The sequence below is a fragment of the Sapajus apella genome, unplaced genomic scaffold (genome assembly GCF_009761245.1).
Source record: "Sapajus apella isolate SASKATOON/1434 unplaced genomic scaffold, GSC_monkey_1.0 scaffold271, whole genome shotgun sequence".
In the NCBI taxonomy this organism is placed as follows: Eukaryota; Metazoa; Chordata; class Mammalia; order Primates; family Cebidae; genus Sapajus; species Sapajus apella.
In genome coordinates, this window is record NW_022437211.1 from 90584 (window position 1) to 162212 (window position 71629).

General features: G+C 46.7%; 2 protein-coding genes and 1 pseudogene across 5 annotated transcripts in view; 2 read left to right on the forward strand and 1 right to left on the reverse strand.

The window, feature by feature from the left end:
• HMGCS2 (3-hydroxy-3-methylglutaryl-CoA synthase 2) overlaps positions 1 to 1409 on the forward strand; it is a 24160-nt gene extending 22751 nt beyond the window's left edge. For 2 of the 4 annotated variants that reach the window (XM_032271998.1, XM_032272000.1), the window contains exon 10: positions 929 to 1409. The gene's annotated coding sequence lies outside the window, so the exon portion shown is untranslated. The remainder of the gene's footprint in view (positions 1 to 928) is intronic. The other 2 variants (XM_032272001.1, XM_032272002.1) reach the window with 1 other exon arrangement.
• Positions 1410 to 5662: 4253 nt separating this feature from the next.
• PHGDH (phosphoglycerate dehydrogenase) lies at positions 5663 to 37061 on the reverse strand. The gene is made up of 12 exons (XM_032271997.1): positions 36631 to 37061; positions 27713 to 27864; positions 25602 to 25667; positions 22218 to 22272; positions 22021 to 22119; positions 14208 to 14340; positions 13534 to 13682; positions 11691 to 11843; positions 8589 to 8721; positions 7267 to 7397; positions 6799 to 7036; positions 5663 to 5987 (listed from the first exon to the last, which is right to left on the reverse strand). Exons 1-12 carry the CDS (start codon positions 36766 to 36768, stop codon positions 5833 to 5835), a joined length of 1602 nt encoding a protein of 533 aa, XP_032127888.1. The 5' UTR covers positions 36769 to 37061; the 3' UTR covers positions 5663 to 5832.
• A 21433-nt stretch (positions 37062 to 58494) lies between these two features.
• LOC116545457 lies at positions 58495 to 58936 on the forward strand (annotated as a pseudogene).
• Positions 58937 to 71629: the final 12693 nt, after the last annotated feature.

Sequence of the window (71629 nt, forward strand, 5' to 3'; positions counted from 1 at the left end):
AAGGTATGCCGAGGCAGGAAAGGAGCAGAGGAAGGGAGGGGAGCAGTCAGTGGGTGATGGACATGCACAGATGCGGCCACCTGAGAGGAAGCGGAAGTGCAGGGGAGGGGCCCTGGCTTCATTCTTCACCCCTGGGACGTTTGCAGGTTCGAGGCTGCTACAGCGCTGGTGGTGTTAGGGCTGGGAGAGGTGGACAGGCGGGCTGAGGGCCCCAGGATGCCGTTGAGAGGGCGAGCCTCAGTTAGCAGGCTCCGAGGACTGTCGCACTGCCTGGGAGCCAGTGTGCATGCTGCAAATACGGTTCTGAAGGGCAGATCAGTAGCAAAGAGGGGCTGTTAAATGTGTCAACTCAGTTCAGTCATCAGAAGAAGAGTGAGGGAAATGGGGAGGGAGCGGGGGAAAGGGAGAGAGAGGTTGGGGAGAAAGTCAGAGGGAGGGGGAGAGAGAAAGAGGATTTTGGGATTTTTAAGGGAGAATTGCCATGACGGGCTCCCTGCCTCCTATGGTAGACAACCTTCTAGGTGCTTAGGCAGCATTATATCTGAAAAGAAAAACTGAAGCTTTTGAAATTTTCTCATGCTTATAATTATTATTGATATGAGCAGTGAACTTCCAACAATGATATGTTAGCAGAAATGAAGGGCCGATGTGGATGCAGTGCTCTGTGGAGCCCTGCACCACCCTAGCCTGCCCCTCCTGCTCTCCTATCACAAGAAGATGTGCGACAGAGACCCTGCCCACCCCAGCCTTGGCTCTAGTAGCATTGGGCATGGATCCCTCAGGCGTCCAGGCTTGGCACTGGGTGCAGAGTGGGAGCACCCTCAGGATGCAGTTAGGAAGTCCCTCTGTACAACCACACCTAGGGCAAGAGGTACTGGGGGCAGGGTGCCCACGAGGAGCCCCTTGATTGAACTTTTGTTTATTTAAGTTCTGCAGATCCGTGGCAAGGTTCCTGGGAAACGCATGCGAGCAGAGTCTGCCCGCGCATCATATTTTTAAGATCTCACTCTTAGCTGGTAAATGAATTTGAATCGACATAGTAGCCCCATAAGCATCAGCCCTGTAGAATGAGGAACCATCCCTAGAGGCCCTTCATTCCTTTCCCTGCTGCAATCACTGTCCTGGGCTTATGGTGCTATGGACTAGTGGTCCTTTGTGAAAGAGCAAGATGGAACAATTCAGGAAGACTTCTTCCTGAATCACTAGCCTCCAGAAATGCGCAGATCAGCTCTTGCCGTCAAGATCCAGATACACTTTCCTGCCATGTGTTATAACTTTATTATTACTAATGTTATCAAATTTCTTTGCTATTATATCTCTGTTCATTTCTTACAGTTTTCTGTGAATCTCCAAATTTTGTGTCTTGTTCTAAGCGAATATATGGCAATTAAAAAGAGAGAAAGAGGAAATGACTCCTGTGTTTCTTGGAACTCTGAATACAAACCCAGGTAACATTCGGCAACCCTGCTAGACCTCCTGGATCGGAGGGCTGGGTCCTCGCCTTGCAGGCTGCCTCTGTCCCCTCACAATTCCATTCTATTTCTGCCACAGGCCAAATACTATGGCAGATACAAGGCAAATCAGAATGGTAGAACACAGCTTCCCTAGCCCACTTCCCTGATCTAAAGACGCCATGCAGAGAGCAGCACACAGGGGCCAGCAGGAGCTGTAGTTCAGATCTTTTGGTTACTCCTTGCCACTGCCGCTTGAACAAATAAACACAAGGCGAAAGTTAACAAGTTTTCACCTTCTGCAGCCAAAAATTAAAGAAATAAATTTTGATGGCAGGAAATTGTTCCATGAGAGGGTCTTTCCCCCTTGGGTGAGGGCACTCCTTCTTCTAGGGTCCTCTTATAAAATAGCAGTGGTTCCCAGGGATGGGCATGGAGCTGAGGAGGGGAGGGGGGGAGAGGGAAAGTAGCCGGGTGTTGCCATTCATTTCCTTTTAGAAAGTTTCCTCAGCCACCCCATGAGGAAGGGGCACCTTGGAAAAGGGAGGGGATCCTTTCCATGGACAGGGAACAGAGGTGGTGGGGGCCGGGGAGGGGCCCCACAGGAATGAGAAGATAGGCATGCTCCCTTCACAGTTTTGCTTAAGGCTGTTCATGTCATGGCCAACACCAGCAAATCCCATAGCAGCCCTGATTTGTGCAGCGAATCTAGAATCAGCCTACTGCCTTCCCAGGCCTCTCTGAAGGTGCCTGCCAAATGCTACTCATCACACCAGCTGCAGCCGCCACTGAGCAGCCCCTCTCTGCCACCCTCCTGCTGCCTGAACCTCCTTGGCAGGATGTTTAGGGGCCCTCGACCTGATTGGCATCCCTAGCAGGACAACATGTGCCCTTCCTAGGATCTCTGGAGCGGTGTCTGTGTGCAGGGGAAGAAAACCAGCAGTAATCTTAGCTCTGGAGACAGGAGGCATCGGGCCTGGCCTCCTGTTCACACAGGAGCTCACTGTGCAGTGTTGCTGCTGAAACTGCCTCCGTCAGCCTCAGTCGGCCTCAGCAACCAGAACCTCCCATACTTCCTGCATCAGAGGCCGGGCCTGCCTCCACTAGCAAGGCATTTGAACACAAGTGGGATGATATTGGATATATTCAATGCTCAGTTGTCAGAATCTGACAAATTGAATGGACTCTGCCCACACCCCGTGCACCAGCTGGGCATCAGCACTGGTCCACCCGGAGGGCCCTCAGGATGGCATTAGTCATTGCCACCATTGCACACGCAGGGGTCCCTGGCTCCTTCCAACTTCCCTTATTCACCAACTTTTTTTCTGAACCCGAGGCTTTCCTCTGGCAGCTCTGAGACACTGATGCCTGCCGGCTCCAAGCAAAGCCCTCTCCCCCACGGAAGGTCAGCACACGAGGGAATGAGCTGTCTGTGGCTCTGTCAACATTTTCCCCTTAAAGTCTGCAGATAGCATGCAAATAAAGACTTGCCTGTGGGCAAAAATTCACACAGGGTGACCTAGGGTAGGAGACAGGATGGCAGATGAGGCAGATGTTGGGCCATGTTTACTCATTCAAACGGGAATACTCAACGGATGATGTTAAAACGGATGCAAAGGACGCACAGGCTCTAAGGGGACACGCTGATCACACTTCAGGGGTCGGGACGTTGAGGCGGCTTCTGCGTGTGGGCCAGATTTGCCCTGACTCCGCCCTGAGCTCACAGCGAGCCTCTGCTTCCCAGCCAACGTGCACAAGAATGGCCCTCTTCTCTAAAGGGCCAGTGAAGAGAAGCCGCATGCCACGGAGAACACGAGGGAGTCAATGACACCCTCCCTCTAGCAACAGCTGGATTTTTCAAAAAGTTTATTGTGTATATTTGAGGGATAGAACATGATGTTGTAAGATACATATATGTAGTAAAGTGGTTATTATAATGGAATAAATTAACATATTCATTATTTTACAAAGTTGCCGATCCCCTCCACCATGGCAAGGCAGCTGCAATCTACTCATTTAGGAAAAATCCTCAGGTACAACACGCTATTAACTGTAGTCCTCATGTTGTACATTAGATCTCTTGACTTATTCATTCTATGTATTTTCTACTTTACATGCTTTGACCTATATCTCCCTGGACACCCCCATCAACCACTTTTCTAGTCCTTATCTCGACATATTTGGCCTCTTTCTGTTTTGGGATGCCACATATAAGGGAGCACATGCAGTCGTTTTTTCTTTTTAAAGACAGGATTTCACCATGTTGGTCAGGCTGGTCTTGAACTCCCGACCTCAGGTGATCCGCCCACCTCGGCCTCCAAAGTGCTTGGATTACGGGCGTGAACCACCACGCCCAGCCAGCAGTAGTTTTCTTTCTGCGTCTTGCCTATATTTACTTAGTCATCAGGGAAATGCAAATCCAAAGCACGGTGAGATGCTACTTCACACGTCTTAGGATGACTTACCAAAGAAAACGAGAGATAGCAAGTGTTGGTGAAGATGTTGAGAAAAGGGAACCTTTCTAGACTGTTGATGGGAATGCAAATTGATGCAGTTATTATGAAAAATATTACGAAGGTTCCTAAAGAAACCAGCTGAATTTTACAACTAATCCTGCTATGTAAGTCTGGGAGAGGTCATGTGAATGGCCAAGGGACACGTGATGCAAATGAGATCATCTCATGCCATCTTCCATGGCCATGGCCCAGTCTAGGGAGATATTTAGAGATGCTCAAGTAATCTGGTTTCTAGTACTGTTCCGACCACCTCGGTACAGAGAACATGTTTTGTCTAGGGGTTTTTGAGGAAGGAGGCTGAGAGGCTGAAAATTGAGCTCAATTTTTAACTGAATTTTTACCTTCGTCAATTTCAGCCTGTTTTTCTAGCTACCAGTAAACTCAAGTGACCTCAGTAGATGCCACGCGAGGCCCAGGTACTTTTCCAATGGAAGAGAACGGGTTGTCTGCTGTCGGGACACCCGGTGTCTAGATCTGGCTGAACATAACTGCAATGAAGTCTCATAGAGAGCTCCTCGGTTCATGGGGTTGGCCCCGTGTAAGGAATAGCGACCTGCTTGTCTGCTTTCAGGAGTGCATCGGATGAAGATACCAATGCTCACCGAGTGCTCCTGGCACGTCCCAACAGTCACTTCTTAATCCGGTAATTCTCACTGCAATTGTGGGAAGCACCGTTAGCCCTCCCACAGATGAGGAAACAAAGGCTTAGAATTCAACAGTGCGTTCCCAGACAGCTGTCCAAAGCTGACCATGGCATTCGCTCCCAGGCCCACTCCCTTCAGAGTGACCTACAGCAAGGCCAAGCCCTCCGAGCTCGCTGCAGACGCTAGCACGGCCTTTACTGCTGTAGCTCCTGTCGACGCCTGGCTCCATCGCAGAACTAAGGAGGCCCAAGTGCTGGACTCACCTCTGCCAGTGTCAAACAGCTGCCCCGTGTCCGGCCTTCTTAGCCAGGCCAGGAATCTCCGAAACAGACACTACTGGGCACACAGGAAGACTGGATCATCCCCTATTAATGGGGAAAAAGCTCCCTGAAGTGAACATTTTGGGTAGAGCACCAGTCATATTTTTCATGAAAATTGTCTTTCAAAGAAAAGTGACACGTTCACCCCAACCCACACTGAACTTGCTGGGTGAACCTGCCAGATATTCTCATGCCCCCATGATTTGACACTTTCTTTCCCTTATGAGATCCTTCTAAACACCTCCTGAGACATCCACATCCTTAGCTGAAATTACTTCCTCCTCTGGACTCAAGAGAATTCCCTATACACCTCTGTTGTAGCATCCATCACTGCTTCCAGTGACCTCTGCATGTTCTGTCTCTCCTACAGACTTCTATGGAGAAAGGGTCAGGCTTGAATTCTCCTCTTAAAGCACCTAGCCCAGTGCCTGGTACATGATGCTGGGCTTGTTTGTAGAATCTTACTTATTAATGTGCATGTATATTCCCAGATGGAAGGCATCTGAAATACTGTAGCACTGTGAGATACGCTGAGCTTTGTTCCTGTAAAAGTGCCTCTGGGTAACACACAGACAAGAAAGGGATCATCTTCAAAGAACCCACACCCAAACCATTTGCTCTTCCCAATCTCCCCTACCTCCTCTACCCTCCCGCAGTCTAAACCAAGCCCTACGTCTGCCTGGGCACGCCCTCTGGTGGTGCTTTACGGTAATGACCACACAAAGACGCCGGAGTTGCTGGTAGGGTCTTTATTAGATGGTTACTGCTGTACTACAGCGCCGTGTAAGCGGTGTCAGAGGCCTGCGTTCAGCCCAAGAATGTGGATCTTCTCTCCCTGTTGATCACAGTGGATAGGTTTCTTCAGAAAAGCCTCAGAGGCGGGGACCCGTGAGCCCCCAGGTTAAAAGTGGAACTGGAAGGCCTCAGTCACATGCTGCTTCCACGCTTCCAGGCTGGGCAGCAAGGAGGAGATGCCCATGACGTGCCAGGTCTCCCCGTCTGACACCAGTGAAGTCTGGTAGGACAGCAGCCGCACGCCTGCCTCTGCTAGGAGGCCTGGAAATAGAAGAAGCTGCTGGTTGGCACAGGGCATGGGGGGGAAAGGAGCGAGGGATTGCTAGCAGAGTTACAAGTTCTAGGCTTCTGTGATCAAAGGCGCAATGAGGGGACGACAGTCTCATAGTCGAACTGAGATTGGAGAGCAACAGGGCAACTGCTCAGCTTCCACTGATATTCCCGACTGTGGGAAACGCCATGACCATCAGCTGTAGCTCTCGACTTGCTGATCGCTAGTTTTATCCAGCCAACAGCAAGGGAGAAAAGCAGGAAAGGTCCCTTGGGCAGCCAACAAGGATGGTGAAATCAGGCCCTTCAGCGTTTGAAAGTACACCTTCTGCCAAACAGCAGCCCAAGCCCCAGGGCACTGCGGCAGCTCCAAGATGCCCACCATGGCTGGAGGCTTTGTAGGCTTTGCTGCAGCTGGGCTGGCCACCAGGGCTGGCCACCAGGGCTGGCCACAGGCAGGAGGAGTAAGAAACCTGCACTCAATGTCCCTGAGCTCCTGGGCTATGGCTCCACAGGCAGGTCCAGTGTATTTAACATGGCGAGCTGGGGACCCACAGCTGGGCAGGAGTAGATGCTCTGGGCCCACCCTGCCATGCTGCTCTGTGACCCTGGGTAAGGCACTTTCTCTCTTTGAACTGAGTACCCGCTCCCTGAATGTTCTGAAAACTGGCAGGACACATCTTCTGCATGGTGTAGATACAGACACACCCTAGGGCTGAAGGAAGGTGGGTAGGGCTCAATCCCAGGGCAGACCGCACCCCAGCCTCAAGGGCACCAGCCAGCCCTCCAAGGCCCTCCTCACCAATCATGGTAGGCAGCAGTGCAGGGTCGGAGGTCTGAGTCCGGAATAGGAGCAGGGGTAGGCCCCTTCGGAGAGGCACTTCCGGCCTGAAGACAGCGCCATTGAGCCCCTGCAGCACAGGTGTGGTGCCCTGGACCAAGCCCACAGCCTGGTAAGGGGCGCCTGCTAGGGCCACGGCCAGGAGACACTCCCCGAAGCCCTGCTCCCCTGGTGCTGCTGGGCTGTGGGAGGTGGTGACCTACGAGAAGGCAAGGTGACAATTACCCCTCCTGGCTGCACCGCATGCACCCCCCTCTCTTGGCCAAATCACCCACTGGTAGGACGTAGGGCTCCAGCTACCCCTCACAGGTGGACAGGGTGGCGCAAGACTGGCACCTGGGCCTCTGCTCAGTGAACAGGCTCTGGAAACATGGGGGAGGGGGTGGTGCTGACAGGGATCGGGAGGCAGCACGAGGGAGGGGGGCGCACATTGAGGCCAGCCTCTTTCACCAGCAGCTTGGCGTTCACCAAGTTCACATCCGCCTGCTCAGAAGCCTCCTTCAAGAGGCCGACGATGACCGCAGGGCTTAGGCAGCTCCCGGCGTTCTGCAGGGATGTTCCTGCGGACAGAGAAGCTGCCGTGAGGTCACTGCTTGTCGAGCGCCACAGGAGGGGCAGGAAGTCGCTGGCACCTCGCTCTGTACTATGGGCTCCTCGTTGCCCCGGGGACCCCAAGGGTACCCTGCCCCAGGCAGGTCCAGGTGCCCTTCGGTGGACTCAGAGGAGGCATAATCTGGGCCCAAGCCGGGAAACTCAGGATGCTTTAACCACCTTGAGAAACTCTGCTCCGAAACTCAGCCCAACTCCGCTCCCCTCCCCCAGCCCGGCACCTGGCTTGTTATTCTCCCACGGGACACTGGAAAATTCCCTACACGTACCCCTCCTTGGCACTCAGAGCCTTGCCAGCCTCAGGAAATGAAACCAGAAAGAAGCAACCGAAGCAAGTGCTGCCCAGCTCCCCGCCTTGTTTCCTTCGGGACTTGGACACCCAGGCCACTGGGGACCCCCTGGCTCTGCCCTTCCCCGGTACTGCCAACGCCTGGGGTTTAGCTGCCCTCCCCCTGCAATCTCTCCCCAAGTGTGGGGCGCTAAACAGACCGTGAGGAAAGACACGCGTCTACAGAGTTAAGGAAACTAGAGCCCTCCTTGGTCACTCAACCATATCTGCACAGTGCTGGATCCACTGCAACGGTGAGCACAGCCTGCTCATTCCCACTCCACGGCTGAGCAAGCACCCTCAAGGGCTGTCAGACGGCCCAAGGGACCACCTTAGTAAGTCACAGAGCACAAAGTGTCCTCGCCGCCTCCTGACTCATCCGCCCCTAACTCTAACTTTACAAGTGAAGAATCCAGGGCAGAGTCTCAGAAGGGAGCGTCATAAAGCAGGCAAACGGCAGGGCCACAAACCAACCGGCGTCCTGTTGCTGAATTAGGTCCTCCCTCCAGCCATCCTACAGCTTCTCGCATGAAACTTACCTTGTAGAGGTCTCCCTTGCACCCAGAACATGTACGTCTTAAAGATACTACATAAACGTCATTTAGGAAGATTCAGTCTATCTTTCCAAGGACTTATTCTACCCCTCCCTTTAACACCCTCCCACCACTTAAGGAGTGATACCCAGGGCAGGGTCCAAGCCACCCCCACAGCCTCTCACTAACCCTGTGTTGCTGCAGCAGATACACCCAGCAGGGCAGAGCCCACACCCCCCTCATCCCCTCCTTCCCTGCCCTCTGCAAGCTCCCCAGCTCACCTTGTGTTATCACCTGGATGGTCCCTTTGGGAGACCCAGCCCAGGCTCGCATCAGTGTCCCCAGAGCTTCTGCCAGACCAATCCAAGGCTTGGTATGTGGAGAGAAGGCGCTGGTAAGGGCCTGGGCATTTACCTGCAGAGGATGGAGGAGTGGGGCTGTGGTCAGGAAGAGTCATGGCAGAGCCTGAATCAAGGTCTGGCTGCCAAGACCCAGCTCCACAGGAAAGAAAGCATAGGGTCACTCATGCCTTGCTGCCTGGTGGGTGACAGCTTCCATCAGCCCCAACAAGAGGACAATGACTTGTTCCTACAAATGAGGAGAGCCAGAAACGGACACAGAAGGCCACCACCTCTCCAAATGATTCCTTTCATGGAACTGTGTCCTACCCGGCCCCCTCCATGGGAGACTTGTTTTGTCTGCACTAGGGGAGGAGCTGGAGAGCACAGTAAAGGTGAGTCTTTGACACAAAACACCCGGAAGTCAAAGATAACATGGATGACGAGTGGCGGGTCTTCTCGGGCAGTCCCAATTTGCCTTCATTTTTATTTTCTACCTTGACTTTTTTAAAGTGAGTGTTTACATTGTCACTGAACACTATGATCAATTATCACAACGTTTTGATGATCATGCTTCAAGTATCAACCCACGTGAAGTCCACCGTGAGGCATGCAGTGATGCTGAGGGGACAGAAGCCACAAATCCCCCAAAAGTTGCAAGTCTGGGATCTGGCTGGCTGCACGCCCCCTCCCCACCAGGGGCCTGATACCGGAACCAGCTTGTTCTGGTCCAAAATGTCAATTCCATTTTGTGGTTTAAAATACTCTGGTTCTGAGTCAGGCATCTGGCCACTTTTATTGAGATAACTTATAAAGTCAGCCACCTAAGAAAGATGTGACTCAAACAGGCAGCTACAAGATGTAATTAGAAGGAAACACAGATGCTTCTCTCTCTGTTTTTATAAAGATATCACTGCCAGAATATTTTTTTTAAAAACAGAGAGAGAATCGCAGTATTGGAAATGACCACCGAGGCGGGCTTCACGGGAGCCTCTCCAGTGTGGGAGGCGGCAGGTCCGTGGGCATCTTGCTGCAGGGACCCTGAATTCTCTCCAAGGGGATGCAGAGGGGAAGGGTGGTGGGGTGGAGCAACCAGCTGCTGGGAGACCTAGGACACCACGCCGCAGCTGCGGGGGCTGAGGGCCTGCAGCAGCAGAGTCAAGTCCAAGTCCCGTAGGCAGGCACCTCACGGCATCTCTGTGCTCCGTGTGGGCCTGCAGAGTCCGTGCCTGGGGAGGTGCCCGTCACAGGGCTCCCGAGTCAAAGGAGGATTCGCAGTCTTGCCTGGATTACAGGTGGGAGAACTCCAGGGAGGAGTCAGGCGCTTTTGGTCACCAGCCTGACCCTAATGTTATTATTCTGTGTTTGAGGCTGGAACAAAATTGAACAGGAAAGAATCAGGAAAAGATATTTCCTATGTCACAAAAATGTCTCTTTTTCCAAATGGCTACTCTGAGACCGTCTGCTGGTGTGGGTGGACAGTTCAGTTTGCCTAAGGGTAGTTATTCCGACCAAGAGGTTTCACCTCCTAAGACGGCGACATTTTGTGGTCCATTTGATGGAACTTACATTAGGGGGTCCGTTTCAGGAAAAGCCCTGGAATGTTAACACTACCTAATGGTAAAGGCAATAAATTGCCGAGCTTCGATGGGGAGGGCAGACGCCGGACTTCTGAGCAGGTTGAAAGGGTGAAACCTTGAAGCCTGGATTGATTGGCAATGGTCACGAGCCTAGACCTCAGCCTGGAACAGAAGCCACATCCCCTGGGAGGATTGAGCCTGCTCAGAGGCCGGCCAGGTGCAAGGTGAATGAAGAAGTGCGCTCTGCCCTGAGGGGCCCCACGGTGTAGAGGGTAGAGGACGCAGACAGGTCAGAGTCTCTGCTGACCCACTCCTGTGCTGCTGGTCCTAGCCCCGATGACTTCCGTGGACTGCGTGGGGCTGCTGGGCGGCAGGAGGCACCCCTCCTTCCTCAGGATGGAGGGGGCAGAGAGGCCTGGAGGGCTGGGCTCTCAATCCAGAGGTGGGAGGGCGGAACCAACATCCCGGTCTCTCCTGACACAGTGCTGCCCTCTGGAGCGAAAATCCCCAACTAAGGGTCAGCCAGGACAATTGGGAACCCCCAGCCCATTTCCCGGACTCTTTGAGGGTACTAATTCCATGGCCTGGGCCCACCCACACAAGCTGCAGAGAGGCTTAAGTCATGCTTTTTTAATCCTTAGGGAACTTACTGTTTAGGTTAAGTAGAAAGATTTAAAAAAACACCTCATGGAACTGAACCTTAATAACAAGAATGCGGTTGATTAACCACAGAATTTGAGAAGGGGCTGGAAAGGCCAAGCCAGACTTCCTAAGGAGGTGGTGAGCCCCTGGAAGCAGAGCTACGCCTCCCTCACGCACCTGTGTCTCCCACAAGGTCTGGTACCCAGTGGAACTTGAGGAATATCCACAGAATGAATGAATGACACAGGACTTGTAAGTCAGGTTAAGCTCGAAGGAGACGCACATGCCAGGAAGGGCTTGATGGAAGCAAAGACAGGAAGCGGGGTCTTATGCCATGATTCGGGGAACCATAAGGGGGCCAGCCGGCATGGGGGGCTCATTTGCGAGTGGGTTGGGCAACCTGTTAAGGAAGGGTCTGGGGAGCTTACAGAGTGCAAACTTTCTACACGGCCACCCCTACCACGTGCCCACCTGCTGCACTTAGCTGGCACCCAAGCAGCACTCCTTCATTCCCAAGGCATGTGGAGAACAAAGGAGCCTTTCTCCAGAGGCTGGGCCTGGGAAGGGCCACAATCTCTGCAGCAAGACTACGTTGTAACAGGCCTGAGCCGAGCTCTCTGCTGACAAGGCTTCTGTTATCAAGGCTGGAGATGGGAGACTCCCGCCCACCGCCTCCGGAGAGTGCTGACTCAAGCAGATTCCCTTATCTTCTGCTCCCAGAGCTGAATCTGTTCACCCACGCTGTCACCAGCCCCTACAAAAACGCCTTCCTTCCTTTCCTCCATCTGACCCCTGGCCCCCAGCCCCAGGTAGTGATACTTACAACCCCCGTGAGAGATTTCCCCTTCACCATGTCCACGAACTGAACAGCAATTTCCTCCCCACAGCGGCTCTGCGCCTCCCTGGTGCTGGCGCCCAGGTGGGGACAGCTGATGACATTCTCATGGTCCACCAAGGTTCGGTCCCGTGGTGGCTCCTGCCCAGAAAGAGATAACTCTAGGTTGGCTGCCATGGACTGTTCACACCCACATGGGCCACTGCAGGGAATAGGACAGCTGGAGGGAAGGCAGTCGGGGTGCTGCCTTCCACTTCTGTCTTGACAGGGTGGTCACTGGACTCAATAGTGGGCTTCCTCATGAATGTTACATCTCAGCAGAGTGGACAGGGCAGAAAGTGTGAACCAGATTCAGATCTCACCTTCACCACTTACCACTTAGGTACTTTGGGGTGAACCTTGATCTAACCCTCGGTTTCTTTATCTGTGAAATGGGTTGATCCTATCTCCCTCACAACATTACTGTGGGGATTATGCACCTTTAACATGGAAGGTTAAAAAAAACTAGTGGTAGCTACTGCTGTCGTTCCTGGGTCTTTCCCTGAAGCTCAGCCCCTGTGTCCACGCAGCCCTTGCTGTCGATGTGCCTCGCTGGACTCTTAGCGGTGTCCTGCTCTTCACAGACACTCCACGCAGGTAACCGCACCCCGGCTCTCCTCAGCACAGGCTGCCTGCCTGTGGCTCCTCCGCCCCGCCCTGCAGGGCATTTTCCACCCTCTGCTCACTGAGAAGATTGCCCTTGGGGGTGTTACTTAGGTATCTTCTGCACATCCTCCTGGGGGCTCTGTTGGTCCCATTGAATTTTGATCATGTAACCCCGGGAGTCCCCGCCACGCTTAACTGCGTAACCCCGGGAGTCCCGGCCACGCGTGACTGTGTAACCCCGGGATTCCCGGCCAGACCATAATCATGTAATCCCAAGAGTCCCTTACCACCAGCAGGTGGTACAAGAGAGCAGGAGAGGTGCTGTGTTAGGGAGGATAGTGATACAAAGATGGACAAGGGTTGCCCTGCCTTCAGGGGGCTTATAATCTCAGAGTTGAGAAAGATGAGCAGGGTTACAAACCAAAAGGCACTGTATGCCCTGGGCTGGGGGTAGCCAGTGAGTGCCACAGGGGCTCAGAGAGGGCCAGGGACCTTCCCAGGACACACAGCTAGTAACTGTGAACCACAACCACCCAATCCAAAGTCCACGCCCTTTCCCTTCCTCACGGGGAGAAGCCCCAATGTTGGGGGCAGGATCCCTCAGGAGAGGAGCCAGCAGGATTAAAGGGCAAATGCACCCTTCCCTATTGGATCTGGTGTGTGGCTGAGCCTCTGCTCCCGCTGGGAGAGCAGCCCACCCTGAGAACCCTGAGGGAATCCTGCCAGTATCCCCGCGCTTCTGTCTACCTGGGAAGAGAAAAAGGGAAGAGGAATGCTGATGGACACTGGAAAGGACATCTGTTGGCAGTGGGGCTGCATTTCATCAGGGTCTTGTAACAACACACCAAACCCCGTCTCCCCCTGCCCCAGACCCTCAACCACAGAACTGATTGGCGGCTCTGTCTTTGTCAATATGTCAGCAGTCTGAGGAGCCTGGAACCAGGAACTGGGTCCCCTTTGAAACCTCAGTTTTGCAGAAAACCGCAGAGTTGCCTCCATACCAGGCTCCGCAAAGGCTCCTCAAACCACACGGGTGTGGTTTTGGCAGCACAATCTTCCCCTGTTTACCAGGGATGAAAGAGACAATGAGCTAAAGGCCTTCTGTAAAACGCCAGGCTTTCCCGGCCACGGGCCTCTCCACTCCCTAACTCCCCCTCCTCCTGACACTGAGGCTGCAGGCACTTACTTCCGCAAACACGTCCAGCGCAGCCCCGGCACACTGGCCCGATTGCAGGGCCCGGAGCAGGGCGCCCTCGTCCACGATCCCTCCACGGGCGCAGTTCACCACACGTACCCCCTTCTTGCACTGGGCAAAGGTGCTGTCGTTCAATAAGCCTGGAAAAAGGCAAAGCATCTTCCTGCTGGGCAGCACCGGGATCCCCACGCTCATCCCTGGCCCCCAGGGTCTTCCCTTTCACGGAACCAGTTCTTTTCCAGAGCCCCTCTCCTGCTGGACGGCAGCCTCCTCGATCTCATCTCTTCCTCTGCAGATGCTCTGGGACAGCAGTCCCTGTTACGGATCTGGGCCAGACTCAGTTTAGAAACATCTTAGAAATTCTTGAGATCTTACTGTTTCAAGTGGGTCTGGGAATCAGAAAGCCCTGCAGGGGCTGTAGGAAGCATCCACAGGGTCACTGGTCGTCCCTGTGCCCAGGGTCACCTAGACCCTAAGCATTTCCAGCTGGCTCGCCCTCCCCTATCCGATGCAGGGGCATCTAACAAAGAACCAGGCTCTGCAGGTCCCGGGTGGACCCCTCCCCACAGCTGGTTACCAGTGCCTGCAGAAGGCCCAGGTGGAGGGCCCATTTGTTAACTGGTCTGTGGCTTCTGTGCCAACCCATAATGTAAGGACGCACCTACCTGTGGTGGAGGGCAGGAGAGGAGTGTGCACAGTGATGAAATCACAGAGAGGCCAGATCTCCTCCAGGGGCAGCTGCTGAACACCAAAGGAGGTGGAGACCTCTGGGGAGATGATGGGGTCATACCCTATCGTCTGGTCAGAAGACAGAGAGAGGGAGGAAGCGTCATTTTTAATCATGAGTATTGTTATTCTTAAGAATGGCAAACATTTTGTGAGCATTTGCCGTATACTCAGTACCATGCTCAGCTTAATTAATTCTCCAGTTTAATTCTGATGACAGCACAAAGGTGCTGGGACGGTGCCTGTCTGCTTGAGAGCTGAGGGAAGCAGGGCTTCCACAATGAGAAGGAGCACAGCCAGAGCTCAGAGGAACATATGTGCCTCCACGCTCTGACCCCACAGATGCCACAGTAGCTCACGTGTGTCTGGACCAGGTGGAGCTTGGAAGTCCTCAGACAGCAGCGAGGGAGGGCAGTCACGTGGGGAGCAGACAGCCGGGAAAGGGAGGAGAAATGGCAGCTGCAGCTGGAAGGTCCAGTCCATAAAACAGACAGGCGCCCCAGGTACTAAAACAGAGTGAGCAGAAGCGAAGGAGGAGGGCAACAGGGGTGCAAGGCAGGACCCGGAGCAGGTGCAAGAGCGCGTGCCCTCTCAACCAGGAGGCCTGACCCGCAGCTTCCCGCAGTCACTGCCCGCTGCGTGGAAAGGCACAGGTCAGTCCCCCTGAACCTGGGTCCTGAACCCTAAATAAAGGAGCAAGCGAATAACTGCAGTCATCCCTCACTCTCACATTCAATCACTGGGAATTATTTGAAGAGAAATTCCCCTTAATCCCGAGGGAGAATTTAAGGACTAGATAAAAACAAAGAACACACAGCACAGTACTTTCACAGCAGTTGTCCCTGGTTGGTGGAATTATTTTTCTCCTTTACTTTCCTGTGCTTTCAAGTTCTCTAACACATATTCATAAATTACTTTTGAAATTAGGGATACAGAATAGATACTTTAGGACATAATGGGAAAGCTGCGTGCCACGGCTCATGCCTGTAATCCCAGCACTTTGGGAGGCTGAGGCAGGAGGATCACTTGACCCCAGTAGTCCGAGACTAGCTGGGGCAACATAGTAAGATCCTTCCTCTACAAAAATATTACATAATTAGCCAGGTGTGGTGGCACACACCTGTGCCACTCAGGAGGCTGAGCCAGGAGAGTCCCTTGGACCTCAGAGGTTGAGGCTGTAGCCTGGGTGACAGAGCAAGACCCTGTCTCAGAAAAAATAAAAATAAAAAAGAACATAGCAGGGAAGAGGACTTCAAGTTCAGTACTTCTAGGGCAGAAGCTGAAAATGGTTATGAGTGAGGTGAAGCCTCTGGATCCCCTTTTTCATCTTTAGCCTTGTGGAATAAGGAAGGCCAAGTGGTCCCACACTAATGATCAGGCAGGTTTTGGGGAAAGACACTGCTGCCCCCATGCCCTGTTAAGAACTGCCAGCTCAGAACGCAGGTGGTCTTTTGCAGACACTGCTGCTCCCCTTGGCTCTAACCTGCTCATTTCTTTTTTTTTTTCTTTATAAGTTTTTTTTTTGTTTTTTCTGGCGCCTGGAAACGGATTTTGCTTCTGTTGCCAGGCGCCAGGCTGGTGGAGTGCAGTGGCACGATCTCAGCTCACTGCAACCTCCACCTCCCGGGTTCAAGCAATTTTCCTGCCTCAGCCTCTTGAGTGGCTGGGACTACAGGTGCACACCACCACGCCCAGCTAATTTTTGAATTTTTTTAGTAGAGACCAGGTTTCACCTCATTGGCCAGGATGGTCTCTATCTCTTGACCTCATGATCCACCCGCCTCGGCCTCCCAAAGTGCTGGGATTATAGCCATGAGCCACCATGCCCAGCTAAGCTACTCATTCCTGGTGGGGAGAAGAAAGTGTCCAGGGGAGGAGGCGGGGTCCCTGCCTCGTTGTCACAAGTCTTCTTTGTCTGCTGGCTCTGAGGCCGGCAGGAACAATGGCCCTGTTCATCTCTAATCCAGATGTATTTTTTTTCTCACATGGAGTGGAGGAGAGGAAAGGAATACCAATAGAGATTGCAAGATCCAGACTGGCTGACGTCTGCTTTGAGCTCAGGAGCCAAGAACAGCCTGGGGGCTGGCAGGAGGAAGGACCCTGCAGGCTGAGCCTGGCCTCCTCCACAGGCAGGTGCCTGGGGCTGCAGGGAGAGGGGCTGGGGAGAGGAACAGTTGAGCATCTTCCTCAGTGGCCAGCGAAGCACTGACTCAGCTTCCTTCTCTCACAGAGAGTATCTCTTTTATCTGCAGATGACTGCAGGGAAGGAACCTCGCTGAGCAAACCTCTGTTCTCATTTTCCATTTGAGATAACCAGGGCAGAAAAGAGGTGAACTCAGCTAGGGGGTGGGGTTCCGACACTAGGGAACAATGTTGAGGGGATGGAAAGGGTGACACCAGGCCCAGGACACACGTGCCTGCCAGGGTCCTGATGTGTCCTGGAAAGGGTCAGATGTCCTAACACAGAAATTGGAGCAGCTGTGGGTACACACCATTCAAAGACTACTCCTGGAGAGAAGCCTTGGGGAGAAGCATGAAAGGGTTCCCTCACCTCAATCCCGGCCCCAGGACAGACTCCTGATGTTGATGCAACAGAGGAAGCCTCACTTTCTAAGCAGGACTCCAGGACCGCTGGTGACTCCTAGCTGCCTGAGGTCACAGAAAGCAGCCCTGAGAGGCTGGTTGGTATGCCGGCTCAGCAGAGCAAAGAGGAAAGCAAGGGGGCCTCCCAGTTAAAAAGGCTCTGAACAAGAACCTTCAAGGTCACGAGCTCTCTGTGCCCCACAGCCGAATTTTTAATTTTTAATTTAATTTTTAATTTAAATTTTTAATTTAACTCTCCCTACCCGTGCAATGACACCTTAAACAGAGGCTCAAATATAAAAACAGATCAGTTCAAAGCTGCAGAGGTGAAGGCTCAAATTGCCACCACCTGCTGTCTCCCTGGGCCCCTCCTTACTCCCACCTGTGTCCCTAAGGCACCTTGCCAGAACCTGAGGCTCTGAGTTTGAAAATCACTGCTCTGGGCAATAAACATTGCAGGTACCGCAGTGGGATAGGAGCTGCCTATTCTGGAGAGTGTCTGTCCTTGGAATAGCTAAGCAGCGTAGTGGCATGGCACAGGGACTGTTTAACTACGATGGATCGTGAATGGAGTCGGGTGGTATTGGGCAAAGAGTGCCAGCCTGGAAGGCTGAGCTGGATTCCACCAGTTCAGAGTCACATTACCTTCGGCGTATCATAGAACCTTCCTGGGCCTCAGTTTCCTTATTTATAAACCTGGGATAATTATTCTGACCCCACAGAGTCATTTCAAGCACAGGAACCGACACAGACCTCAGCAAACATTAGCTGCATCTGAAAGAATCAGTGATGACTGGTCCCTCATGTTCAACATTCGTCCCTCTGGGCTAAAGTTGGATTCATCGCAACGCTGGTGACAAAGAAACTGTTAAAAGATGTTTGTCTGTTCCCTCCTGGAAAATCTTGATAGGAAAGCACAAGGCTCACCTCTTGAAACACATGCGAAGGAACACACCAGCATGAATGAGTTGAGTCTCTGACCTGTCATTCAGCAACACTATCAAGAAAAACTTTCACGCAGACAGAACAGTACAGAGCATAAGACCTGTGTGACTCAGACCACAGGCAGGCTGTAGGCTGGTCAGGCTAGAGGGCGGGGAATGTCACTTCCCTTGCTCTGAAAGCCATACTTCTTTTAATGTGGCCGAAGGTCACATTGCCTTTTCTATCAGCTATGCCACTGATAACCACACTGCTCTTTTGTAAACCAAAGCCCTGCTCCCCCAGAAAAGCTTCTGACAAATTTCCTGGGAGGGTGCACAACCATTCTAGCCTTCATATGTCATTTCGGACCCGATTCCACACCGTTAAGTATTAACTACCTGTCCTTGCTTCCTGCCATCCACAAACGACTCGTGGTCCAGGCTGTTGACGAGAATGGGGGGCAAGGCAGAGCCTGGCACCATCACAGTCTCCCTCCAAACTGAGGTGGCCCATTCTCCAACAGCTCTAGGCGGAATCCCGAGGGAATCATGAAACCTTTCTTACCGAAGTCCACACCTGTAAACAATCTGAATGCCCATCATTGAGAGAATGGCCAAATAAAAAGCAATTTATCCACCCAGCAATTCCACACAACCGTTTAAAAGTGTGACAGATTTAGCTCTTCTGAGACAAACTTTTTTTTCTTAACATCCTGAACAATATTCTATTATTTGCAGGCACAGAATCCATCCACAGGCATGGAACTATGTGCATGCTGTGCAAAAGCATGGAAAAGTCTGGGATGACATGCTAAATTGATGTTACCATGAAAACACCAGGATTAGATGGTAATCAAGTATAGCCTTGTCTATGCTTTAATTTATATGAGAATGCATTCCTTTATTACATGATTAAAATATAATTTTAAGTAATCCAGGTGTATGACATCCAGGAATTTCCATACTCTACCAGTTTAATAATGATTTCCAAAGACAGAATGAGGCTAGTTTGAAATAACTTGTGTTTAATAAACACTGATCGTTATTGTGTGGATGCTTATTCATCTATTTCACAATCTGTTCAAGAATCTTCCTTTCCCTTTAGAAAATCTTGTTCTCCAAGGCAACTGGAACATCGAATGACACAGGCTGGTGATCTTCCTGCCCTGAGACAAAATTCACCCAGACTCAAAAGTGTAATAATGACGTGGTCCAGGTAAGCAGCTGAGCACAAAGAGAGGCCACTTAGGCCCTCCAGATTGAGAGGTCCAGGCAGCTCCAGAGGGGCTGAGGTGGGAGGCGAGACCACCCAGGCCATGCGTCAGGGGTTTACAAAGAGCATATGCTGGAAGCAAGACAGTGAAGCAGAAACACAAAGTAAGGGCACCAGCACCCTCCACACTGTGCTGGAAATGAGAATAAATATTTGGTGGGTGACCTGCCTTGAAGCACAGATTAACACTGAAGTGAGCAGGCCGTAGACATCTCTTTCAATAAAACACATGCGCGGAGGTGTCAGCCATTTCCTGACACTGCAGCTCAAGGTCCCCGATACCCCTGCGCCTCCTGGAACCACCCCAGGGCAGAGAGCTGGGCAGTGCCAGATGGACAGACAAGCTTACCTATCACCTTAATCGTTCAGGAATGAGGTGGGGCTTTGCATTGCTGAAGTCTCCACGACAAAGAATGTTGCTGAGCCAGGAATCTGATGTGTAGTGGTGCCACGGAGAAGGAGGGCCCAGGGAAGGGGGGCCCAAGGAAGAGTATGCCCTGGGGAAGGGGGCGGGAACCTTGGATCGACCACTGGCTTGGAGCTTCATCAGTGAAAGGCTCACCCATTTGGCTATGTGTGCTCTTAGTTTTACTTAACCCCTCACCTCTGCCTTTTAGATCAAAACTCTCCATGGGCTAAACCTTGAACCTTGATCCCTTAAAAAAGCAAATGGAGGAAGAAGCACTCTTTGTGGCCTATGGCATCCCACCACCCCTGCACAGAGGGCAAAGATGTGATTTGTTTACATAATCAATGATCCTGCTGAGCAGCATCTGCCTGGCTCAGGAATTCAGGGATCAGGAATCCAGGGATTGAGAATATACCTGGCCCTTCTCAGTGCGGAGGCTTAGAAAAGATGTCTGCCTGACTGAAATAAATAAGGAAGGGGAGTGAGGCAGGAGGGAGAGGATGATAGTCAGTGTGTACAATGGGTTGCCTGCCAGGCTCTAGGCTACTGTCCATTTGCTATGAGTCCTTAGGTATAAGCTTACAGATTCTAGATGTCAATATAAAATTAAGTGTTAATCAATAAGATCCCTTCTAACTCTAAGAAGGTAGGAGGGATGTAGAAAAAGGGAGAGTTCCATAGCAGTTCTTTTTTTTTTTTTTGAGACGGAGTTTCGCTCTTTGTTGCCCAGGCTGGAGTGCAATGGTGCGATCTCAGCTCACCACAACTTCCGGCTCCCGGGTTCAAGCAATTCTCTTGCCTCAGCCTCCTGAGTAGCTGGGATTACAGGTGTGCGCCACCATGCCCAGCTAATTTTTTGTATTTTTAGTAGAGATGGGGTTTCACCATGTTGACCAGGATGGTCTCGATCTCTTGACCTCGTGATCCACCTGCCTTGGCCTCCCAAAGTGCTGGGATTACAGGCATGAGCCACTGTGCCCGGCTCATAGCAGTTCTATGTAAACTTTTCTAGATCTGACACGATCTGGTTGTTAAAACTGTTTTCCTAATGTTTGATAAAGACTTCCTGGCTGCAGTTCGAACCCACAATCCCTGTAATTCCCTAAAACAGATAGTGAACAGAGAGATGTCTGATAGCAGCCTCAGTGGGTTCATCTCTTTGGCCTCTCTGGGAAGCCCTGCAGATCCCCTCTTGTAGCTTTACTGCCTCTCTCATTTGCAGGGTCTCCTGGATTAGCTCAAGTGGGCAGCACTGCTATTGACTGAAACCTTCCCTTAGCCAGAAGCCCACTGAGCTCCCAGAGTAGGAAAACACAGAGACCTGGGGAAGGCAGGAGGCAGGTGTGACTTTCTGAGACAAGTGTGAGGTCTTCCAGTCACCATGGGCACTACAGTCATATCGTAGTGTACATACAAGCACCTTTAAATCTTTTCTAGAATATGGAAGGAAACTAGAAGGACAAATGGACCAATGGATGTACGGCTCCTCTGTGAAGCCACAAACTTGTTCCTGTTTTCTAAATTATCACAGGAAAACAGACACAACAAAGCCAGGAAGGAACGAAAGAATGGGCAGGACACAAGTGTCCTCCCTGTGAAGCAAGATAGGTAGTCAAGGAAGTGACTGTGTTCTCAGACGGACGCAGCTGCGGTGATCCTGAAGTCAACCCAATAAACCTCGGCATTCATATCAGAATCGAGCTCATTCAAGCAAAGCGATCTTCAGCAGGGAACTCCCCATCTAGAGAGCCTGTGCACTGATATTTCCTGTCCTCAGCCTGGCCCCCTGCTCATTGTAATAGAAAACACGCCGGGCGCGGTGGCTCACGCCTGTAATCCTAGCACTTTGGGAGGCTGAGGCGGGCGGATCACCTGAGGTCAGGAGTTCAAGACCAGCCTCACCAATATGGTGAAACTCCGTCTTAAATTAAAAATAATAATAATAAAAAAGAAAGAAAATACAGTCCTGGGTGGAGATTGAAGGTGTGCCGAGTGAACAAGCATGTTAGCTGCTACTCATGTGCACCCAGAGCCACCCGAGACATGCTTACTGGTGACACCTCTTCCCACCTCCTTATGAATAATCACATACGACCCCCATAAAGGGAGTTTCTCTAGCAGTAATCAGCGCTGCCTCATCCTTATGAGAATTCAGCCACCTGAATTCTCTCTCTCAAGGTGCACTGTCTACTGTGCACTTAACTTTCAAAATATTCTTTTTCCTTTGCAATAAATTCCTCAATACTGTATCGTGTCTTTTTCAGGTTCTTTTAAACTACGAAGACAAGAACCAAGGTCTCAACACAGCCATCAACCTCTGGTTCAGTGGCAGTCAGGGCTCTTCACTCATCTGAGAGCTAAAGGACCCCACCAAGTATTCCCAGCTTTTGAGTCCAGCTCAGCAGGTCAACGTTCTCTCTCCTTGGCTTTAACACTCATTTAGATAGGAGCTCCAAAAGAGGGGTCAGACCCTCCTAGGACAAAGCTTCTGGCTTCTGCCCAGCCATGCCTCTTCCAAAATTGCTGCAGAAGTGTCACATCAGAGGGTTCCAGCAGCATCTTACCTTCATCCCAAAGGACTGCATCCGGGTAGCCACCTCTCTCCCAATCCTGCCCAGGCCAAGAATTCCCAGGGTCTTTCCATTCAGCTCTGTTCCCATGAACTGCAACCAAACGGGCAAAAGGAAAGAAGCTGAAGTCAGCAACATGAGTGGCCCCTGGGCCCTGAGCCCAGGTGGGGTGAGTCGAGGCCGCTGCTCACCTTCTTCCGCTCCCATTTTCCATCCTTCATCGAAGCCGTCGCCTGGGGAATCTGCCTGCAAGGACAGACACAGGTTCAGAGGGCCCACGCGGACTCCCGCCAGCCCAGGAAGGAGACACGACATCAGGCCTGCACAGTCACTGCCTCATCACAGCCACTCCCCTGGGAACTGGGTCTGGGGGTTCAGGTTTAAGAACACTGATGGCGGTAAAGGAAAGACAGAAGAGAGAAACCCTTGGCAAGATGTGACTTAGAAACCCTGGGATTCCTGGGATCAGCCAGGCATCTGGGAGGAGGTCGGGATTCCATCTCAGCCACTGAGGCATCAGTCAGAGGGAGTGTTTTTACTTTAAGTGATAGCCAATCCTCCAGCGTCTGCAGGGATAACTGAGTGGGGTACTGGGCAACTCTGATCGAGTTGCTCCAGGGGCTCAAGGAATTATGTTCATCTTCCTATCATAACCTATGACATTTTCTACTATTATGAAGAGGACACTGATTACTTATGCTTCCTTGAGAGTTTGTTAACCCTGAGGGTCTTAGACTAGCCTGGAGTGGGTAGGTGGATGCCAAAGCCCAGACGCTTCCATGCTGTCCTGAATGTGTGGTCCCAACACTTTTAAACGTCACACCACCTTCCTGTCCCACGACACACACACACACACACACACACACACACACACACACACTTCACAGCCTGTCTCCTCCTATAGTTCAGATGGAAGTCCGAGTCTAGATCTGTGTTTTTTGGAGGAGACAGAGGAAGTGGCAATTACGGCAACATTAAACGTCAAAGGACAATATATATCCTGTGGGCCATGGGTCATCAATACATCTCTGGAGGCAAAAAAAGGCAGAATTGAGAAACAATGTTTGAGGAGCCCTTTCTCTATTTTACACATCCTAAAATAAATGTTCAGGCACACATTAACTCCTGTAACCTTCACAGCTGCACGGAGGGAGGCACTGGGGGTTAAACAGCTCGCCCCGGATCACCCAACTGGAGGCATTTGAACAGATTCAAAGCCAGCAAAGTCAACCCCAGCACGGCCAGTCTCCTGAGTATTTAAATGCAGGCCTTTAACCTGCCGCCAAAAACCTGAGAGTGAGTGAGCATGCAAAGAGAGCTAGCTCTCAAGACGCTACGTCTCTGCTTTCAATTCACTAACTTCTAACACAAAAACATTCTCTCATCTCTACACGTTGCCGGGACATCGCTTTCCATCTGAGGGTAAGGCTGAAGGTGGAATCTGTCCTCACCATCACAGAACCTCACGATCTCAAGGGTAAACTGAGGAGAACTTCAATACCAAGCCACATGGGGGACAAGCTGACCCATCAGACAGGTAGTAAGGACAGGGACTTGCCTCGAGGAACTTGTCGGGGAAAGCTTGCCTGATAAAATGCCTTTGGCCTAGTGAGTTCGAGCCCCCACCTGGCCCCTCTCTCCCTCACATCCTATTTTCTTCCCACCGGACTCCACAGTGCTATCAAGATGTATGCATGCGACACCACAGAACATAAGAAATCCCTAAACCCTTTCTCTGGCTGCGACACCCAGCTGATCACAGAGCCGGTCCAGGTTTCAACGCTTTGGAATCCTCATCAGGCCAGGCTGGAGAGGACCCTACTGGGGGTGAGGGGCTCACAAGAATTAAATGGTTGCTGGCCTGACTTACTAGAGGAGGAGATGGTCAAGTAGGCAAAATGGTGAACCCTACATTTGCTCATTCTCGACTTCCTTCCGTTCTGTGTGCTGTTCTTCTGCACCTCAGGAGCCCCTTCTGCTCAAAGTCCCCACCGTGAGGCCCAGCCACGCCTGCTCTCCACCCACATTGGCCAATCCTGCAGAGTCTACATGACATACAGCTCCGTTCTTTCCTGCTGCCCTCCCTGCTAGGAACAGGCTGATGAAACTAACACATTCCTTCCCAGTAGGGTGTGTGTTTTCTAGTTTTGATGCCTCTTTGTTGAGTGAGGTCATGGTGAGTGATGGACAATGGAAAGTTTCTTTTAAACAACAGCACTTCACCGATTCCTTTAAACAAAGCTGGTCCTAGAAAACGAGGGAAAGTATCCCTGGCTCCTAATCCTTTCCTCCCACCTCCAGAAAAAAGTGAGGTAGTTAATTAGATAGAAAGCCACACTGAGATCTTTTCCCCTTACTCAAAAAAAAAAAAAAAAATCACTGAAGGTAATAGCTAAAGTGAAACAAAGGCACCAGGCTTCTATACTTCTCCTGGGGGAGAGAAAAGACACTCCACCTAGATGTCCTGTGAGAACCAAGGTGCCAGCTTGGGGGACCCTTCTAGGCTCAGACCCTACTGCTGTGTAAGCTGTCCTGTTTCTCCTTTCCCCCATGGCCTCCCTTCACCTATCAGTGAGTATCAGTGACTACCAGGGACCTCAGGTGGAAATTTTGGAGGAGAGTTAGAGCAGAGGTTAACTCCCCAAGATCCTCCTCCAGCAGGAGGGAAAGCAGATCTTGCATGGGAAAAGTAATTTCTTGGTCCCAGGTTTCAGGCCTGAGTAGAGAAACAGGGAGTCCTTGATGCCTAAGTCCCCTCATTGGGGGAATCCACGGAGCCTCAAAGGGACCGAGAACAGCTTCCTGCCCTGTTTACTGGGAGCATTGTTCTTGCCCATGACCACAGAAATGCTCGCATTGCCTGTTCAACAGAAATGCTCCATGCAATCAGTTTTGCCAAATTACTAACCACCACACACTGAGACTCAAGCACATTCTGTGCTATATCCATCTGATTTCTAGGCTGCCCTCTCCACTCAAGAGGTCTGGAATTCCCGCTGGAAGAGCCAGAGTCTTGCCCATTTGAGTTTCATCGAGTTATGAACCCACAGGAACACACAGGGACCCTGGAGAAGCAGGTTCTTATTCCATTCTATTACAATGCAGATTTGTAAGTGGAGTGACAGAGATGAGCCCTGAGGGCGAAGGGATCAGTGAGGGACACAGCCCAGCTGGGGAGGCCAGAGACCTTCTTGGATAAATTAATACTGAAGCTTAGTCTTGAAAAGTAAGCAGAGGGTACCTAGAAGCTGTCCATACCCTGCTGCCTGGAGCATCCTTCTTTGTTATTTCTAGGCCGTAGGGCATGGAGAACAGTTGCAACAATTGAAGCCTACAGAAGGCAGAGTGTCTGTAGTGTGAAGAACAAAACATGAGTCAAGGGAAGTGCACCTTTGTGCACAAGGGAACCTTCGTAATGAGTGTTGAATAGAGGACCTGAGGCCCTTAAAGCTTCTTAGCAGTCTGCACGTCACCAAGATGAACTGTTTCTAAGTTTTTCTGGGTCCATTTGCTTGGCAAGGGGTAATAATTGGCATATCGGAGAGACTAGCTTTGCTGAGAAGTCAGGAACTTACCTGGCCAGGCACAGGATCATCCCACAGGTGAGTTCCGCAGCACTGAGGCTGTTCCCATTGGGGGTGCTAAAGATCAGAGAAAACGTGGACATCAGTGGGCACAGGCCTAGTATTCTCATCCCTGCCCCAGGAGAAAGCCTTGAGTGCAGGCTGTGCTCTCTCTCCTGCTCCATAAGCTGCCCAGTTCTCAGCATTCACCCCCAGACCCATGCCACTGTCCAGGGTTCTCTGATGTACCCTTGCCCTAAGCCAAGGGCTGGAAATTAGCCCCCTGCCCCTGGCTCTGTGTTTCCCTGCAGAGGGACCCCTCTATTAGAGAAACACACCTGGTTTCTCTCTACCCAAACGCTCACTTCTCCCAAGGCAGAGAAGTGTCTCACATGGAGATTCGTGTATGGCTCGGCCCTCTTCCTTCTCCTATTTCAGGGTCTACCTGCCTCCAGAAAGCACGAATTTCCTGCTGCTCCTACCATTGATCTCACCAAAGCCGAGTCTCTCAAATTCAGGGCTCACTCAGCCCACTGCCTGCAGATCTTCATCAAGTTATCCAACCTGGCTTTTTTCGTTGTTGTTGAAACAGCGCTTTGCTGTGTCACCCAGGCTGGAGCGCCGACATGATCACAGCTCACTGCAGCCTCGACTTCCCGGGGCTCAACGATCCTACCAGCTCAGCATTCTGAGTAGCTGAGACTACAGGCTGGTGCCATGATACCTGCCTACTGTTTTCTATCTTTCCATAGAGATGGGGAGGCTCACTTTGTTGCCTAGGCTGGTCTCGATCTCCTGGGCCCAAGTGATCCTCCCACCTTGGCCTTCCAAAGTGCTGGGATTACAGGTGTGGAGCCCCCACACCCAGCCCCAACCTAGCTTTAATTAGTAATCTCCACCTGTCTGACTACTCTTTCTCTCAACAAGCTCTGAACTGAGAAAGCCTCTTCATACCCTAAGTCACAGGGCAACGCAGACTCTGCCCATTTTATAGAAGGGAGAACAGAGGTCGTAACCCACAAAACTATTTTTTCTTTTCTCAACGGCTTTTTAGGTTTTTGAAAGAATTTCATATACGTGTTCATCCTTTTTATTCCCCTACTGGGTCTGTCTTTTTTATCTCTGGAACGAAGGTTAATGAGGTTAGAAGAAGAAAAAGTCAAGAGATCCTGTATAAGATAAAGGGACTCTCGGAGTCTGTCTGTCTGCAAAACCACCTGGCTTCTCACCCTCCCGCAGCGAACAGGCTGTATGGGGGAGCCAGCAGAAGTGCACAGGTTAGGGCCTGGCTGCCTCTGGGTCCAAGGCAAGAACCCGGGATGGGTTACGTTTAACAGTTCCCCTGCTGACCACTGACCTCAGTCGGCTGACCAATTAACCCCTACCCTAAGCAGGGAAGTGCAGTGCCAGGGAGGGGAAAGATCTTAAGGACAACGAAGTCCCCAAGGGAAGAGAAAAGGCTTAAGGACAAAGAGGCCTAGGGGTGGCCTTGCCATACCATCTAAGTGCCAGAACACGTAGAGAACAGCCCTGGCATGCTGACGACCTCTGCCCCGTGCTCCTGCAGAAACAGTTCTAAAGGAAACCCCTCTCCTCTTGCCCTGGAACACTACAAGAGAAACTGGTGTCTTCATTCCCGAAGGTGCCGGGAAGTGGGGAGGGCAAAGATTCTCATCACTGGTCTCCTAGCAAAGGTTGTGCCTCTGTACAAGCACGGTAAAGTAGAGCTGACGCAAAGCTGCCAAGAACAGCATTAACAGAGGCATAGGGGCTGCACGGGAGCGGGACGTGCAGGTGCACTCACTAACCTTCCGATTTCTGAACCAGGCTGCACGTGCTGCACGTGGGGTATGGGCTCGTGAACCATTCTGAGATTACGCAGGGACTCTCCATTTCAAACACTCTGGAGCCTCCTGATGGCATTGGTGATATGGCGGTGAGCACAGCTGCCTTCCAACAACTTTGGAACCACTAAGCTGTGTTTTGACCATGCAGGCCCTAGACCAGGCATCCTCCCGGACGCCCTTCCCATGGACTCGGCTTTCTCTCAAGTGAGGTTTTTCTGCCCTAGTGTGGTCAGTCACTGCACTCACCCCTCGGCCCCCGCAGCCTCCACAACTCACTTCATGACCAAGACGCCCTTCCTTGTTGCGGCCTCCAGGTCCACGTTGTCCACGCCTGTGCCAGCCCTGCCCACCACCTGGAGCTTCTCGGCTGCGTTGATGACATCAGCAGTCACCTTGGTGGCAGAGCGGACAATGAGGCCTTCACAGTCCTGAAGCAGAAGAAACATTTGGGTCCACAGCGTCATTGTGCTAGAAATCCTAGAGCCTCAGGCACGTCACTGCTTACTCCTGAGTAAGAGATGCGTCCCCAGAACCTTGGGACGTCACTGATAACTGCCAGCTCAGAGACATCTCACTAGGGAAACGGGGCTAGGATTCATGCTGATTTTTACTCAGAGTCGAGGAGATTGTGGCTCTAACACACCAAGTGCTTTGTTCAACATGTCCAAGAAGGCAGCATTGGCCCACGGGCTCTGGGCACCTGGCTCATGTCTCTGGACAGCACCATGATGCCTCCAGCCTGGAGGTCCATCAGGCACATGCCAGAAGTCGGGGGGCATTTCCTGTTCCTCTCTGTAAACCCTATCATTCCTGCACGCTGCTTACTCAAAATGGGAGTTCCTACATGCTGGCTGATTTTGATATATTCAAAGAAAGAAAGGCAATGTCATCTGTGCACACATCTGACAGGTTCTGCCATCTGGCAGGCCTGGGTTCAAAAATCCAAGCCCCTGCCTTCCCAGCTATGAATCAGCTTCGGCCTCCTCAAGAGTGTGAACAGAAAGTGAGAGAGAACAGGCACAGCACCTGGCCAAGCTTAACGAACGTCACTTCCTCCATGAGACGCTGAGCTACTGAAGGGCAGAGGTGGGATGGAGTTCTACTCCGTAAGCCCCCCTCCCTGACACTGGGGAGGCACTTATCAATGCTGGTTGGCTGAATGAGTAAACAAGGAATGAAACAAATGGTGAAAGAAAAACAGAGACCTAAGTAAGGGGGTGAGGGCAGGGGAAAAATGAGAGCAATTAAATTCATCTAGGCTTGCTCAGACACCTAGGCAATATTAGACTAAAATTATACCTATGTGAAAAGTAAGACTGAATTCATCACAGCCACTACACGTGAACTAAGTTACATCCCCAAGACAATCTTCCTTATGCTCGCCCAGAATCCTGTGGTATGTGGTTCTTTCCAGAATAAGAATATTCGTGCTCAAACACAGAACGAAAATCCCTAAGAAATGAGGTAGGTGAACAAGTCCCCACTTTGTCCCAAAGTGGCAGACACCAGGCCGGCTGGTGAGAAAGCAGTAAGCGTATTTGCAAAAGCACCAAGCTGGAATCAGGAAGACAGAGGTGGAATCCTGCATCTGCCAACAATGAGTGGGTCACTGCGGTAATTCACCTCGCTCTGTACTACGAGTCTCCATCTACGAAATAAAAGAGATGGAGCACACAGCTCCTCAGATCCATTTCCCCAGTAGAGCGCTCAGCTGCATCCCATGAAAACCTTCTTTATCCTCCCCACTGTGTGGATTCTGGAGCTGCAGAAAGGCCATGAGAAGCTGGCCCCTAGGGAAAAGGCCCACACTGTGTTTGCTGTACACAAGCCTAGAGCATAGGAGCATATCTGGACAAAGTAAATTTAAGGAGAGCAGTGGGTAATTTTTTTTTTTTACATATTAACTTTTTTATTTTTATTTTTTATTGTACTTTAGGTTCTGGGGTACATGTGCAGATCATGCAGGATTGTTGCATAGGTACACACATGGCAATGTGGTTTGCTGCCTCCATTCCCCCGTCACCCACAGCTGGCATTGCTCCCCATGTTATCCCTCCCCAACCCCCTCACCCCCCCCCCCGTCCCCCTCCTCTTTCCCCCCCCAACAGACCCCAGAGTGTGATGCTCCCCTCCCTGTGTCCATGTGTTCTCATTGTTCAACACCTGCCTATGAGTGAGAACATACGGTGCTTGATTCTCTGTTCTTGTGTCAGTTTGCTGAGAATGGTGGTTTCCAGGTTCATCCATGTCCCTACAAAGGACACGAACTCATCATTTTTTATGGCTGCATAGTATTCCACAGTGTACATGTGCCACATTTTCCCTGTCCAGTCTATCATCAATGGGCATTTGGGTTGGTTCCAGGTCTTTGCTATTGTAAACAGTGCTGCAATGAACATACGTGTGCATCTGTCCTTATAGTAGAATGATTTATAATCCTTTGGGTATATACCCAGTAATGGGGTTGCTGGGCCAAATGGAATTTCTATTTCTAGATCCTTGAGGAATCGCCATACTGTCTTCCATAATGGTTGAACTGATTTACACTCCCACTAACAGTGTGAAAGTGTTCCTATTTCTCCACATCCTCTCCAGCATCTGTTGTCTCCAGATTTTTTTTTTTTTTTTTTTTTGAGACAGAGTTTCACTCCTGTTACCCAGGCTGGAGTGCAATGGTGCGATCTCGGCTCACCGCAACCTCCGCCTCCTGGGTTCAGGCAATTCTCCTGCCTCAACCTCCTCAGTAGCTGGGATTACAGGCACATGCCACCATGCCCAGCTAGTGTTTTGTATTTTTAGTAGAGATGGGGTTTCACCATGTTGACCAGGATGGTCTCGATCTCTTGACCTCGTGATCCATCCACCTCGGCCTCCCAAAGTGCTGGGATTACAGGCTTGAGCCACCGCGCCTGGCTGTCTCCAGATTTTTTAATGATCACCATTCTAACTGGCGTGAGATGGCATCACAATGTAGTTTTGATTTGCATTTCTCTAATGACGAGCGATGATGAGCATTTTTCTCATATGTTTATTGGCCTCATGTATGTCGTCTTTTGTAAAGAGTCTGTTCATATCCTTTGCCCACTTTTGAATGGGATTGTTTTTTTCTTCTGGAAATTCCACTTGACCCAGCAATCCCATTACTGGGTATATATCCAAAGGATTATAAATTGTTCTATTATAAGGACACATGCACACGAATGTTCATTGCAGCATTGTTTGCAATAGCAAAGACTTGGAACCAACCCAAATGCTCATCGATGATAGGCTGGACAGGGAAAATGTGGCACATATACACCAGGGAATACTAAGCAGCCATAAAAAATAATGAGTCTGTGTCCTTTGTAGGCACATGGATGAACCTGGAAACCATTATTCTCAGCAAACTGACACAAGAACAGAAAATCAAACACCGCATGTTCTCACTCATTCGCGGGTGTTGAACAATGAGAACACATGGATAGAGGGAGAGGAGCATCACACACTGGGGTCTGTGGGGCGGAACGAGGGGAGGGACAGTGCGGGCTGGGGAGTTGGGGAGAGATAGCATGGGGAGAAATGTCAGGTATAGGTGATGGGGAGGAAGGCAGCAAACCACATTGCCATGTGTGTACCTATGCAACAATCTTGCACGTTCTTCACATGTACCCCAAAACCTAAAACACAATAAAATATGTATTTAAAAAAAAGAAGTTGAAAAACAGCAGGAGAAATATGTTCAGAAATTGATAAATCAGCCAACAGAACTAAACAGACACTAGACAAACAGTATATGTGAGAATTTAGAAAATAAAAAGATTCAAATTGATGATGAAAGGAAGAACTAAACAAATAGTGGTAAAAAAACATTCAAGATAAACAATAATAGATTTCTACCTCACTTCAGATATTTAAAAATCCAGATGAATTAGAGAATTTTTAAAATGTAAGCATTAGAAGAAAATGTCAGGGGATATTTTTATGACTGGAATTGGGAAAACCTTTCATAAGCAAGGCACCAATCCCAGAAACCCTGGAAGAAAATATTGACAAATTCAGTTACATTCAAATTTTAAACTTCTGCATGGAAAAAGATCTCGTAAACAAAGGCAAGTAGTGTTCCTGAAATGGGGGAAAAACTCCTTTTACCATATGTCACAGAACAAGGATTCATCGCCAAAAGTGATGGAGTTCCTACAAATCAACTTTTTTTTTTTTTGAGACGGAGTTTTGCTCTTGTTGCCCAGGCTGGAGTGCAATGGTGCGATCTCGGCTCACCGCAACCTCCGCCTCCTGGGTTCAGGCAATTCTTCTGCCTCAGCCTCCCAAGTAGCTGGGATTACAGGCATGCACCACAAATCAACTTTTTTAAATGATAAAAAACACAATAAAAATAGGTAAATAGATAAGTAGTCAACACACGAAAGAACTACAAAGTGGTCACTAATTTACAGACGCTTCAACACCAGGTATCAAGGAAATGTGCATTTTTAAATGTGATATTTTCAGGCATTATTTTGGCAAAAAGGAAACAGACAATATTCATTGTTTAGCACGGAGGGAACAGGAGTGTACACTGCACAGCCTTTTTGGCGGGCAACTGGGCAGTGAGTGGGTAAGCACGTTTTTAGTGTGCATTTCTTTGCAGCCAGCAATGATACCTTAGGTAGCTGGTAACACACTGAGGAAACACAATCTCCTTTCAAGTGGCACCAAAAGTCAAAGTTCACCTGACCGGAAGCGGGCACGGAGCAAGAGGAGAAGGGACCACTTCTCATCTATCACCTTGTCTCTGTAGCATCCGGCTCCAGAGCTCCCATCTCAGGCCCAGTCCTGCTCCAGAGGTTCCCCAATCAATCATTCCCTTAGGCCTTAAAAAGGTCCAGCCTTCCTCAATGCTCTCTCCCAAGCTGCCACCATGCTCCCCAAACCTTGCAAACCTGCTCCCCACGGGCAACACTAGCTGGAGAGCATGCAGACTCCCCAAAGTCCTGTTTTTCCTGCTTTTTAGAACCTTCTTTTAGTAAGATTTTTGAAAATCCTTGAGCACTCTTAGAAGTAGACCTTATGCCTCCTTATCGCAGTCAAAGAAACAAGCACAGAAACAGCGCTATTCTTTATGAGCACGGCCTTCTTGGATGGATCCCCCTTGTGAAAATTTACACAGTAATTCTCTTGACTTTTCCCTCAAACCAGCCTTCTTTAGTGCCAGGGAGTCTAAGAGTCCCCAGTTAGACTCCTACAGACGAGCATCAGGTCCCACCTGTCCCAAGCGCAGAAACCCCCACTCAGGAGACATTGGTCCCATATTAGACATCCCACAGCAGTCAGAGTTAATGAACTTCCAAGGCCTCTTATAACCTCAACTCCCCACTCTCTGCATTCACTCAATCAACATATACTCGCCGAGAGCCTGAGTCCAACCTACCTCCTGCCAAGCCCTCAAAACCCCTGCACCCCAAGGCTCCTTCCCTCCTCACACCACAACTCACCCCCTTCAAAGACTTTTCTTCAAGATGCCTCCTCCTGTCCTCTACTCATGCAAACTACAGCCCTAACCAAATGCACACACCTGCTCACCACCTCTGCAGTTTGCGATCAGAACTCCTCCAGTGCTCAGAAATCTTCCCTCCTCTCTGTCACTCCCTGGGTGAGGAAGTCTGTCTCTACACAGCACCAAATTCTGATGTTCACTGCCCTCTGTGTGTGGTTTCTGTGTCCAAGCTGGTTGGAACAGGCACTTCCCACACTTCCTACAGGTCCTCCTGCTCCCTTGTCCTTCGCTACTGTTCCACAGGAAAACTGCTTGATTTATGGCTGTTCCAGACAAACTGCTAACTCAGCAGTGGGAACCCATTCCCGTTCCTCAAGTTCACACATGCTTCCTTTCCCAAGAGGGCAAGCTTGGCCTGGGAGGTAATTCTAGCATTGCCATGCCTCTAAATTAAATCACAGGGCAAGACAATGAAACTGTCCATGTCATCTTCCTCAGCTGTAGGGAAGGCAGGTCTACGCTGTTTTGCACAAGATGTGTGATCCTGATTAATTTGATAGTTATTTAGCTTTTGCAAACAAAATCCTTGTGTAAAAAGGCTGGGGACATGAGATTTTAAAGAGCCTTTGAAAAGAACTGTTAGATGGAAAGATTTATTCCCTTCTTAATCTTCCTTAAAATTCTAGCATAAAGATATAGATGTGCTTCAGTAAATTAAATGGTGTTACCAGTATTTAGTTTAGTGGTCTTATCAATGCTACTCAATGAAACGGAAGAAAACACCAGAATGTATCATATGTAGAAAAAGTATTATTTCATAAAAATTATGTGTCTGTGTGTACACGTATGTATGAGTGTGTAAGTTCCGACCTAAAACAAATTTCTTATTGTGGGTCACAGTCAAAGTTTAAAAGCCACTGATAAATGATAATGCTATTTAAATATTTTCCTGTATATTAGGTATATTTAAGATGGGAGTTTCAAACAAGATGCTTTATTATTTTAAGCCTATGTTTTCCAAATTATTTTTGGCCGAGACTCACTGTAAGAAACACATCTTTTTTGGCAGAGGGACAGGGTCTAGCTCTTTGCCTGGGATGGATTGCAGTGGTGAGATCATGGCTCATTGCAGCCTCAACCTCCTAGGCTCAAGCAGTCCTCCCCCCAAAGCACCAGGCTGGGAAGAGTAACAGCAACCAGGGCCTTAGCCCTCCACCCTGCCCCCGAGGAGCTGAGACTACAGGCTTGTGCCAGGATGCTTAGCTAATATTGGTATTTTTGTAGAGAAAGGGTTTCACCATGTTGCCCAGGCTGGTCTCAACCTTCTCCCTTCAAGTTGTGATCTGCCTCCTCTGGTCTCCCAAAGTGTTGGGATTACAGGCATGAACCACCGCACCCGGCCAAGAAACACATCTTTAAGTTGTAATTCCATACTCACATATCACACACATAACAACTACACACACAATTGAAACAAAATTCATGAAACAATACTCAGAGCCTTACTATCTGCATTGCTGCATTTCCTACTTTGTTGTTTAAAATACTAGTCATGACCCATTAAACTGAGCTCTGACATGCTTCAAGTTCGAAAAGGGGCAGGGAGAAATGATTATGCTTCCTGACCACCGGCTGAGTGAGAAGAAACTGTCCCTACCCAGAATACAACGCAGTGGGAACCAAGGCCAGGCCCGGTTCCAGCAATGGCGCCAAAGATTCCTTCAGCATGAAAGAGATTTTGAGTGGGGGAGGGCAGGAGATTTCATGCAGAATAAAAGGGCATCGTGTAGAAATGAGAACCCTTCAGTTGGCTGCCCAAGGAGATTAATTGGCATTCTGAACCAAACCTGTTGCAAAGACAGACACGAAAGCTAAGCCCTCCCAGACAGCCCAACAATGCCCCGCAGTCAAGTTAGCCAACAACCTCTCCTCCTGCCAAGAGTTTTCAGCGCCTTTAAAATGTTCCCCAAGTTTCAGCCCGAGACTGGCAGCATCCACCCAGCTGATTCCCGACTTCATGGAACAACTCATTACGGATGAGGCCTCCCATTCCTCTCATTTCTGACCTCATCCCTTCTATCCCCAACCTCTCTTGGGGGGTACAAGGTTTCTAATTTCCTTTAGAGAGCTGAAAGCCCCTGACTGTCTGGAGGACACCCCGCTGCTTTTCCGGGTGGTTGCCCAAAGCCATTGATATCATCTCACACAAGAAAGGAGGTGACAGACGTGAGGAGCCTGCCACACATCCAAAGCTGCTCAAGTCCTGAGCCACTGCCCACCAGTTCGATGCATGATGATCTGCCCCTTCTCTCGCTTTTCCAGCATGGGAGCAGGCAGAGGGTAGGGAGCTGGGTGGTCTAATTCAGGGCTTAAGCCCTGTGCCGTCTGCTCAACTGTCTCCTGTGTGTTGGCCATGTTCCCTAACCAGCCTACAAACTTCTTGAAGGCAGGGACCAAACTTTTCCGAGTAGAGGACAGGGCTGGACACTTGGATGTAGTGCCATGCCATGGGGACAGGGTCCATGGCAGCAGATACAAAGGCAGACAAAGAGAGCGCAGGCTGTTTCCAGGACCACGTGGTTGTGGCACAGCTAACACAACAGCAGCAGCCTCTGCGGGCCAAGGGATCCTCGGAGGAGATGGACTGGGGGGAGAATAAGCCGGATCAGGTGAGGTGGGGACTGGGCAGCTGGGTGGACTACAGAGGTCGAAAGCGCAGGCCCTGGAGTGAACAGTTCACAAAATCAATGTCCTGGACAAGGCCACCAAGCCCTGCGGGCCTTTTCATACACCGTAGACAAAGATTTAAGGTAGATTAATTATATATCACAACAAACGGGGATAACGTCCGTAAAATTTGCTGAGACTACCAATCATCTGGGAGCATTTGGGATAGGATTCTGGTCCAGTCCGGTCACTCCCAACCAACAATAAACCAAAGGTGGGGAGGAGGCTAAACCTGGATCCCAGCGCCCCCCGCCGGCCCCCGTTTCCTCCGAAGGCTACCGGGAGGCAGAGGGGCTGCGAAAGCACAGAGCAGTCTTGCATCAGACGAGGGGCGGGTACGCGTCTGCAGCCCTGCGAGGGCCGCCTTTCCCAGCAGCTGCCCCAGCAGCCACGAGACTGGCTGGGACTCCGCCAACGTCGCCCTCCCCCGGAGCCAGCCACCCCCCACCCCCTCCGCCCCCCACCCCCAGCCAGCTTCCCCCTCCGCCCCTCCGCCCCCCCCACGCAAGCCTGTTCTCGGCGGGGCGGCCCAGAACTTGGTTGTGAGAGTCTAGTTCCCGGGCTCCCAGCGAGGAAGCCAGTTTGGCGCCCCTCCCCCGGTCCCCCCGCGCGGAGGCAGTTGGAGGGGGGAGGGCGGGCAAGGCTGCCAGAGCAGCTGCGGCCAAAGCTCCGGGGCGCCGCGCTGGCATCCGGCGCCGGCATCCGCGGGCAGCCTGCAGGACCAGTTGGAGCAGCTTGAGGCGCGCAAGGCTAGCGGAGGCACGCCACCGGCAAAGCCGCGGCTGCAAACTAAAAGCAAAGTTCGCATCTCGCCGCGGCTAGACTAGCTCTTCCCTCTTTCCGCGTCCCCGGCCCGGTTCCCCGCTACCCCCCAATCCCAGGAGGGCCCCGGAACTGACTGATGCGGGGGGCACGTGAGGGGCGTGCTGGCCTAGGCGCAGCCAGCCTTTCTCCGAGGCCGCCGGAGACCTCGGTTTTCCCCGGCCCCCCTTACCTGCAGCTCGGCGATCAGCTCCTCTTGGCTAAGGTTCTGCTTCTCCACCACCTGCAGCCCTCCATCTTGCAGGATCCTCCGGCAGCAAGGGTCCAGGCTGTCACTGATGAGCACTTTCCGCAGAGTTGCAAAGGCCATGGCGGGAGGTGGCCTCGTGGTCGGCCGCTGCAAGTGGAGGTGCTCTCGCCGAGAAGCGCGCTGGGGCCCGGCGCGCGGGAGTAACTGGGCAGGGCTCCCCAGCTCCCCCTCTCAGCGCCCCCCGCTCTTACCGCCGCCTTCTGATTGGGCGGAAACACTCCAAGTCCCCGCGGCTCCGCCTCCTCCTCGCGGTTCTCAGTTCGCCAGATCCCCGCCCGCCTCGTTATCCTCCCGCAAAGAATGTCCCGGCCTCAGCCATAAAGCTCTTACCTACACCTGGTGAGCATATAAAAAGCACAACGTACGCTGAGCACCTGATGCATATCTGAATCGAACACAGAAATACACCTCATCGTGAGAGAAAAACTTCACGTTCACTTTTCCTCCTAAGGATTCATGCATTCATTCCTTAAGGAGCAATTTTTTTTCGAGTAGGTAAATGTGCAAGACACTGTGCTAGACGTGGAAGGGAATTCGACCTCGTCTTGGTACATCCCAAAGTACCAAGCACACAGACGTGCAAAGTAAGATAGTGAAAAGCAATAGGAAGCTTTCTGAGACACCACGGAGCTGTGCTTAATTCTATATTCGTGATGCAATGAGAACTATGTGTTTAACTAGGTATACTTTGTTCAAATTCTTTATTCCCTTTCCCTCCACATCCTCTCTAATTATGAAAAAGAAGGAAAGGAAAAAGGGATGTCAGTGTGGTCTGATTTATATACTGACCAAGGAGGCCGCTTCTCAGCTCTTTACTCTTTTATATTTAAACCCCATAACCATCATGCTCTCTTCTGCCCCATTTTACAGAAATGTCAGAAAATTCAATCTGGGATTAAAGTCACCTAAAATCAGAAGCAGAATCAGAGATGCTCATAGTTGAATTAGAATTCAGCTTTATGGACATATCCAGTCCAACTAACCATCGTATGTTGTGTTGTCCTGAGCTTTCCATAACTGAAGTGCTAAATCCTTATTCTTCAGAACTATGCAATATCAATTCTATAAAGTAATGAAAATTCTAGACTGATAATTCCTAGGCAGAAATCAGATTTTTAGACTCAATGATCCCAATGGGGAAAAAAAAATAGTCTATTCTTGTTTACTTGTTCAGATGATTTTTTATTCCTGTATTGCAAGACTCATGAGTATCCAATTTCTCTGCCTCTCTTGAGGTGCCCAGCAGTACCCCGAGGTCTAGGAACAGGCAGGAGACCTATCCCAGGAGGCTTACTGGAGGACCCTGGGAAGGACCCATTTTTGTAACCGCTTTCCTTCAACTCCTCCCAGAGCTCACAGCCTGCTTCCTTTCAGTGTAAAATCTAAACCCTGCTGTCTTCAACAGGTCATCCCGCCCCTTCACACCAAGCCAACCTTACTGGATACTGTCTGAACACACAACCAGAAGGCCTCCTAAGCCTGATCACCTGTTTTCTTTATTATTTATGAGCCACTTACTTTTAAAACAGATCCAAGCCACACAATAAAAGACACTTCTAGGTCGGGCGCAGAGTCTCTCTGTAATCCCAGCTCTTTGGAAGGCTGAGGTGGGCAGATTACGAGGTCAAGAGATCGAGACCATCCTGGCCAACATGGTGAAACCCAGTCTCTACTAAAAAATACAAAAATTAGCTGGGCGTGGTGGCACGCCCCTGTAGTCCCAGCTACTTGGGAGGCTGAGGCAGGAGAATTGCTTGAACCCAGGAGGTGGAGATTGCAATGAGCCGAGATTGCACCACTGCACTCCAGCCTGGCGCCTGGTGACAGAGCAAGACTCTATCTCAAAAAACAAAAGAAAGAAAAAGACACTTCTAAACCCATTAAGAAAATAATTAACAGGTAAGAGTCCATCTCCAAGTGAAAAGGAGAGTATGTGATCACTGTTACAGAAGTCAGAAATGTTCCCTCCCTTTAAATTCCTGTAGAATTAACTTTCGTCAAGTTATCTCATAGTTCCTTATGGAACATATTTGTGAACTTTTCATGTCTTGTTCCCTCTGGACTCTCGTCTCATTAAGATCAGAGATACAACTTTGTATCCCCCCAGTAGTGCCTAGCACATGCTTTCCACATCACAGAGGCTCAGAAAAGGTTTGATTCAAAAATTAATTTATCCAGTACCTCCCACGTGCAGGTACTGTGGCTTAACCCTAGGGATATGGTGATGTATAAGACACAGCCTCTTTCCTCAAAAAGAAAGAAAAACAATATTTTAAGAAGAGTAGCCCAGCATGGTGGCACACTGCTATAGTCCTAGCTACTTCGGAGGCTGAGGCAGGAGGATCACTTGAGCCCTGGAGTTTGAGGCTGCAGTGAGCCATGATTGTACCACACGGCACCCCAACCTGGGCAACAGAGTGAGACCCTGTCTCTAACAAACAAAAAAAAATTAAAAATTAAAAAGGTATAGTTTAAGAATTATGAATAGAGGTGTGCTGGGGTGCTTTGGGAGCAAGGAGGAGACCCACCTCCTAAGGTGCCAGGAAGACTTCCAAGCAAGGCTGCCTTTCAGCTAATCTTTTGAAAATCATTCAAGGCAGCTACTTTGAGAGGCCCAGGGATACAGAGACAGGTAAAACATAACCTGGCTTGAAGCTGCTCATGGTTAACTGCCTAATCTTGAGAGCTGAATAGGAATCAGCCAGGTGGAGAAGAAATGACATTTCCAAAGGCTCAGAGTTGTGAGGAGTGGCAACATGTTCACGGCTTCTCTACCATGAATGTGGGGATGTCAGGAGGACACCAGGAGGTGAGACCGCAGAGGGGCCAGGGGCTGCTCATGAAGGGCGTTGCCCTGAGGAGGAGTTTAAACTTGACTCCAAAGTTAGCACAGAGGCTGTGCCAAGTGATTTAGAAGCAATATGATTAAACGCGTTGCTGGCCGGGCTGAGACCTGATACTGCTAATACAGATATATCCCTCACCACTACACCCCAGAATCTGCACCATCAATTGCAGACTAAGGGTTTTTCTTTGATAATTGAGAGTTGGAGTTGGGGAAATTTCTCCCTCTGCCTGTGTTATTGCATCCCTCCGTAAAAGAGGAACTTTGGCTCCCTTGGAAGTATTAGAAAAACATTTCTGCCCTTCTCCTCAAACCCCCTCCTTCTCTCCCTCTGGCCCCAATCCCTTGGGAAGAGAAAACCATTCTGATTAGTGAAGTTTGGGGAAAAGGTCCCAGTGCTGCCCGGGCCAGCCCCTTTTGGCTCTCTCTTTCCAACCTACGAATAATGTGCACGCTCCTGCTTTCTTGCATGCAGTGCATCTGTGAGGGCAGGACCTACCCCTACCTGAGGTTGCAAGCTGTCCAGCTGCTCTGCCTGCAGCTCTGAGAATAAGGCTAATGGGGTTAAGGGAAGGAGAGTAGGAACTCTGTTTTTCTACTTGGAGACCAGCTGTGATATCCAAACTTGAATCATAAGAAGTAAAACAGATATTGGCTGGGCGCGGTGGCTCATGCCTGTAATCCTAGCACTTTGGGAGGCCGAGGTGGGTGGATCACCTGAGGTCACGAGTTCAAGACCAGCCTGGCCACCATGGTGAAACCCATCTTAAAAAAAAAAAAGAAATAAGTAAAACAGATATTTTAAGATGTAGAAAATGAACTGTCATCCACAAAACAGGCATATCTTGAATTCCACCTTCTCAAATTATGAACAATGTGACTTTGGGCGAATTACATTGCTCCTTTAAGACTCAGTTTTCTCCTCTGTAATGTGAAACTAATTGTATGATAGTGCTTAGTTCCTAAGGCTGCTGCAAGGATTAAATAAGGCAAAGCATACAAGTAGTGTAATCTCCAGTGCTTGACTTGCCTTCATTCATCCATTCAGTCAACCAGTGCACATTTATTGAAACTGTAATATGCCAGTCACTGCTGAGGGGGTTGGCAACGAAGCTTTGATTAAGACCGTCTCTGCTCTCATGGAGCTTATATTGTGTTTGATAGAAAATAAATAAATAAGTGAAAACTGAACAGGATAATCTTAGGGCATATATAATGATTTTTTAAATGTATTTTTTATTGCATTTTAGGTTTTGGGGTACATGTGAAGAGCATGCAAGATTGTTGCATAGGTTCACATGTGGCAGTGTGATTTGCTGCCTTCCTCCCCTTCACCTATATCTGGCATTGCTCCCCATGCTATCCCCCCCAACTCCCCACTCCCTGCTGTCCCTCCCCTATTCCCACCCCCACCCCCGACAGACCCCAGTGTGTAGTGCTCCCCAGGGCATGTATAATGATTAATGTAAAACCAGATGACGTGAGAGACAGGATGGGGGAGAGGAATTACAGACTTCAGGAAAGACCTTCCTGACCAAAAAGTCCATAATCCTGAGAAGGTGGAACCTGAGTTGAGACTGAAATAAGAAGAAACTGGCTATGCAAAGAATTAAAGAAAAAGAGAATTCTAGGCAGAAAGAAAAGCAGAACAACGTGGCACATTCCAGAAACCTGCCCAAATATTTCCATAGTACTTGCTATGTGCTAGGCACAATGCCAGGCACTGGAGTAACAATCCTGAACAGGTCACATGTAGTCCCTGCCCAGAGGAAGCTTGCAGTCTAGTCTAGTGTGTGAGCCAGTATGTGCTATGTGTGTGATCTGCATCAGAAAAGTCTCCGAGAAGGTAGCACTTAGGCCGAGATCTAAAGGTGAAGACAGCCAGTGAAGAACATTTAGAAGAAAGAGAACAATAAAAACAAAGTCCCTTGGGTAGGAAAGTGCATGGATTTTTTTAGAAACTGACAGAAGGTGGGGGAACATGGTGGAAGACGAGGTAGGAGACATCAGCAGGGGCCAGACCATTGAGGGCATGGGAATAGTCTGGTCTTTGGGGGATGCAAGTATCAGACACCCAGTGTGAACTGGTTCAAGGAAAAAAGGGAATGTATTGGCTCAGGTGTCCAGAAAGATCAAGTGTGGACAAAACAAAAATTTGCTCAGATAGTGTCATTGGCAATCTATGTCTCTCTCACCTGTCTCTGTTTTCCTCTGTCATTTCCAGAAAGGCAAAATGTGGCAAGAATGTCGCAAGTTGGTGAAGAATATAAAATTCAGCCATGGAACCAACCCAAATGCCCATCAATGATAGACTGGACAAAGAAAATGTGGTACATATATACCATGGAATACTATGCAGCCATAAAAAACAATGAGTTCCTTTGGGAGGCCGAGGTGGGCAGATCACGACGTCAAGAGATCGAGACCATCCTGGCCAACATGGTGAAACCCCGTCTCTACTAAAAATACAAAAATTAACTGGGCATGGTGGCCTGCGCCTGCAGTCCCAGCTACTCGGGAGGTTGAGGCAGGAGAATTGATTGAACCCGGGAGTCGGAGGTTGCAGTGAGCCGAGATTGTGCCACTGCACTCCAGCCTGATGCCTGGCAACAGAGTGAGACTGTCTCAAAAAAAACAAAAAACAAAAAACAATGACTTCATGTCCTTTGTAGGGACATGGATGAATCTGGAAACCATCACCCTCAGCAAACTGACCCAAGAACAGAAAACCAAACACCGCAGGTTCTCACTCATAGGTGGGTGTTGAACAATGAGAACACAGGACTCAGGGAGAGGAACATCACACACAGGGGGCAGTTGGAGGGTTGGGGAGGGACAGCGGGGGGTGGGGAACGAGGGGAGGATGGGGAGGGATAACATGGGGAGAAATGCCAGATATAGTATGCATGTAAAGTTAAATAAATAAATTTTTTAAAAAATTCATCCATATAGTCTAGCAGTTTAGCGATCCTAAAAGATTGCACTAGTTTTCTAACAATTGCCACAACATGGCCAGACCTCATCCTCATCAGATCCCCATGGACCATGTATCTGTCCTTGGATTAGTCACGGTGTCCAGGAGGACGGATATACAGGTTTGTCCGTGCTGAGTAAAGCACCCGCTTCAGATCTGGGAAAAGAGTTCATTCCATCTGAAGTATATACTAAAATTGCAGTAAGAGTGTGTCCCCAGAGGAAACTTCAGGGTGCTGAGCTGAAAGAAGGGAAATGGGGATTGAAAGACGGGCTAAGAACACCAACACTGACTACTCCACCATGGTTAAGAAGTTTAGATTTGGCCAGGCGCGGTGGCTCAAGCCTGTAATCCCAGCACTTTGGGAGGCTGAGGCAGGTAGATCACGAGGTCAAGAGATCAAGATCATCCCGGTCAACATGGTGAAACCCCGTCTCTACTAAAAATACAAAAAAATAGCTGGGCATGGTGGTGCGTGCCTGTAGTCCCACCTGCTCAGGAGGCTGAGGCAGGAGAATTGCCTGAACCCAGGAGGTGGAGGTTGCGGTGAGCCGAGATCGCGCCATTGCACTCCAGCCTGGGTAACAAGAGCTAAACTCCGTCTCAAAAAAAAAAAAAAAAAAAAAGAAGTTTAGATTTAATTCTAAGTAGATGAGAAACAATTTATGGGTTAATTACAAGGAGGAGACTAATACTAAATTTTTTAAAAGAGCACTCTACATTAACACAGAAGAAGCTACATTTCACAGTGTTTTCATTATCACAATGACAGTGATGAAGATGGTGAGCAGGGAGGTGGTTCCTTTGTGGGGCACATGAAGGGACAGGATAAGGCACATCTGTAATTTGAGAAGGCAACTCTCGGATAGTGAAAACTAAGAATTAATGAATCATGAACGAAGTTAACCATCTGACAAAGTAACCTATCCTGAGAGAAGGCAAATGCCTCAAAGGGAGTTTGAGGAGACAGCAGATCAAAATAGACTGTTTCAACAAAATATAATTGAACATTAAAAAGAAAAAAAACCCTGTAACATAGTGAGTTATAATTGTTTCTGTGGAAAGAATATATTAATAGAAAGGGCTAGTTAGCATATTCAGCAAAAATGAAACAAGGAAAGTCTTGGCTTTTACTGAGCACTGTTCCAGGAGAGAGGAAGACCGTGCATGTGGCAGACAGGGGTCCTATGGTCATTAGTGAGTTGTACTTTGATGTGGTACAGAGGGAATTCATCAGATTTCATCATAATCTGTGCAAAAACATGTCTTCTGATTCTACAAATCCCTTTCTTTGCCACGCCTCTGAGTGGTCATTTTGTTTTTCAGATACCCTGATGTCAGTAAAGAGCTGCTGGGTGATCTGTTTCCCACCAGTTCCCATTGTCTTTAAGTCTTGCGGCAAAAGGAAAAACCAGGCAGCGCTACAAGATGGTTTACGGTCTCCCTGTCTGCAGGGAAATGCTGCTCAGGCAGCCCGGCCAGGCAGTAGGGGAAAAGGGAACTGGTCTGTGGTCGCTTGATGGGCAGCTCCACCCCCACACCACTGAACATGGTGGCTTTTTGGTTTGTATACTAATCTCATGGGAGTTAGTCTGAAACTCTGCTCTACACGAGGGGCTGTCTCAAAAAATAAAAAATAAAAAAATTTATTGATCTGAGGATGGAGACTGAGCTGCTGTCTCGGAAGCCTCATAAACAGAGAGCTTTCCTGTGATATCTCAGGTTGAAGTTATTCCCTTCAACCACTGTGCCTCAAAACCTGTTATGGTCACTGAGTCCAACAAGAATCTAATGAAAGCTACAAACCCTCTCACCTTCAAAGTTGTGCACTCAGTTTTGAGGACACATATACCTCCTGAAACCTGTTCATGGGCCTCCTAGGATTCCATGAACCTTTATTGAAACGCCACATGTTAGCTGGTTTAGGCATGGTAACAAATTCAAAATAGGCCTAATATGTAAACCAAAAAGTATGAGATCGTTCTCAATCAATTTGGAAGCTTATTTTGCCAAGGCTTAGGACACACCGGGAAGAAAAGAAAAACAAGGAATCACAGAAACAGTCTGCAGTTTGTGCCTTCCTCCCAAGATGATTTTGAGGGCTTTGATATTTAGTGGGGAAAAGTGGACTGGAGGGGAAGAAGGGCGAGTGTGGTAATCCACATGCTGCAAGAGAAAAGGAGCAGGGAGGGGAAGAGTCAATTCTGTTTACATCTGGCTCCCAGTAAATGGGCACTTTACATAAGATAAAATGAACATAGAATAGCTATTTGTGAAGATATTTAATCTTTCACCTGTACTTGTCTGCTTAGGAGCAAAGAGAAAGGCAGTCTCTTTAATGCCTGACTTTAGTCGGCATGACTCAGCTTTCAGCTTAATTTTTCCCTTTTGGCATAGTGCACTGGGGTCATGAGTTTTTATTTTCCTTTCACATATGATACAGATATTTACTGATCTTTTTTTAAGTGCAAGATAAGTGTAAATCAGTAAATAAAACAACTTGCCGGGCGCAGTGGCTCACGCCTGTAATCCCAGCACTTTGAGAGGCTGAGGCAGGCGGATCACAAGGTCAAGAGATCGAGACTGGCCGACATGGTGAAACCCCGTCTCTACTAAAAATACAAAAATTAGCTGGGCATGGTGGCACGTGCCTGTAGTCCCAGCTACTCAGGAGGCTGAGGCAGGAGAATTGCCTGAACCCGGGAGGTGGAGGTTGCGGTGAGCCAAGATCGCGCTACTGCACTCCAGCCTGGCACCTGGCGACGAGTAAGACTCTGTCTCAAAAATAAAAAATTAAAAAAAAAAAAATCTCTGTTGTAACCGCCCAGTGGATTCATCTTGCCCACTGCTCGGATAGAGACAATTTATCAGGACAGAAGAATTGCAGTGGGGAAAGAGTTTAATTCATAGAGAGCAGGCTAAACAGGAGACCAGAGTTTTAATATTACTCAGATCAGTCTCTCTGAAAATTTGAAGCCTAGGGTTATTTATTTATTTATTTTCCACAGCCTCCAGTTTCCTAATCAGAGACTGTTTAAAAGATAGTTTGGCAGGCCAGGGGCTAGGGAATGGGTGCTGTTAATTGGTTGGGAATGCAATCACAGGTGTATGGAAAACGGTCTTTGTGAGTTTAGTCCCTCTATAATCCTAACTCTATGGTTTTTTATTAGTTTTATAAAGGTGGTTTACTTTGGGGAAGGAAACTATAAACTAAATTTCTCCCAAAGTTAGTTTGGCCCACACTCAGGAATGACCAAGGGCAGTTTGGAAGTTAAAGGCAAGATGGAATTGGTTAGATCAGATCGCTTTCACTGGTATAATTCTCTCACTTTTATAATTTTTGCAAAAGCAGTTTCTCTATAAGGTAGACAACATTGTTATTCTCATATAATAGACGATACATCTGAGATGCATTGTTGTATTTTTCCCAATTTTACAATTTAAAGAAGTAAAATGATGTAATGAAAGTTGTATGATAACTGCTAAAGTTGAGATTATAATATTTTTTAACTCTTCAGTTAAACTTCTAATTGTGTTGTTCTTTGAATCTTTCAAAATGTTATCTAAAGTTCTTCGATCTCTAAACTATTATATTACGTTTAGAAACAGCAACACAAAAGGCTTGAATGTCATATTAATGGCAGGCAGAAATCAAGTGTTTGTGTTGCCTGGGAAATCATCCAAGGCACTGAAATTTACTCATAAATGTGAGTCTTGGTATAGCGGGAAGAATAATGACTCCCATGTCCTAACACATGGAATATGTGAAGGTTATCATATATGGCAAAACAGACTATGCAGATATGATTATGTTAAGGAATTTGAGAGGGGACAATTATCTAGAGGGGTGGTGCTGATATAATCACAAGGACCCTAATAAGGAAGACACAGGAGGAATTAGAGAGAGACGTCCATATGATAATGGAAGGAGATACTGCAGTCATATGCTTTGAACATAGTGGAAGATGCCACAAGCCAAGGAATGCAGGCAGCCCCTTGAAAATGAAAAAGGTAAGGACATTAATTGTCTGAGCCTCCTGAAGGAAACAGCCCTGCTGACATCTTGATTTTATCCCAGTAACACTTATTTCAGACTTCTGGACTCTGGAACTATAAGACAATAAATGTGTTGTTGTAACTCACAAAATTTGTGATGATTCGTCATAGCACCAATAAGAAACTAATGTACTTGGAATCCAGGTAAAATGAAAAGAACAAATATCATCGAGGGCAGAAAGATTAAATAGCAGTGAAATAAACAGAAATTTTGGAAAATCATTAATGAACAGCCCTCTTCTATTACCTGTGATTAACCAGAGAATTTGCATTAAAAATAACAACAAAAACTTGGTAGTCAGGCTGGGTGTGGTGTTTCATGCCTGTAATCCTAACACTGGGAGGCTGAGATGCCCAGACTACTTTAGGTCAGGAGTTCGAGAACAGCCTGGCCAACATGGTAAAAACCCATCTCTACTAAAAATACAAAAAAATTTAGCCAGGCATGGTGGCACATGTCTGCAGTCCCAGCTACTCGTGAGTCTGAGGCAAAAGGGAGAAGTTGCATTGAGCTGAGATCACACCACTGCACTCCAGCCTGGGACAGAGTTAGACTCTGTGTCCAAAAACAAACAAACAAACAAACAAAAACAAAAAAATACTGGTAGTCCTGGCTAAGCCTAAAGTGAGACAGCATGGATGGGAACAGAGAACTCTCCCCACCCTCCCACACTGCTAAAAGAACTAGCTGAGACTGGGTGACTTATGAAGAAAAGAGGCTTAATTGACACACAGTTTCACAGGCTTAACAGGAAGCATGCCTGGGAGGCCTCAGGAAACTTACAACCATGGCAGAAGGCAAAGGGGAAGCAAGTACCTTCTTAACATGGTGGCAAGAAAGACAGAGAGAGAAGGGGAAAGTGCTACACACTTTTAAACAACCAGCTCTTGTGAGAACTCATTCACTATCGTGAGAAGAGCAAGGGGGAAGTGTACCCCCATGATTCAATCACCTCTCACTAGACCTCTCCTCCAACATATGGAGATTACAATTCAACATGACATGTTGGTGGGGGCACAGAATCAAACCATATCATCATGCCTCTGACCCCTTCTAAATCTCACATCCTTCTCACATTTCAAAACACAATCATGCCTTCTCAACAGTCCCCCCAAAGTCTTAACTCATTCCAGCATTAACTCAAAATCCAAGTCCAAAGTCTCATCTGAGACAAGGCAAGTCCCTTCTGCCTATGAGCCTGTAAAATCAAAAACGAGTGAGTTATTTTCAAGATACAATGGGGGTACAGGCATTGTATAAATGCTCCCAATCCAAATGGGAGAAACTGGCCAAGACAAAGGGGCTACAGGACCCCTGTCAGTCCAAAATCCAGCAGGACAGTCATTAAATCTTAAAGCTCCCAGATGATCTCCTTCAACTTCATGTCTCACATCCAGGTCACAATGACACAAGGGGTGGGCTCCCAAGGTTTTCGGCAGCTCCATGCCTGTGGCTCTGCAGGGTACAGCCCTGGCAGCTCCTTGCACAAGGTGTCGTTGAGTGCCTATGGCTTTTCTAGGAGCATGGTGCAAGCTGTTAGTGGACCTAACATTCTGGGTTCTTGGGGACAATGGCCCTCTTCTCAAAGCTCCACTAGGCGATGCCTAGTGAGGACTCTGTGTGGAAGGTCCAACCCCCCATTTCCCTTCTGCATTTGCCCTAGCAGAGGTTCTCCATGAGGGCTCTGCCTCTGTAGCAAACTTCTGCCTGGACATCCAGGCATTTCCATACATCCTCTGAAATCTAGGCAGAGATTCCTAAATCTCAACTCTTCACTTCTGCGCACCCTCACGTCTAACACCCTGTGGAAGCTGCCAGAGTTTGGGGCTTGCACCCTCTGAAGTCATGGCTTTAGCTGTATCTTGGTCCTTTTTAGCCATGGCTGGGACACAGGGCACCAAATCCCAAGGCTGCACAAAGCAGCAAGGCCCTGGTGTCCTGTGTCCTGGGCCTTCGGTTCTGTGATGGGAGGAGCTGCTGTGAAAACTTCTGATGTGTCCTGGAGACATTTTTCGCATTGTCTTGGCAATTAACATTTTGTTCCTCGTTACTTATGAAATTTCTGCAGCCACCTTGAATTTCTCCTCAGAAAATTGATTTTTCTTTTCTATCACATTGTTGGGCTGCAAATTTTTGGAACATTTATGCTCTGCTTCCCTTTTAAATATAAGTTTCAATTCCAAACCATATCTTTGTGAATACAAAAAAACTGAATGTTTTTAACAGCAGTAAAGTCACCTCTTGAATGCTTTGGTGCTTAAACATTTATTCCACCAGGTACCCTAAATCATTTATCTCAAGTTCAAAGTTCCACAGATCTCTAGGGAAGGGGAAAATGCCTCTGGTCTCTTTGCTAAAACATATCAAGGGTCACCTTCATTACAGTTCCCAACAAGTTCCTCATCTCCATCTGAGACCATCTTAGCCTGGACTTCATTATCCATTTCACTATCACCATTTTGGTCAAAACTATTCAACAAGTCTCTAGGAAGCTCCAAACTTTCCCACATCTTCTCATCTTCTTCTGAGCCCTCCAAACTGTTCCAAACTCTGCCTTTGGCCAAGTTCCAGTCTCTTCCACATTTTCAGGTATCTTTATAGCAGTGTTCCACTTCCGGTACCAATTAACTGTATTAGTCCACTTTCACACTACTATAAAGAACCACCTGAGACTAGATGATTCATGAAGAAAAGAGGTTTAGTTGACTCACAGTTATACATGCTTAACAGGAAGCATGACTGTGAGGCTTCAAGAAACTTACAATTATCGTGGAAGGTGAAAGGGAGGCAAATACCTTCTTCACATGATGGCAGGAGAGAGAGAAAATGAGGGGGAAAGCACTACGCATTTCTAAACAACTAGATCTCATGAGAACTCATTCACTATCATGAGAACAGCAAAGCGGTAAGTCCAGCCCCATGATTCAATCACCTCCCACCTGGCCTCTCCTCTGACACATGGGGATTACAATTTGACATTATATTTGGGTAGGGACATAGAGCCAAACCATATCATCAAGTATCTATTTCCTGAAATGATTAACTGATTAAGGATGTCTGAGGCCACAGTTGAGCAAGACAGGAAATATTTCCTATCCCCCAACCAGCTCAAAGGGCTGGATATTTAGTCTTTGGAGTTTGGCATTATAGGCAAAAAATCTGAAAGGGCTATTTAAAGAGGTGTCCCTGAGACACAGGAAATGCTGCTTAGGTGCACCTAGGTAGCAGAGAGAAGAGAGGTGAGGGGATGCATTGCCTCTATTTCTTCATTCACTATTTCCACTGAAGGGAAGTTCAGATTTTCCCTCTGAAGGTTCAAGTCGAAGTCTGCGGAAGTTAATTGACAATAGACAGAGTAATAGGGGAAAAAGGCATACAATCTTATTAACACGCATAAGCACAGTGAAATAGCAGGAAAATTACTACCCAATAACCTAATGGGAAGAGATGGAAAATGTAGGCATTCTTTTCAGGTACAGTAAGTGATTATTAGAGAGAATGAATGGACCCAGGAGACAGAAATTAACTTGTAGAATGTGAATGAGACTGAGAGACAGACTAAAATGAAATTAAACAAATAATCACACAAATGAGAATATATATATATGACAAATGTACTGTGGAATTGGTTCGTCAAGAGTTTTTAACAAATGAACTTGATCAAGACTTGTGGAAGAAGGAGGAAGAAGAGAATCAAGGTTTCTTTGAGAGAATGAACATCTAGATGAAATCTGAAGAAAGCAGAGATATTAACTAGTCCTCTGAAACTTTCATGGGGAAGAGACACAAAGGGAGGAAGAGTGTTCCAGGCAGAGGAAACAGTGTGAGTAAAGAGCCTTTGGGGTTGGGAGAATGAGAAATGATCATGGAATGTTAATGAAACTGAAAGGCCAGTGTGGCCAGAATCTAGAGAGCAGGGTATGTACAGGTGTGCACAGGCTGTCATTCTAACGCCTCCAGGACTGGTGACTGTGTCACTGGCAGAGATCCTTGTATCATCACAGTGACCATCAACAGAGAAACAGAAAGGAGGCAAACTCAGCTGTGTAGTCAAGTGGGGCAAGAACCAGGAAATTCAGACTTTCTCTGTTAATATAACGTAAGAATGTGGAAGTCGCATCCACATAAAAGGATCTTCTGTAGTTTGAGGTGTAGTTCTCTGTCACAGCACTGAAGATTCAACCATTGTCATCAATGCCTAGAGAAGGTGCAGTTTGATCCTCTGATGCCCTTAGCATCTTAGGCAGGACTGGGTTAGAGGAGGGCCCTGGCACTGTCACTCTTTTGATAACTGCCATTCACATAGAAAATGGAATTCAAGACAAAATGAGCATCTCTAAGAAGACACCAAGCGGAAACTTTCCTCCCAGTTCATTCCTGTCATTCCTCAAAATGAATCAGAAAGACCTGTGGAGGACAGAGGTACTCGCTGCAAAAGGTACTTTCCTGCAAAACCTCTAGCATCCCACACCCCCACTCCAACAAATTCCAGGCCCTAAAGTCAGGCTTCCTCAACACATATCAAGTCCAAGATACTTGTATAGCTCAGTGCACATGAGATTTCAGAATACAAATATATAAATACAAATATTATATATATGGATGAAATTAGTTATAAAATCTAAGTCCCCATTTACTGTTTGCTTTGATTGTACTGGAGGGATTCATCTTTCTTTTTTTCAAGTTCTTCTAGATTTATTGCTTTTCCAGGCAGCAAACTCTCCCCTCCATTCCTTATCTTGATCTTGGAGTTACCCTTTTATCTTTTCAGGTTTCCTTCTCATACTTTCAGGTCACAGTTGCCCTCTCTCCAAGCCTTCATGTCCTCAAAGAGGCAACATCCTTTTCTTTCCTTTTTTGAGACGGAGTTTCGCTCTTGTTACCCAGGCTGGAGTGCAATGGCGCGATCTCGGCTCACTGCAACCTCCACCTCCTGGGTTCAGGCAATTCTCCTGCCTCAGCCTCCTGAGTAGCTGGGATTACAGGCATGCACCACCATGCCCAGCTATTTTTTGTAGTTTTAGTAGAGACGGGGTTTCACCATGTTGACCAGGATGGTCTCAATCTCTTGACCTCGTGATCCACCCGCCTCGGCCTCCCAAAGTGCTGGGATTACAGGCGTGAGCCACTGCACCCGGCCGAGGCAACATACTTTTCTATCCAGGCTCCAGTTCCCATTCAGTGAGTTTTAATAAAACATTTAAAGACCTGTAATCCCACACTTTGGGAGGACGAGGCGGGTGGATCATGAAGTCAGGAGATTGAGACCATCCTGGTCAACATGGTGAAGCCCTGTCTGTACTAAAAATACAAAAATCAGCTGAGCCTAGTGCTGTGTGCCTGTGATCCCAGCCACTCAGGAGGCTGAGGCAGGAAAATTGCTTGAATCAGGGAGTCAGAGGTTGCAGTGAGCCAAGATCATGCCGCTGCACTCCAGCCTGGCGACAGAGTAAGACTTAGAAAAACACGCGTGCGCACGTGCGCACAGACACACACACAAACACACACACACTTAACATTACATTTTAGAGAAATCTGGAATTATTTTAGAGCAATCTGGAATAATTCTTTGACTAACCTACTATGATCTAGGCTCACTCTTTTGTATTGGATCCCTAATCTCTCACTCGTGTTTTGGGGACTGAGAAGGCCTGGAGCAAAAATGAGTAGCTACCTGCAATTCTACTGTCAACTTTGAATCTGTTTCAGTAAAAGCTCTGACAAACACGTTCTCACTAAAATACAAATGACTGATGTAATTTTAATATAACTTCTCTCACAGTTACTTGTATGCACATTTCATCTATTCAAATAAGATCTTATATTTATGTAGGAATTATATATTTCACTAACTCGGTCACGCAAAACTGACTTATATCAACACCATCTCAAAAATGAGAAAATTAGGGCACAAAGAAGCTGCATAGGACTCCTGCTTCCAGCCAAAACAGAGTCACAGGGTCCAGGTTTACCCTCCTACAAAAAACAACTAAAACAATGGACAAATGCATGAAGCAATGGTTTTTGGGGATACTGGTCATTGGGTGACAAAAGGTAGTGATCTCTGAGACACAAGAAATACACAGGGTAAATCCTATGATTGCCCCAGCTTACTGTCTGGAGAGAGTTTCCAGGCTACAGGGCAGGGATGAGGAAACCTGGTACAGTCCAGTGGTCTCTGTGACTTAAGGAAATCAAGTTGTGTGACAGAGAATGCCGGAGGGAAGAAAGATGAAAACAGAGATAATTCTGGAGGTCAGCAGAGGAGCCCCTCAGAGTTTTCAGCTAAGACTGACCATGGCATGTGTGTGTTGACACTACTGGAGACCAAGGAAAAACCTGCAAGGATCAGAGGGAGCAATCTCTAAAGCTCACACGGGCCAGGAATCATTCCTATTCTCACCAGCCAGACTGAAAATCCTCATCACTGATGGGCCACTGGGCCTTGCCTCCGTAAAAGGGAAAAATTAGCTCCAAGCTAAGCATGGCTACCTCCTGTCCAACAAAGCTTAAAGGAAATTCCTGAAACGATCAAACTGTTCCCAATTAATTTGACCATGTCCCAGAACAACTTGAGATGATAAATACATATAAATAAATACAATGAAAGCTAGCATGCAACAAGGTAAAATTCTCAATATATAGAATTTAATTTAAAAAATTACCAAACATGCAAAGAAGCAGGAGCATGATGAGGAAAAGAGGGAAAAAAAAAATCTATAGATGGAAATCAACCCAGAACTTGACACAAATGACAAAATTCGTAGGCAAGAACATAAAAACTATTATAAAAACCATATTTCATATATTTAAAATACCAAAAGAAGCATTCAACATGTTAAGTACAGACATGAAAGATATATAAAAGACTCAAATCAAACTTCTAGAGACGGAAGCTGCAATGTCTGGGATGGAAAATCACTGGATGGGAGTAACAGCAGATTAGACATTATAGAAGAAAAGGCTGATGAATTTGAAGATATATCAATACAAATGATCCAAAATGAAACACATCGAAAAAATGATGAGAAAAAATAAACAAAGGATCAGTGAGTTCCTGGAAAATGTCAAGTGGCCTAATATCAGTGCAATTAAGGGTCTCCCAAGGAGATCGGGGGACAAAGTAGGAGAAAAAAATTGAAGTAGCAGTAGCCAAAAGTTTTTCAAGTGTGTTGAAAATTGTAAATCAACAAACCCAGAATCTCGATATACCCCAAGTATAAAATATATGAAAAAAGATACCAACTATCACATAATAAAGTAGCTAAAAAGCAAATCAAAACAAAAATTAAAATAGGGACAAAGTAAAAATCTTAAAAGCAGCCAGAGACCAAGAAAAAAAAAGGGAAATATAGAGGAATAAAGATACGAATTATTGCAGATTTCTCATCAACGCAAGCCAGAAGGAAGAGGAGCAACATCCTTAAAGTATTGAAAAGGGGGGGGGCGGAAGTCTATCAAGAAGAATTCTATAACCAGCAAAAACACCTTTCAAAAATAAAGATAGCTTTTTCAAATGTACAAATGCTGAAGGAATTAACCACCAGCATACTTTCACTATTAAAACAATCTTAAAGGAAGTCCTTTAGCAAAGCAAAGTGGTATCAAAGGGAGATCTTGATGTATATAAAGGAATGAAACAGTCCCAGTAATGCTAATTATGTGAGCAAGTACAAAGATGACTTGCCCAAAGTCAGAAAGCGGTAGAACTGGGACTCGAGTGCAGGGCTTTTGACACCAAGGTCAATCTTAACCCACCACACTGTGCAGCTGCATGTAACGCTGCCATTAATTTAAATTAACAAGCGCTGATTACATTCTTATTCTATAGAAAGTTGGTACAAGATTGGTAGTGTTGAGGGGAATCTAAGAGTAAGTGAAGTACATGCTCTGCTCTTAAAGGGCTTATCTTCTATATGGAGAATCAGAGATAAAAAGAAAAGAGAAGTTTAGGGAAGAGTGTGGGAAGCTCTGAATATGCCCCGAGAGTGCAACTTCACCTTCAAAATTGCAAATTAGAATGCTAATGAGTGAGTCCACTTTCAAATCAAGAGCAGGGCCATTTCATCCATTAAGGATTACAGGTCCAAGAGCCCAAGGCCTGTGATGGTCTTAAAAGAGTACTTATTGATAATAAAAGATGAGTCTGGTATTAGAAGATTTAAAGAAAAACACAACACCCATTCTTTCACTCAGCAAACATTTATTGCCATGAGCTGTAAAGAATGTTGAGAATGTAAAAACTGAAACAAGCCATAGTATTCTTATGATTAGTGGTATCAAGTACCAACAAAGTGGAGTGGGCCACATGGCAGCTGGTTAGCTCAGAGGAGGGCTAGATCACTGAGGGTCAGCATTCCTGGAAGGCCCTGTGAGCTGGAGCTTAAGAAGGATAGGCTAGAACAGGCAGTGAAGCCCAATGAACTGGTCCAGAAGGTTCTGAGCACAGGTGTGGAAGCAGCAATGTGCATAGGAGGTTGGTAGAAGTGAAGAGAGGAAGCCTAGTCTGCCTGTTGAAGAAGGAAAGAAAAGAGATTAAGTTGGATGAGTACACTAGGGAGAAGTTTTTAATTTAAAGATTGACAGGGGGCTCAGGCTATTAATAGGGGAAGAAAAGACAAGATAACTGGTAAATTCTAGAATCAAATCGAACATTACATATTCATTAATAACTTGCTTCAACTAACTATAACCAGTTATTAGACAATGTATAATCTACACAGTAAGCAATATATTTTTTATTCTGCAGAGGGCAAACAGGGAGTCTAAGGAAATTAGATTGGCAGATAAAGTGTAAATTGGCAATCCAGTAATCAGAAACTGTTCCAATGACTTGACTCCATGTTGAGCTACAGACCTGAGATATTATACATTCAGATGGGCCAGGGTAGCTATATGACCTTTGATCCATCACGTGTCTTCTATGTGTCTCAGCGTCTTCATCTGAAAAACAGAGTTGTTGTAAACATGTCCTGAAAAAAAACGGATGTGAAAACACTTTGAAAACATACTTCCTAAACAACTATTTGTAATTATTGTGTAGTAATGAGGACTAAGAGACATGATTCCACACCCATTCATCATTTTTTATGCTGAATAAGTTTGAAGAGTATATGCTTGATAAAAAGAAGGCAAACAGGATGACCATTTTCTTTCTGTTATTCTATAACCATTGCTGTCGAACCTGTTTTTCTCTTTGCCAATTTATTTATTGATCTTTCCTTTGCTACAGTGTCTCTTCTTGCTTGTCCATCTATACAAGATTATAAAATGTACCTCAAATACAAATCTAACAAATGAAAGTGTTGAAGTGTGTAGTATGAACATTTATTTAACTATTTGTTTATTCACACTAATTGTTCAATTAAAATATTCCAGAAATTATGCAAATAAGAAAAAATCTACATCCTTAAGGAGTTCACAGTAGGTGGATCACATAGTCATGTAAATCAACAACACTATCACAAAAGAAAGTCAAAAGGACTTTGGAAGAGGGTGCTCCGAGATGCTCTAACAGAAATCAGATTGTCTGGCTGGGAGGCAGGGCTGGGCTGAGGAAGCTTCCAATGTCAGGGACCACTGGAGCAATCTAGTAAGTAAATCATGCTTTGTATAGAGGGAATGGGATAGCTAAAAGAATCAAGACATGACAAACCACAACATATCCAGGAAACTGCAATTAGATTGGTAATTTCAGTGCATCAGTTCTAAGGGAGTAGCGATGAGTAATAATACAAGAGGATGGACATCAGCCAGGTCAGGAGCTGCTGTGCAGAGCAGTATGCACAATCAGGAAAAATAAAAGTGCAGCAATGAATGAATAGATTGCACAATAAGGTGGTGAGGTCTTATCTATGATACGTGAGAAAGATTCCGGGTGTGGATGTGTTTATAGCCATTCCATTATAATACATTAAGTAGCCTTTTATCCTATTTGCATTGTGTGGTCCTTTTACTTCTCTTACTGGCCATCCCTACTGAATGTCTTTTGACAATTTCAATGTCAATTGCCTTTGTAATGAGAGTAGGATGGAGAGGAAGTTCAATTAACTTTGAATGTGTTACTCTAATAAGCATGTGAACAAGTGAAATAGCTCTACCACTGGTCATCCAAATGAATCATGTGAGGGGTAGACCAAACAGAATAATGTACATGATGCACTTTGTGAGCAACAGTGTCCAACAGTGCTGGTTGTTATTATTATGTATGTTTTGCGTCTATCTGCTTTCAACGGAGAAATGATAACAGGCAGCATTTTCAATCCACTTAATGCTCAAAGGACGATTACCAATAAATCTGGCAGCACCATGTAGGGAAGCAGGACATTCACTAAAAAATCAGAAGCATTGATTTGTGAACAGCTCTAGAATGGAATGCTGTAAATAGTCATGAGTTTGGTGTAGCGGCAGAGCAGAGACAAAGAGAGAGCTTGCAAGTTAGCATCTTACCCAAGCCTTGGCGCCCATCAATAATTACTCAGAGAGTGGAAAAACTGGTTTGTTGAAGTTTGGAGTTCATCAGTTATGCTCTGTTTCTCCAGTGATCCCTTCCCTCAGGGGACCTGGCAGTGCTTTGCAGGCAGGCTCGTTACTGACAACCCTGCTTCTGCTGGGCTGGCAAGATGAGAAGTCATCATCAAACACACCATCAGATAGCAGGCAGTCTTCCCCAGGCCACTTGGAGAAATCAGGTCCATTCAACAGTCAGTAAACATTTACAGAGTCAACATATGTTTGACACATAGTAAGTACTCAATAAATGATAGCCTCAGATATTATAGCTCAATATCTAGAATGTGATAGGTATACCATGACTGTTTATCATGGAAGGGATCTAGAAATAGTTACCATGTCCCTGGGCCAAAACTTCTGCCACTCCATATTCTTTCTACACCCTTCCAGGCCCTGCTAGGTTCCTTCTAGCAGATAGTGCTGACTGATCACCAACTCTGTTCTTTTGCAGGGCACACTACCCTGTGGGCACAGATAGATTACATTTCCCAGCCTTCCTTGGAGTTAGGTGTTGTCACATGACTAAATTCTAGCCAATAGGATATAAACAGAACTGATGAGAGCCAGTTCTAGTCCTGGCTCTTAAAACCCCTAACATAGTTTACATTTCCTGTAGTGATATGGTAAGGTTCTGCAAGACCAACTCTTTCATATAGAACACCTATCAAATCTGGACATAAGACAAAAAGCAATAACTCTTCACTTTGCCTCCAGCCAACTCAAGAACAATTTCCTAAAGCAGCTCTGAAAATTACAAAAGAAATAGTGCATGGATTCCAGCCCCAGTAGGCTTCTGGGCTTGGTGTTTCTTTAATTTCATGTAAATTTCTCTAAATATTCCTTAAAAGTGAATAAAATTTTATTTTGCTTTAAAAAAAATAGAGAAGAATATACTCTTTGCTTGTATCCAGAATATTTAAAGAACCCTTACAACTGAATAGTAAGACAAACAACCCTATTTTTCAAATGGGCAAAATATTTGAATAGGCACGTCACAGAAGAAAATATACAAATAGCCAATAAACCTGTGAAAAGATGCTCACCTTACCAGTTAGGACCATGCAAATGATAAATAAGATTCTACTACACATCCACTGAAATGGCTAAAATTAACAACACTGACAATTCCAAGCATTGACAAAATTTGGAACAACTAGAACTCCCACTAATTGCTGGTGACAGTGCAAGATGGTTCCACAATTTTGGTGAACAGTAGAGCAGTATCTTATGAAGTGAAACATACACTTGCCATATGACCCAGTAATCTCACGGGACATGTTAAAATATATGTATATAAAAGGGCATATATACAAATAATAGCACCGTTATTCATAATAGCTAATAACTGGGGCTTATCTAAACATAAAAACCCAGTGATAAACAAGTGATTGTGTTCCTTTCCAACTCGGACCCGACAGAATGGCTCCTGCTGAAGGGTGCTGAGAAGGAAAAGGGCGTTCTGCCATCAACGAGGTGGTGACCCGAGAATACGCCAGCAACATTCACAAGCGCATCCATGGAGTGGACTTCAAGAAGCGTGCCCCTCAGGCACTCAAAGAGGTTCGGAAATTTGCTCTGAAGGAGATGGGAACTCCAGATGTGCACATTGATACCAGGCTCAACAAAGCGGTGTGGGCCAAAGGAATAAGGAATGTCCCATACAGAATCCGTGTACAGTTGTCCAGAAAACGTAATGAGGATGAACTTTCACTAAATAAGCTCTATACTTTGCTTACCTATGTACCTGTTACCACTTTCAAAAATCTACAGACAGTCAATGTGGATGAGAACTAATCGCTGATCATCAAATACATCAAATAAGCTTATAAAATTGCAAAAAGAAAAAAAACAAATGATTGTGTATCCATACAATGAAATGCTACACAGCAATAAAATTCAATGAAGAACTAATATAATAATCAACATGGATTACGCTGAACAAAGGAAACATAACACAATATAATACATCTTGTGTTCCACTCACATGACATTAGAGAACAGGCAAAATTCATTTGTATTGACAGAAAGTTGCCTGGGGTTAGGGGTTTGTAAGAGGGGATCAGATGTAAAAGGGCTACAGGAAATTTTTAGGATGTTAGAAAGTCTGCATTTTTATGTTCATGGTGGTTATACAACTCTACACAATTAGCAAAAGTTCATCAAACTGTACTATTAAAATGGTTGAATTTAATTTTAAAAAACCCTCACACAAACCTGTCTCTCCTACTCATCTGCTGGCTGGTTTTGGTGCCCAGAGAGACCGTGAAAATCATGTTTTAATGATGGTGGTGCTCCTATTCCCTGGGTCTTTTAATGACTGTGTGGGGCAGACTCTCCCCAACATTGCTGACAAAGGAACCCCACACTGGATTGGCATATTGCTGAGAAATAAATGGTTAGAGTTTTGTGCTCCTGAAATTTGGGGGGTTACAGAAGCAATGATTTCCTTAACTAATACATGTGTGTCCAAAGTAAAACACACAATCAAGACCGCCTACTTTGTCCTTGCTCAACTCACATTATTTAACTAGAGAAAAATCAGTGATAACATAAATGTCCAAATTAAGAGAACAATTAGGTAAATTATGGCATGTCCATGCTATATAATATTTATTATATAACCACTTACATAATAATTATTGGAACTCTCTATCCTGCAAACACACTCACAATGTGAAATGAAAAAAGCAAAATCCAGAATTCTATCTATGCTATTGTATTAGGATGCCCAGACACCTCAAACTGTGTTCATGCAAGTCTTTAAACATTTAGGCCTGGCATATGTTTGCATGTGGTACTGAGGAACCTACTGAATACAAATTCATTAAAAGAAGAGAATGAAGTATCATAAGCTCAGCTTAGGAACAGAATCAGCCAAAAAAGAAATAGGTGATCCTAAAAAGACTGTTAACCATTTATTTGCTCTCCCTCAAACCGTGGACTCATAGATGCTCAAAGGAGTTTGGACTGCAATGAAAAGCCCGTAAAAACCACAAGCATGGCTCCATTAAAATCTCCACGTTTGCACTGCTTGATAGCCCATGTCCCTGACTCTAACACAGTGGACTTGCTGACGGAGTGCAGCAAGCTAACCAAGAGTAGAACCAGCCTTCGCGGGCTGCTGAAAGAAAAAATGGAAGAGGCCATCACACCGGGGAGGAGGAACCCAGCAGCTTTGGAGGTTTCTGCAGCAGCACCAGCAACTGAAGACATTCCGAAGGGGAGATGCTTAAAAGGAGAGGGAAATTGGAGATGACACATGATCGCCGGGAGATTAGTTCCTGAGAATTCAAGAACTAGTTAGGAAGGATGTGAGGAGGACTGGAATTTCTGCAGAATGAGTAGGGCTAGAATCAGAGAAATACTGTCTGATTACTGATAGTGTGACCTGACAACCACTGTACCCCCAGGCTGGCCTAGCCTGCAAACGCATAAAACCTGTCTGTGCGTGTTTTGTGTGCATGAGTTCTTTTCATTATGTGTTTGAAAAATATAAACAAACATATAAAGTGTAAAACAGAACATATAAAAATTAAAACAGGCCAGGTGCAGTAGTTCATGCCTGTAATCCCAGCACTTTGTGAGGCCAAGACTGGAGGACTGCTTGAAGCCAGGAGCTCAAGACCAGCCTGCATAACGTAATGAGACCTCATCTCTGCAAAAGATCCAAAAATTAGCTGGGATGGGGGTAACAGCCTGTAGTCCCAGATACTTGGGAAACTGAGGCAGGAGGCTCATTTGAGCCCAGGAGGTGGAGGCTGCAGTGAGCTGTGATTGCACCCTTGCACTCCAGCTTGGGCGATAGAGCAAAACCCTGTCTTGAAAAAAAAAAATTAACATTATAAGATGGTAGGATTATAGATGAATTTTTCTTTTGTTTTGATTTCTGCACGTTATCATTGTTTTTTGCAGCTCACCGTAGCATCAACCTCCAGGGCTCAAGCGATCCTCCCAAGTAGCTGGGACCATAGAGGTGACCACCACACCCAGCTACTTTTTTAAGTTTTTTTAATAGAGACAGTGTCTCACCGTGTTATCCAGACTGGTTTCGAACTTCTGTACTCGAGGGATCCTCCCGCCTCTGCCTCCCAGGATTACAGGCGTGAGCCACTGTGCCCAGCTTCATTGTTTTGATAGAACTGAATGTGATACAGAATTCAACCCTCCAGTTATTCGTTCCATAATTACTGAATAATGCATTCCTTCTGTTCTCTTAGCATAGGCATTACAAGAACAGGAAGAATAAGACATTGGGATCTCTTATATTCTACAATAAATATAGATCTATTATAAAAAAATATTTTGGGGTTCAACAAAGGTTGATTTTTATGTTTTTGTATCCTGTATATCATCTCAATAGCAATTTACCATTCTCCTGGAGTTTGATTATGACCCTTTTCATAGAAATAAATCTGAGGCAGCAAATAAAGGAAACGTTCCCTTGGCCAGCAGGGACACTGTGAGTAAGCAAAGGTTAGAATTTATTACATGTCATTTCCAGTGTTTCTTGACGCCCTGGCTCACTGGTGATTTACCTGGGTGAACAACTAACATGAATCTCTTCACTTAGAGGGAAGGAAAAGTTCTCACAATCTCTAGAGATGCCATGTGTTTATAGCCAATCCTATTTAGTGAAGTCTCAGAAAATAATTCCCTGACCATTCATTCATTCATTGGGCATTTATTCACTTATTCATCCAACCCATATATCTGGGCCTGACATCCTGTTAGATGCTGGGGTTAAACAGCTCCGCAAAGGAAATGTTCTGAGGAAACATACAGAAATAATTAGGCATCCAAAGTAATTCACGTGTGTTGTGGAATACAGTTGAGAGAGACATTAACTTTCTCTGGTCTGCCTTCCACAAGGTTCACCAGTTTTCTAGGCCACACTATGTGTCCTTATTGCCCATCCCTGACTGCTTGGATGATCTATGTATTTAAGGTCGTTTTATGTCAGCATCCATTCCCAGGTATCAGTGGTTTATATTATTTACTAACAAAGTCTCCAAAATATAGTACTTAAAAAAATTGAAACTTCTTTCTTACACACATAATGATATCGCCATGAGCAGGGAAGTTGGTAGGCAGCCCTACTCCATGAAGTCATACAGGACTTATGTCTTTGCACCTTCCTGTTGCACCATCCCCTTTAGTACCAACCTTGGTTTTTAATTTTAATTTTAATTTTATTATTTTTAAATTTTTTATTGCATTTTATTTTGGAGTACATGTGAAGAACATGCAGGATTGTTGCATAGGTACATACATGGCAATGTAGTTTGCTGCCTTCCTCCCCATCACCTATATCTGGCATTTCTCCCCATGTTATCCCTCCCCAACTCCCCACCCCCCACTGTCCCTCCCCTAGTTTCCTCCAACAGACCCCAGTGTGTGATGCTTCCCTCCCTGTGTCCATGCGTTCACATTGTTCAACACCCACCTATGAGTGAGAACATGCAGCGTTTGATTTTCTGTTCTTGTGTCAGTTTGCTGAGAATGATGGTTTCCAGGTTGATCCATGTCCCTACAAAGGACAGGAACTCATCGTTTTTGATGGCTGCATAGTATTCCATCGTGCATATGTGCCACATTTTCCCTGTCCAGTCTATCATTGATGGGCATTTGGGTTGGTTTCAGGTCTTTGCTACTGTAAACAGTGCTGCAATGAACATTCATGTGCATGTGTCCTGATAATAGAATGATTTATAATCCTTTGGATATATACCCAGTCATGGGATTGCTGGGTCAAATGGAATTTCTATTTCTAGATCCTTGAGGAATCCACACTGTCTTCCATAATGGTTGAACTGATTTATACTCCCATTAACAGTATAAAAGTGTTCCTATTTCTCCACATCTTCAGCATCTGTTGTCTCCAGATTTTTTAAGGATCACCATTCTAACTGCCGTGAGATGGTATCTCAATGTAGTTTTGATTTGCATTTCTCTGATGACCAGTGATGATGAGCATTTTTTCATATGTTTGTTGCCCTCATATATGTCTTCTTTTGAAAAGCGTCTGTTCATACCCTTCACCCACTTTTGAATGGGCTTGTTTTTTTCTTGTAAATCTGTTTTAGTTCTTTGTAGATTCTGGATATTAGCCCTTTGTCAGATGGGTAGATTGCAAACATTTTTTTACAATTAAAATTGCTTTTGTTATAAGAATTTATTGTTCTTTCCCAAACAATGTCCACTTTTTCCAATACAAGTACACTAAAATTATGTATTAGAAAAGAACAGTGGAGGCAGGCACAGTGGCATGCACTTGTAACCCCAGCTACCTGAGAGGCTAAGGCAGGAGGATAACTTGGGCCCCGGAGTTCAAGGCTGCGGTGAGTTATGATCATGCCATGGTACTCTAGCCTGGACAACAGAGTGAGATCCCTATCTCTTAAAAAAATGGAAAAGAACAGTGGAAAGATATTAAATTTGTTTGTTTTCTCTCAAAATAAGGAGGTAAGAACAATAGATTATTTTTGGTCTTAAAGGTGGCTTAGAGTCTGCGATGGTTCATTTTTTGTGTCAATTTGGAGGATGTTAATGGATGAGATTAACCTTTAAAACTTGGAGGTTGTTTATGGATGAGATTAACATTGAAATTCATGAACTTTTGAGTAAGCATATTGCCCACCATAATGTGGATGAGCCTCATCCAATCAGCCCAATAGAACACAAAGGCTGACCTCCCAGAGCAAGCAGGAATTCTCCAGCATACTGCCTTCCAGCTCCATCTGCGCCACTGGCTCTCCTGGATGTCCACCTTGTCAGCCTCTCTGCAGATTTTGGACTTGCCAGTCTATAATCACATGAGCAATTCCTTATAATCATCTCTTTCTGTATGTATATATTCACATCTTATTGGCTCTGCTTCTCTGGAGAAGGTTGACTAATAACAAACCCAATGCTACTCTGTTTAACAACATGTTATTTAACACAGAATCATTGGATCAAAATCCTTTTCTTATTGGTAAGGAATACAAACATAAATCCAACATTGTTCTAGACCTGGAGAAACTGAGATCAAGTGGGATTAAATGGTATTGGGATAAATCTGGTGTTTCCTTTTCACCTCCTTAAAATTTGGCAGGTCCAAGGGGATTGTATTGCATGAGACAAATAGTGTTAATTCCATCACCTTATAAATTTTCCTAGACAGTTGATTCTACCCATTGATGTGTTGACTGTAATTCTTTGCTCTTGGGCACACATTTTTTTTTTTTTCTTTTAGAGACGAGGTTTTACCATGTTGGCCAGGCTGGTCTCAAACTCCTGACCTCAGGTGATCTGCCCACCTCGGCCTCCCAAAGTTCTGGGATTACAGGCGTGGGCCACCGCACCCAGCCTGGGCACACATTTTGAATTCCAGAAAAGCAAGACCCAAATATATTAGGGTCAAGTCTCAACAGGAGCCTGAGTCTTGGGGTTATCACCTCTTGCCACCCTAGCTCTATTCCATTCTGGATAATTTCCTTACGATCTCCTTGTCCACAGAGACTTCACTTGAGACTCAGGACTCATATTGAGGCGGCCTAAGTCATAAAATGTTTTCAATCACTGTTTATATTTCAACACATACAGTGTTTATTACACGCCAGGCATGGTCATATGCACTTTTATAGAATTCATTCGTCACTCATAAGAACCCTATGAGCTGTGTTCTATTATTAGCATCCATAACATAATAGAAATTATATTTAATCTCTAAATGAGTAATATAGAGATTTAAAGCAATTTAAAGAGATTTAAAAAGCCAATTTTAGGCAGCTGACCTCATAGCAGCACTAAGATTTGAATCCAGGCAGTCTGGCTCCAAATTCAGTTATAACCACAATACTCTGATGTCTTTCTGCTTGCTTTAAGGAAAACAAGAAAATACCCCTGGACTATCTGCCTCTGGCCCAGGAAATGTTCAGCACTGACTTCTTACATTAATTGTTATTTAAAATATTACCAAAGATGAGGATGCTGGTGGTGGCATCCTTCTCGGTTCCCACCTGGCTCCCTACCCCCTGAAGACCTCTAAGCCCCCTACTAGACCCAACTGGTCCCCACCTGGAGGTTTAGTTCATCTTGATTCAGAGATGGCTTGATCCCCAAGAAGAGTGTTAGGAACTATAGGGTTAAAGCTCATTGACCTGGAATCAAGCCAACTTACTGCTAGCTCTGCTTAGATGTACTTTGTTTACGGAGTATTTCCTTAGGTTATTTTCCTTATGTATGCATTTATTCATTTATTGAGATGGAGTTGCACGGTGTTGCACAGGCTGGCTTTGAACTACTAGGCTCAAGCAACCTTCCTACGTCAGCCACCCATGTAGCTGGGATTACAGGCATTTGCTACTGTGCCCATCTTCCTTATTTCAAATACAACGCCTGTGCTACAACATTGGTAACCGGGTGCCTGCTTTGTTCCCCTGTGTCAATTTCCTCCCTTGACTCCTGGCTTCAAACTCTGCTTTCTGTCTTGCTCTTCCCAATTCCAGAGATGAAAGTCCTGGCCCTGAACTGCAGTCTGGCTAGGTTCCTGCTTCCAGCCCTCTCTAATGCCACCTGCTCTCCTGGTAGGCTTTTTAGAGGCTCTGCACTGCCCACGTGCCTGGTTATTTACCTGCTGCATCTCCCTGGACATCCTTGTGTTACCTACTACTGGAGTCCGTTTCAACCTGGTAGAATGATCAGGTTTGGAGGTTTTAGCCTGCTCTTGGTTTATCCATCGCCAATGCCAAAAGAACCCTGGTTCTGACCCTAAACCCAATCCTAATCCAGTTGAAGGCAGGGAGTTGGAATGGAGGAGATGGCAGTCAAGCAGAAAGCTGCAGGTGGGAACACTGAGTGATTAGTTATGATCTTAGCAAGCCTGGATGGCACAGAGAAGCTGTAATAGCATTTTTAAAACGTATTTGATCTTTGTCCTGAGTTCCTGCCACAGAGCTCCTAAAATGCTTTGAATCTCCTGAGGGATAGGATTGTCTCTGTTATTTATAATGAGCCCTGTTAGATCACACTGAAGCTTACGTTAACAAGGTAACTTAAGGTGGGGTCCCTAGATAGCTTCAGAACAGGATGGTCACTAAAAAGACCAAGTGATTGGAGGGTTGGAGCTTTCAGCCCCACCCTCTGACCTCTAGGAAATGGGATTATAGAGACTGAGCTCTATCAACTCTTGAACAACAGATTCAGAGAGCTACTAGGTGCTGGGAGGTGACCCGCCCAGAGAGGGCATTGAAGCTCTGTGCCATCCTCACCCCCCGCTCCCCCCGCCCACATCTCTTCCATTTGGCTGTTCCTGAGTTCTATCCTTTATAATAAGTCAGTAAATGCAAGTAAACTGTTTTGCTGAGTTCTGTGAGCTCTTCTAGCAAATTATTGAACTTGAGGAGGAAACCTTGGGAATGCTTGATTTATATAGCTGGCTGGTCAGAAGTATGGGTGGCCTGGCCTAGATGAGACTGGCATTTGAAGTGGGTGCAGTCTTTTTTTTTTTTTTTTTTGAGATGGGGTTTCACCATGTTGGCCAGGTTGGTCTTAAACTGCTGACCTCAGGTAAGCCACCCGCCTTCCCCTCCCAAAGTGCTGGGATTACAGGCATGAGCCACCACGCCCAGCCCTGTGGGTGCAGTCTTACAGGACTGAGACCTTAATCTGTGTCATGTGCACTACCTTCAGATAGCATCATAATTGAATTTTTTGGATACCTATTACAGGCAGTTAGACAGGCATGAGTTGGGCAGGAGAGGGCTCTTCCCACTCACCAGGAATGTCAGGTGACAGTTCAATGATTATCACATTGCCTCTCTAAAAGTGATAAATTGGCAGCCAGCCTCCAGAGAGAGGCCATTTCTTGATGGTCCCCACCTGTCGCACTAAAGTGTTGATTGACTGCAGACACCAGAGAGGCAACTTCCCGGACATGTGCATTAAGAGACAAAATGGTGGAGTATGACCTTCTAGAGGCAGTCCACTGGGAAAGGGAAGAAAGCCTCAGTTGGGCATGCATACAGCTTCCCAAACATACTGCATGTGCTCACTTCCCAAGCGTAAGGACAGCACTATGCATGCAGGCAACCCACCCTAAGGGTAGAATCGTGGAAAGGGGGCGCAAGATGCCAGAGTTTGCCGGCCTATAAAGTCCTAGGATCATGGTTAAATGGGGCACTTGACCTCAGGGCCCACTTGTGTCTCTTCTGAAAACACTTTCTTTTCCTGCTCTAAAGCTTTTTAATAAACGTCCACTCCTACGCTGAAACTTGCTTCAGTCTTTTTTATTTTTCTGCCTTATGCCCCTCAGTTGAATTCTTTCTTCTGAGGAGGCAAGACTTGGGGTTGCTGCAGACACTTACGAATTTGCCACCGATAGCCAGGATATCTTCCACTGGTAACATACCCAGTTGGTGTCAGAGGGTTGACTGGCATCAGAAATCATCCCAGAGAAGCTATACATGGTAAGGCCCTAAATTCCCAAGGGAGCATAGAAACAGTATTTTAGAGTTTTGGTTCAGTTCTACCGGAAGGTGCGATGTAGGAGGAGGTTATGGTTAACAAGCCACCTTCAAATCAAATGAGACCTACAGGCTCTGAGCAGTTGCTTTGCCCCTCACTGGTGTCGCAGGAGTTCTTAACCTGGGGTCCAGGTATGCCTAAGGGTCTATGTACAGGCTTTGGGAAGTTGTTTGCTTATGAGTGTTTTTTGTTCTTGAGGCAAGGCTGAGTTGCTTAGATCAGATTCTCACAGAAACTTGGGACTGACAGCTCTAGAAACTTTCCCACAGCTGTCAGCAAGGCTAAGTTAAGGAGCCAAACATTTTACACATATATAAATACGTGTATATCAGGGTTGAATGTGGACTGCAATGTATTAAATCCCTCATATTTATAGATTCAACACGATCCTTATTCACTATATATTATATAATACATTAGGATCTACATTCAACCCTGTTCTTTTTAAAGCCCACTGGCAATGTGATTCACTGGCTTCAGCATGCGATGCTGGATTGGAATGAGTTTTATCAATTTGATAGCATCATAGACTTTAAAGTTAATGAAAACAGAACGTTTGGAAAAAGACCACACCATGGGGAAATGATCAGAATGCAGAGCGGGTCGATCTAGTTTCGATGCATAAAACAAAACGTGCTGCAGAGATCTGCGGAAAGCGGCACAGGAGATAGCTGTTTTCAGGTGAGTTTCAGGTGGGCGTGGGGGCTGCCCTGGTAGACACCTTACCGAAAGAGAAGTCTTGGTCTTTTCCTAAAGAGAAACTGATTAACCTGAAACTTCAAAGAAAGAACACTCCTGACCTTGTGGTTCTTGCTGACCTAGGATAAGCAACTGACCTTATTTGAAAATTAGCCATGTAGACATGTGGGCCAAGGTGAGAGTCACAGTGTGTTAGAAACGCTGCAAGAAGTTAGAAATCTTTTTTTTTTTTTTTTTAAGTTCTTGAGACAGTCTCATTCTATCATCCACATTGGAGTGCAATGCCAAGAATATAGCTCACTGCCGCCTCAACCTTCCGGGCTTAGGCAATCCTCTCACCTCAGCCTCCCAAGTAGGTGGGACCAAAGTCCCGTACCACTACACCCAGCTAATTTTTTTTTAATTTTGTAGAGACAGGGTCTTGCCATGTTGCCCAGGCTGGTCTCAAAGTCCTGGGCTCAAGTGAGCCTCCTACTTTGGCCTCCCGAGGTGCAGGGATTACAGGCGTCAGTCACCCCACTTGGCCCAGAGAGCCTCTTTGATGGGTCACTAATTGTTGGCCATAAACACAAGTGCTTTTTGGCCCATGGAGTGTTTCAAAAGTAATTGGAGCCAACATTGGCTCTCAATTAAGGGATTTCACAAGATAATAAAGATTTCTATTTATTTTGAAAAGTCTGAAAACACAGCAACACTGGCCTCAAGTGCCCACTTGGGACCATTTGGTGACAGCTGTCCCCTTTAGAAGGTGATGAGTTTGCAGCCTATCCTGGGGCCCACTCTTTGGAGAGGTGCAGAGCTGAAAGACAGGAAAGAATTGCTGAGATATTTTTTTAAGCAGAAAAAAGGGGGTAAAGAGGAAGTACCCATGTTTACTTTGGGTCTGGCCACTGTACTCTCTGTTTTACCCAGGGAAGTGTGAAATTACATATTAGAGCCTTTGTCTACCTCATGGCACCTCATCTGGGCAGAGGGCCGAGTCCACTCCTAGCAGAAGTTCAGTAGGCTCCAGGAAAATTCCACTGGGCCCTCCATGTGTCCTTGGGGACCCTGTTCGGAATCTCCAACGCTCTTTGGCCTGCAGTTGGTTTTACTCATCAGTCCAGCATTGCACTTACCCTTCACAATCAGGACAGCTTATTTCTGGTTTTCAGCTCCTTCTCCCCAATGCCAATTCATGCTTGACTTCCATATTCACTCCCAGCTTCTAACGGACCCATGTTTTCTATTTCAACAAACAGACTCTGGTTATCTATAATGTGTCAACCACGCAAAGTGCTGGGGAATTGAAGACAAGACATGATCCTGCCAGACAGACAGCGGCATAGTGTGACTGAAATGTTTGTGGGGAAGGCAGACCATCTGATTGGGTAATGAAAATCTGTCCACCAGATGGCACTCAAGAAATTCCAGTGTAATAAAACAACTGTAGAAAAATTAAAAAGGGAAATTTGCCCTGTGGAAGAATAAATAGCACTATGACTTCCACTTCACATGTACTTTTATGTTCTATCAAGCACCTGACAGTTACACTTCCCAAACCCCTGGACTCTGGGTGTGATGTTCAGACGAGGAGGAACACAATCTTCCACGCCCCGTCTCCCTCCCCTGCAACCATCCATAATCTCCTGAAGACAGAGCACTGCAGGGTGAGACTAGGAATGAACTGGCTATTGGTGAGATGTGCTTTTGGAGGGGGGATTCCTCCATTTGAATGAAGGGCTGATTCTTATCTGAGTTCCCTCCCCACTGGCTGTCTCTGGGAAGGGAAGGGATATCTTTCTTCTCCTAGATACTGTGGTACTGCTCTCTCCCTCTCTGCTCATCTCCTCTGTAATTTGATTAGAAATATTTATTTTTTTTATGTGCAAGCTCTGTCAACTGTTTATAGCTTTTCACATTTTTTTCTGATTATAATAAGCTCGTTACAAGAAATGTAAATAGATTAAAAATTTAGAAAAAGTATAATTCCTCTATAATTCAATTCTTGGAGATAACCACTGTTAAGAGTTTGGTGTCTATTTAGAACAAGGTTTCTTCATCTAAGACGTGTTAGTATTTGGGCCCAGCAAATTCTTTGGAAAGCTGCTCTGTGGATTGCAGAATGATTAGCAGCAGCCCTGGCTCTGCCCACTAGAGGGCAGCCAGGTTGTGACAATGTATCCAGACATTGCCAAATGGTTTCATATTATGCATACTTTCAGGCAACTTGCTTTTTAACTTAAAGTTTGTTGTTGTTGTATCTTAACAAAAGATTTTGGTCATCTTTCCTTTTCAGAACATCTGGACCTACTACATTCTTCAATCAATTGTATCATGATCTATTTAACCTGGTATCTTCTACTGGTGATCATTTGGACCATTTTTAATTTTCTAACTTTTACAAATATAGCTTGGTGAAAAAAAGCATTTAAAACACAAACTGTAGCCACTTGTAAGGGAAGAGGATAGGCATATTTCATAGCAGAGGGAAAACAAGTATCTATATTGCTTCCTTTTTCTTATAAATCTTGGTTGGGAAAGGGCGTGGCAGCTCATGCCTGTAATCCTAGCACTTTGGGAGGTTGAGGCAGGTGGATCACAAAGTCAGGAGTTCAAGACCACACTGGCCACCATGGTGAAACCCCATCTCTACTAAAAATACAAAAATTAGTTGGGCATGGTGGCTCATGCCCGTAATCCCAGCCACTTGGGAGGCTGAGGTAGGAAGATTGCTTGAAGCAGGACCCGGGAGGCGGAGGTTGCAGCAAGCCGAGATAGGGCCACTACACTCCAACCTGGGCTACTGAGCCAGACTCCATCTCAAAAAAAAAAAAAAAAGCTTGAGGCCAAATTATTGGTTCCTTCCAGTAGTCTAGATCTGATCAAACCTTTAGAAATGCAAAGAAGGTCCAGGAATGGAGAGGGCTAGAAAGCAGAATTGTTCCACATACTATGAGACAAAGTAGCAAATGGAAGGAGCAGTGTTTGCCCGTTTCTGCTTGCCAGTGTAATTTTACAAAGTCCCTGGCTGTGAGGCCAGCAGCTCTCCAGAAAGATACTTTGACAGACAAAACAGGATAGAGCTCATGAGCCCCCATGCCTCTTGCCTGAGTCACTGTATTTCTTAAAAGCTAATTGACCCTAGTCCTTGCCTTTTCTTACACATGATATGGGGTGGGTCTTTTTTTTTTTTTTAGAGAAAAAAAAAGGGGGAGAACAGGATTCTTGTTCTATTGCCCAGGCTGGAATGCAATCTAAAAATAGGTAATAAAAACCTCTTTTATGCCGATAATTGATAATTGTGCTTAACAACAGAGACAGGAAGGAATAGGGGAAGAAAATAACA

Bases quoted from the DNA above. Each gene is read 5' to 3' on its own strand.
- PHGDH (XM_032271997.1), bottom strand. From the start codon at position 36,768: ATGGCCTTTGCAACTCTGCGGAAAGTGCTCATCAGTGACAGCCTGGAC. The intron at 14,341-22,020 runs GTAAGATGCTGC...TCTTCTGACCAG, and splicing joins TGCAGTCCTTTGGGATGAAG to ACGATAGGGTATGACCCCAT. The intron at 5,988-6,798 runs GTGAGGAGGGCC...TTCTATTTCCAG, and splicing joins ACTGCTGCCTACCATGATTG to GCCTCCTAGCAGAGGCAGGC.